The sequence below is a fragment of the Carcharodon carcharias genome, chromosome 9 (genome assembly GCF_017639515.1).
Source record: "Carcharodon carcharias isolate sCarCar2 chromosome 9, sCarCar2.pri, whole genome shotgun sequence".
Lineage (NCBI taxonomy): Eukaryota > Metazoa > Chordata > Chondrichthyes > Lamniformes > Lamnidae > Carcharodon > Carcharodon carcharias.
Window position 1 is genome coordinate 65,719,039 of NC_054475.1, and position 72,089 is coordinate 65,791,127.

Genomic DNA, 72,089 nt, shown 5'->3' on the forward strand with positions numbered 1-72,089 from the left:
AGCACAGGACTGGTTCCGGTCATCACCGGCCAGCTGGATGGCTCTGTTTTCAAAGTCTGTGAAGACCTTGATGTTGGGCCTTCCTCCACCAGTCTGTGACCTCTCCCTCTTGTTGTGTGCCAGCTTGTCCTTCATAAATAGAGATGGAGAGGGCGTAAGCAGGACGCCTGCTGGGCCAAATGATAGAGCTGTACCTTGAGTACCCTACCATCCATTCTTAATTAGCACGTTCGTTTAGATAATATCACCAACTTCAACACCTTTGTGTCCTTTTGTTCTTTTGTCTGCTCCTATCACTGCTTGCTTGTCCCTACAACCACACCCCCCCACCCCACTTCTCTCCCCCCCCGCCGCCCCAACCCCCACCCTTAAGCCAGCTTATATTTCACCCCTCTCCTTGGATTCACCTAGTTCTGTTGAAGGGTCATGAGGACTCGAAACATCAACTCTTTTCTTCTCCACTGATGCTGCCAGACCTGCTGAGATTTTCCAGGTAATTCTGTTTTTGTTTTGAATTTCCAGCATCTGCAGTTTTTTGTTTTTATCTCAGATGATAGATGTGCCTGGCTTGTGTGGGTGGTGAGTGGTCCCATGGACAGGATGAGGACATTGACAGTGAGTTTGAGAGAGTTTGAGACTTGCTCTGTGGATGTGTGCTGGTTTGTGAGTGTGTGTGAGTTGAGAGTGACGAGAGGAGTGACTTACCCTGGCAGAACGGAGGAGATCATTGATTTTTTTTCGGCACTGGGTGGCTGTCCTCTTTTGCAGGGTGTTGGCATTGATCACCACTGCCACCACCTCCTAAACCAGATTAGTGATGTTGTTGCCCATCCTGTGGCCAGATCGGGGTTAGAGGACATCACAGCAAGCCCCCACGGTATCCAAAAGGTGCTTGAGGGATGCCTCATTGACCCTGGGTGCTGCAGTCTTCTTTCCTCTTGGGGCCATGTCTTCCATGCAGCAGTCCTTGTCTGAAAGCACTGAGAGGTATGCGCATGGCTGTGTTTTAAATATGGTGGCCAGCATGCTGAAGCGGCGGGATGATGTCGTGGCAGGCGAATGAGAGCCCGCTGGCATGGAAATGCCATGTTACCTGGGAATTTGGGATGGTACGGCATGAAAAGCCGCCATTGCGGCCCACGGGTAAAACATTGTTTTACTCGCCCACTACCGCACTCAGTGCAAATCTCGGACGATTCCACTGAAGAAGCTTGACACCATCCAGGATGAAGCAGCTCATCCACAAACACTCACTCCCTCCACCACCGACGAACAGTAGTAGCAGTATGTACCATCTACAAGATGCACTGCAGGAATTCACCAAGGCCCCTTATGCAGCACCTTCCAAACCCATGACCACTACCATCTAGAAGGACAAGGGCAGCGGATAAATGGGAACATCACCACCTGGATGTTCCTCTCTAAGTCACACACCATCCTGACTTGGAAATATATCGCTGTCCTTCACTGTCACTGGGTTAAAATCCTGGAACTCCCTTCCTAACAGCACTGTGGGTGTACCTACTCCACATGGACTGCAGCAGTTCAAGAAGGCAGCTCATCACCACCTTCTCAAGGGCAACTAGGGATGGACAATAAATGCTGGCCCTGCCAGGGACGCCCACATCCCATGAATGAATAAAAGTAAATGGACGACTCCAGAGGCTGGTTATCTGCCTCAGACTCAGCGTGGTCCTGGTCTCCAGCAGTCCTCCGACTGCTGGCACCCTGGGTTCTCTCTACCTCCATCAGTTCCTCACACAAGCGTGATGTGCCCCCACTCCAAATGGAGCTGATGCTCTGTAGCCCACCGATGTGCCTGTATCTGCACTGTTGCCGGGTGGAGAGAGTGGATGAGACCCAGGTGCACTGCTCAGCAGGGAATCCTTGGGTGTCACGGCAGATCCTCGGAGTTAGGGGGGATCGTCAGGGTCAGGGGGTTCCTCGGGGTCAAGTGGGGCCCTTGGTGTCAGGGGAAGATCCTCGGGTGTCAGGGGGGATCCTCAGGATCAGGGCAGATCCTCAGTGTCAGGGGGATCCTCGGGGTCAGGGGGGATCCTCAGTTTCAGGGGGATCCTTGGGTGTTGGGGGGATCCTTGGGATCGGGGGGACCCTTGGGTGTCAGGGGGGATCCTCGGGGTAAGGGGGGATCCTCGGGGTCAGGGGGGATCCTTGGGTGTCAGGAGGAGCCTCGGGGTCAGGGGGGATCCTCGGGCTTCAAGGGGATCCTCAGGATCAGGGCGGATCCTCAGTGTCGGGGGGATCCTCGGTTTCAGTGGGGATCCTCAGGTGGCAGGGGGATCCTCGGGATCAGCGGGGATCCTCAGGTGTCAGGGGGGATCCTCAGGATCGGCGGGGATCCTCGGGTGTCAGGGGGGATCCTCGGGTGGCAGGGGGATCCTCGGGATCAGCGGGGATCCTCGGGTGTCAGGGGGGATCCTCGGGGTCAGGGGAGATCCTCAGGATCAGTGCAGATCCTCAGTGTCGGGGGGATCCTCGGTTTCAGTGGGGATCCTCCAAACAGCTGTGTGTCTCTCTGAGACACTGAGTGGCCAAGCGACATGTACTCTGGTTTGAGCTTCTCACTGGAGATGCCACAACCCTGTCCTTCTTACACACTCTCCCAGTCTCTCATCTGCACACAGCACTTTTACCAGGATCAGGATGTTGGGCACCCACCACCCGTTCGTGTGCGCTCCAGTGCGTTGTGGCTTCTCTTCTCCTGAATTATTCCATCCCCTCCCTGTAACACCATTCCAGGCTCATGACTCACCACCGCCACCCCCACCCCCCCCCCACCCCCCCGCCCCCGGAGAGCCAGCTTGAGGTGCCCATCAGATTGGTACTCACCCTTTTATACGCAAAGGTGAGCGTCAATATCTCCTGCTCTTGGCAGGCATAGGGATATGTGCCATTTGGCATTCTGCATCTCACACCCCTGTGCGCCGTGACTTACGGCTACCCTCTGAGGCATCTATACTTAGTTCCATGCCAACTTGTTATTCACCCATTGAGGAGCACTGAAGATCTTTGAACTATTTCTGGCACTGGATCCATGTGCAGTGAACCACATCATGCCTGCTTGTCTGAGCAGCCACTTTGGTTGCTAGAGGCATAGCACATTGAGGATTATTTAGCAAATGTCATCCAATCACGGAATCACATCTAATGTTGGACACTGTGTTTTGAGTTTTGCAAACGCAGGCTGGTTGGGCACAGTCTGTACCATGTGCTAAGAATTATGCTGACAACCAATTTAAGATTGTAATTTGGGCTCACAATGTGGTGCATTTGCGTGTACTGGAATCTACATATATTAAGACACAGGGCCCTGTTCTCTGCAGACAGAAAGAGCATGTACACACATTACGCCTGTTTCAGCTAAACAAAAAAAGTGTCAGTCATTCGCTGACTCATTCCTCAGGGCAATGCCTTGACCAACCAGGGTCAAGCTGCCTGGTTTAAATTTTAAACAATTATTGACAGTTAACTGTCAGTCACCATCAACTGGTGCAGTCTCCATGGCAACACCTCTACCAATCAGAGTCCACTTGCCAACCAATCAGCACTGTCTTCTCAAACAGTATAAATTGTTGTTCTCCCCTTATATTGGTATTCTTGAGAAATGTCCTGGTGACTGCAAGATGAAAAGCTTTAACGTCTCTTTTGTCAGCAATACTCAAGCGCTGTACTACAAAACAACTATTTAGCTTTAGGAGAAGCAAAAAGCTGCTTTCTAAACCAGAAGGCAGTGTATGGGGACTAGGCAGGCTGTGGAATTGAAGACTAGACGATCTGCCTTATTGCAATGCGCTCCAACCCTCACACCATCCTGACTTGGAAATATATCACCGTTCCTTCACTGTCACTGGGTTAAAATCCTGGAACTCCCTTCCTAAGAGCACTGTGGGTGTATCTACACCACATGGACTGCAGCGGTTCAAGAAGGCAGCTCACCACTACCTTCTCAAGGGCAACAAGGGATGGGCAATAAATGCGATGTCCACCTTCTGTGAATAAGTGAAGAAATGGAGTCATTATAAGCAAAGCCACCAAGTGGGGACAGGTTAAGGATGAGCACCTATCTAATTTTGCATTCCATTGACTTCAGTGTTTGACCCAAACCCCTTCCCCTAACAGCCCCCAAGTGAGGTGAAAATGACCCACATATGACTCAGTACCAGTCAGTAAGACAGCACACTGGGATAGTTGGCACAAAGTTCCACAGAGCCTCTACTGCCTAGTCAAAGGAAAAAGTCCTGCTTACTTGTTAGGCCAACTGACTGTGAAACCATTCATTGGCATCAATAACTTGCACTTATATAGTGCCTTTAATGTAGTAAAACATGCTAAAATGCTTCATAGGACTGTTATCAGGCAATATTGACTCTAACCCAAGGAAATATTAGGAGAGGTGACCAAACACTTGGTTAAGGAGGTGAATTTTAAGCAGCACCTTAAAGGAGGAGAGAGGGATTGGGAGGCAGAGAGATTCCGGAAGGGAATTCCAGAGCTTCAAGCCCACATACCTCAAGACATGTCTACCAATGTGAAAGAAGTGGATGATGCACAGTAGGCCAGAATTGGAGGAGGGTAGCTATCTCAGAGGATTATTGGATTGGAGGAAGTTAGAGATAGCAAGGGATGAGGGAAGAATTTGAAAACAAGGATGAGCATTTTAAAGGCAATGAGTTGCCAGCTCTGAACCCAGTGTAGGTCAACAAGCACAAGGGTGATGGGGGAACGAGCCTGATACTGGCAGCAGGGACATTTCAGGGAAACAGAAGACTATTTATGTTCCATGTGGCCAGAATAGCGGGACGGTGGTCACTGTAACAGCTGCACTGCAATAGCAACAGAATCCAGATGAAGAGAGGGTGAAGACACCACACCCTTGTAGTCACAGAGATCTGTGAAAATGCAGAATAGAGAGAAGGGCACACAGGACCTGAGCATGGCTCTAATGATTAAAAACCTTAGTGTGGGCAGCTTATAAACAACTCATGCAACAAGGCCCTGAAGGCTGAATGTTATGAACTCTAATTGAGTAAATGGGGTCACCTAGTGGGAAGATCAGGGATGATTAGCAATGTTGGCCAGCCTCCTAGTGACCAGTCGACAGGGATTTCTGAATGTTCCTGTTTAATCTTTCAAGTTCTATTGTTTATTCCTTTTAAAATAAAGTATTTCATTGTTTAACTGAGGCACCGTGCAGCTTGACCAGACAGCATAAGACAGATATCAGTGTCACAATTATATAATTATTATTAATAATTGTGCCAATTTTTTGTTTTGAATTGGTAGTATTTTTAAGTGCTTTCTGCTTTGACATTTCCTTCCCGTTACAGGGTGAACTGGACTGAGATGCCATGGGGAAAACATATCGTGATTGCTTGTCCTAAACCTGCTCCCACAAACTCCCTTTCCTTTGTCCCTGAATTCATGTCTGCCTTTAATTATATCCTGTCCTGCATTGGACTCTGTTTCTTGAAAGCCTCTATCTTATCTTCCCAACACGGTCAATGAGACTTAACTTCCCCATTCCTGGACGGAAGCTAAAATGGATCAATAGGGGCCAGCCTTCAGAATTCAGAATGAGGAGACACATGGGGATTCCCTTGAAATGGTCTGGGCGGTGGGGGCGGGGTGCAGAGGGGGAAATTCAGCCTCGCTATGCGTGTTATACAATCATATAACGGACACAAAGATGTTGAATGCAGCATTGTGAAAGTCCTAGCCTGATCTGCATGTACATTCTGGCCATTGCTAAATTCGTCATGGCCTTTATTAAAATGAGCAGTATTGAAGTGAAGTTTCTTTCAAATGTAAAACTCTCGCTGATGCTCTGACCAGTTTTTCCACAGCGACAGGGGATGAATCTGCTATCCTTAATGGGCCCACTGGAGGCCACCAATCAAACTATTGGATTCACTTTTCACCTGCACCCCAGTGTGGATTGGACAACTCGGCCCCTCAAATCTGCTCTGTGATTCAGTTAGATCATGACTGACTTGTGCCTCAACACGAGTTTCCTTCCAGAGCTCCTTTCTCATTCTATTCTTAACCAACAAAAATCTATCAACAAAAGCAAAATACTGTGTATGCTGCAAATCTAAAATTAAAAGAGAAAATGCCGGTAATACTCACCAAGTCTGGCAGTGTCTTTGGAGAGAGAAATGTTTCAGATGGGTCTCAGTCTTGAAAGCCCCCAAGTGACCCCCAACATCCATAACTTTTTGAGGGAGCAAGTTCTAGCTGATGATTACCAGCCGTGTTTCCTGGTTTCACCCCTGAACGGCTTGGCTTTAATTTGAAGATTCTGGCCTGAATTTTTATAAAGTCAGAGGGGCTCTGCACCTTAACCAAAACAGCGCCAGAGCCCAGAATCCACAAGTCCCATGCCCGAACACAACACCCACCATTCTCACCAGGGGTCATGGGGGAAGAAGAGGTGGGAGGTATTTCACATATCCACAGATCATGGAGACAGCAGCACATTCAAAAGTGCAGCTGCCTTCAAACAGAAGCTATTTTTATTATCAGAATTTCCAAAACACAGCTTGTGGGTTTTGACATTTGAGGAAAAGTTCTAAGCATAATGGAGCTCTTTGGAGAGGTCAGGTTCCCTTTTGGACAGAGCAGGTGCTCTTTTGGAGAGGTCAGGTGCCCTTTGTGAAAGGTAAGGTAACCTTTTGGAGAGGCCATGTACATTTTGGGAGAGGTCAGGAGCCTATTTGGAGAGATCCAGGTGCCCCTTTTGGGATTTTGGGAGTAGACATGAATTTGCACAAAAAGTGGATAGTGTCTGTGGAACTGTCAAGCTGTCATTTAAATCTCCTGATCTTTAAATTTTGGAAAAAAACAGGCCACAGTTGAAAAAAAAAGTGCTTGCAATTTCAATCGATGGTTGTTAGCATAAGTTTGATGACTATCATTATAGGATCAGTGGTACTTGACCACAACCTATCATTATCACAGTGGAGTGCCTGTAAGTTCACAGTTTGATTAATAATTCCAAGTGATCATAAATAGATCAGCTGCTTTTGATGTGGGGCTATGAATACAAATGTTTATTTTTATGGGGGTTAAGTACTTGAAGGATATGATTGTTTATACAAGGTATTAAATATTTGAAAGGATTTAAATGTAGTGAATGAGCTTTTATCAATGGAAGTATTTCTTTAATACAGTGAAGTCTGCAACAGATATTTAGAACTTTATTTTATTTGGTCTTTCTATGGTGGATACTGGGTGAGTTGGAAGGGAGAGTGTAAGGACAAAAGGTAGTGGATGGGGGCATGCATTGGCGTGAGTTGGCAGTAAGTTGGCATGGGGCTATAAAGGGCCATGGGGGATGAGGAGAGGGGCATAGATTGGCATGGAGAGTATAAGGGACCATGGCAGGTGGGTGGGGGGCATGAGTTGACATGATATGGCATAGATACGGCATGGGGAGTGTGTGGGGAGTGAGGGAGGCTGAGGGCTCGAGGGCTTTTTTAGTTTTACTCCTTTTATTGTAACTAGGACAACGTCTGAGAGCAATGAGGTGGGCCATTTAACCAGCCTGCCTTGGCATCTGGCAACCCTCGTGTCTGCCTCTGCACTGTTTCTGGGGGCTGCAAGCCCGAATCCTGTTAGCGGGGTACTTACTGCCGAGTCGAGTTTACAGAGTCAGGAAGTTTCGCAACTCTGCACACCCGACTCAGGGGTGAAAATTTGGCCCTCTGTCTTTTTGGGCTGAATTTTACGTCCTGTGGGTGGGAGCATGCCTGACCCGATCAGGTGTAAGATCACGTGGGCGTCCCGACGTCATCATGTACTTGCTTGATATTTCGCTCAGCGAGCCCACTGAAAGTTGGAAGCGTGCCCGCCGATAGTTAAGAGGGTCATTAAGCCCATTAATGGTGCAATTGTCTCTGATTTTTCATGGCCCGTCCAATTCTACGGTTGGCAGATGGCCGGATCGGTCATGTGGCCTTTGCATTTTTCATCGAACCTCATCCAAGGGCGGGACGAAATTTCCGTTATGTAATAAAATAAAAATAAATATTCGTGGACAGCATTTTTAAAGTTATATTTTTAGATGATTGATTATGATGCATGGATTTTTTTTGCAGCTTTTTGAACCTTAATGTTTAGCACTTCCAGGTCTGTAGTTCACTGAAGCAGCTGCTTGCCTTCAAGGAGCTCTCTTGCAGGGCTCACCTGCGCCCACGGTGACATCATCACCTGCCCTCGCCCACACTGGCAGCGCTGAGCTTTTCAGTGCGCGTTTCCCATTGGCTGGTTATTAATTGGCCAGCCGCCGTGAAATTGCGGCTGGGGACCAATCACGGTGGCGGGCCCATATCCCAACTGCCTCCTGGCTTGCTGATCGCGTGCATCCAACAAAGGTAAAATTCAGGCCTTTGTCCCTGACTTCCCCACAGGTGAAACGATTTCTCTGTATTTACCCTATCAAATTCCTTTATCATTTAAAACGTTTTGATTTGGTCATCCTTTAACCTTCTTAACTCGAGGGAATACAAACCAACTTTATACAACTTGTCTTCATAATTTAATCCTTCAAGCCCTGCTATAATCTGCACTATATCCAGTCCAAGGCCAATATAATCTTACTGAGCTGCCGTGCCCAGAATGATATTTCAGATATAGTTTGACCAAAGCTCTGTACAACTAAAGCATAAATTCCTCTCCTTCATATTCCAGCCTTCTTCATAGAAGCACAAAATTCCAATAACATTTGATTATTTTACATACCTCTGCATTAGAAATCTGTGTACCCGGACATCAAAATCCCTTTAGTCCTCCTCTCACCATTTAGAAAACGTTATGATTTTTCTTTCTTAGATCCAAAGTGGATGACCTCAGCCTTGTCTATATTGAACTCTTATTGCCTTAGATTTGCCTTCTTACTTAGTCTTCCTATGTCTCTTTGTAAGTTCCTGGTCCAATATTACAGGGTTACTTTTAATTCTGTGTACACCAAAGCCCTGGCTGGCCAACTCTGTGGGAAAACCCACGGATATGGGTATCACTGGCAAGTCTGCCATTCAATGCCCTGGGACAGTGGTGCTGAGGCTTCTTTTTGAACAGCTGTTGGCAGTTTTGATACAACCAATTGACTTGCTAGGCCACTTCAGAGGGCAGTTAAGAGTCAATTGTATTGTCGGACTGGGGTCACACTGACTAAAGATGGTAGATTTCTCTTCCTAAAGGACCAATTGGGTTTTCTTGACAATCCAACTACTTTAGGGCCACATCCATCATGGCTGAAATAACAGATGAGCCCAGAAATTCTAGGTTCTGCCCCTGAACTCAGCGCTTCCTATTTTCACAGGGGCAGGACCGGAGTCAGGCCAGGGTTCGCTCATGCGCAGTTTACAGAGGCAACTGGCCATTTAAGTCACCAGCTGCCTTCACTGAAGTAGATTTTCATAGGCCAGGCATGTGAAATCCGGAGTGTGCAGATTAGACCAGGTAAAGGGAGGTCTGAAATTGGTGGATTTGTTTGGATAACCAGGGTACCCATTTAGAAATGTGAGGTACCCCTTTGGATATGGTCCTGGGACACCTTTAAGAAAGGTAAGACACCATTTGGAATTGTTAAAAGTAAACATGATTGTGTGTAAAAAGTGCATAAACTCATTGGAACTGTCAAAGCTGTTAAGGGTTGTCAAAGGATACTAGGTGAGCTAGCACGGAGGCAGTAAAGGAAAAGTGTAGTGGATGGGGATCAGGAGTTGGCATTAAGTTGGCAAAGGGGCTATAAAAGACAATGGGGATGTGGGGTGGCATGGGAGCATGAGGGCTATGAGGGTTGGCTAGAGGGGTATGGGTTGGCATAGGGACTATGAGAGGCCATGGGGAGGGTGGAGGGCATGAGATGGTATAGGTTGGCATAGATGAGACATGGAAAGTGCATGGGGTTATTAGGGACATGAGCGGTGAGGGCTGTTTGTTTTAATAATTTTTAAAATGTAATTCAACAAAGTGCCAGGCCTTCCACCCAGCCTGCACCCGGCAGCCTCTACAATCCTTCCAGGGGCAATAGGCCTGGCTTCTAATCCAACAGCCCACCCCAACTCCCCACCACCGCTGTCTGTGCACCTGACCCAGGAGTGAAAATCTGGGCCCAGCTTTTGATTTCAGAATTTCCTGCTTGTGGAAATATGCAAAAAGAGGTATGGAGATGTGCTGAGCTGGTTAACACCGAAAGAACACATTAACTGAGCATGGAACATGGGTGTTTTGGGGACTTTGCTGCTGCAGTATAATCCAGAGAATGAGAATTTGGTTGCGAATTTGAATTTGGTTTTAAAGAATTGAGGCAGTTTTTCCTCTCAGTCAGAAGGCCATGGGTTTAACTCCAAATCCAGAGACTTGAGCAGGACATCCAGACTGGCACTCCAGTGCAGTACTGAGCGAGTGTTGCAATGTCAGAGACAAAATCATTCAGGTTAGAGGTCAATCAAGATCCTTTCTATCCCTTATAAGTGGATGTAAAAGATCCCTTGGTAATATTTAAAGAGGAGCTCTCTTTGGTGTTCTGCCCAATAGTCATCCCACTGCCAACATTTCCAGAACAGGTGATCTGGGCATTTATCTCATTGTTGTTTGTGAGAACTTGCTGTGTGCATGTTGGCTGCCATACTTCTCTACATTATAGCAGCTATTAAGCTTCAAAAGTACTTCATTGACCGTGAAACAGTTTTGAACATCATGAAGTCATAAAAGACGCGATCCAGATGGGTATCTGTTTTTTTTACTGCTCTAGATAGAGATGAGCATCATCCCACCAATATAGGTTTAATTGGAAAGTAAATCTCAGAGGCTTTTGTTTATTTAGTCTTTCATGGGAATCCCTAATTGCCCTTAAACTGAGTGGCTTGCTCGGCCATGTCAGAGGGCAATTAGGAGTCAACCACAATGCAATGCGTCTGGGTCACATGTAGGCCAGACCAGGTAAGGATGACAGTTTTCCTTCCCTAAAGGACGTTAGTGACCAGATGGGTTTTTAAAACAATCGATGATAGTTATCACCATTACTGAGACTAGCTTTATATTCCAGAGTTATTAATTGAATTTGGGCCTTTGGATTACTAGTGCAGTGGCAGTACCACTACACAGACCTCTCTCTCTCTCCCTAAGGTGAAAGTGAGTCACTATCTCATGGGGCTGTCCCGTATTAAATTCCACCCATTCACAAGACAAACCAATATTAAAATTACACAATGTATTCTTTTAAAGGTTGGAAATTGCCAGTGTATATAAAATCTGCTGAACGAGATATTACAAAAAAACCCCACAAAATGTGCAGTAATTTTCATTACCTCAGAATGCCAATTTGTCCAGTAGGTTATAAATCTCATTTTTTCCAATAAATGCAGTCTGAGCATTGCATTCCTGTAATCGAACACATTTAGTCCTTTGAGAATTAACAGCTAGTGTCTGGAATGCCTACGTATAACAAAATGAAATAATTGTTCCACACAAAACTGTCTTAAACACTGTCTTCCAAAGCCGGAAAGCCAGGCACTGTTTGTTAGATTCTAGGACAATGCATTTTTGAGTGGGTTTGGCAGTCACGCATGTTTCTGAGCATAGCCTTTGCTGCAGTAATATTCTTGCCTTCGATTTGACTGAAATACCATGGCTCTAAGGACATGTTAACGGAATAAGTTTTTTTATAAACCGCACAGCAATAATATCAATCTGGTATTGGCTGTCTAGAATAATTCCCACACAATAAGTTCCTATAGAAATGAATCCAGAAAGAATGTAACATATTATTAGCTTTAAATCAACCTCTCTGGATACAACCTCTTTTAAATAAACAGGCTTGATTCAGTGGTAGTACTCTTGCTTTTGAGTCAGAAGGTTGTGGGTTCAAATTCAACTCCAGGAACAGAGCAGGTAATCTAGGCTGATACTCCAGAGTAGCAACAGTGTAGCATGTTGGATAAGCCTTGGAACCAATGTTCCATCTGCCCTCTTGTTTCGATATGAAAGAGGCCATGGCACTATTTTGAAGAAGAGCAGGGGCGTTTTCCCCAAGTGTCCTGGCTGATATTTATCCCTCAACCAACATCAGTCAAACAGATTGTCAAGGCATTACCGCATTGCAGTTCGTGCTATCTTGCAATGCAGAAATTGCCTACCACATATCTTCCATTTTAAAAGTGACTTCAAAAATTCTTAATTGGCTGTGACTCAATCTGGCACACCGTGAACATAAGAGCATAAGAAATAGGAGCAGAAGTAGACCATTTGGTTCTTTGAGCCTGCTCCACCATTCAAAATGATTATGGCTGGTCTTCTGCCTCAGCCCAATTTTCCTGCCTGCTCCCCACGTTCCTTGATTACTTGTGGGACTAAAAAACTATTGATCTCCTGTCCGTTAACTAATCCTCTATCCGGCTATGAGCATCCACCATCAGCTTCACTGGGTTGGTCATATAGTTCGGATGTCAGCTATCAGACTCCCAAAGCAGGTCTCCTTCCAGCTCAGTCAGGGCAAACACACCAGAGGAGGCCGGAAGAATTGCTTTAAGGATGTGCAGAAAGCCAACATGAAGAAATGTAACATTGACAGCAACTCCTGGGAGACCATTACCCTGGGCTGAACCAGATGGCAGCAGAGTCTGTGGGAAGGATCCCAACATTTTGAGACCGTGAGACAAAATGAAGAGGAAAAGCGAACGCAGTGAAAAGAACATGCCATAACCTGAACTGATAATACATGACCACATGACAACAAATGCCCTACGTGTCATAAAGTCTGATGGAAGACAATCATCCTCGCTGGCAATAGATAGCCAACAATAATAACCCATGCTAACATATTATCCCCAAATCCATGAGCCCTTATCTTGTGTATTAACTTTTTTTTTCATTCTTTCATGAGATGTAGGCATCACTGCAAGACCAGCATTTGTTGCCCATGAACTGAGTGGCTTTCTAGACAATTTCAGAGTCAACCACATTGCTGTGGGTCTGGAGTCACACATAGGCCAGACCAGGTAAGGATGGCAGATTTCCTTCCCTAAAGGATGTTAGTAAAGCAGATGGGTTTTTACAGCATTAACAATAACTCCACTATTACTGAGACTAGCTTCATATTCCCAATTTATTAACTGAATTCCAATTCCACCAGCTACCATGCTGGGATTTGAATCCATGTCCCTAGAGCATTAGCCTGGGTTTACTGAATTACTAGTGCAGTGACATTACCACTATGCCACCATCTCCTCAGCACCTTATCAAATGCTTTTGGATATCTATAGGCTGCCCTTTATCCACCCCATGAATTACATCTTCAATATTCCTTACTAAGTTTGTCAAACATAATTTCCCTTTCATAAAACCATGCTGAATCTATCTGATCATACTATATTTTCTAAGTGCATTGTTAAGCGTTCCTTCCATAAAGGAGGTTATTGAAGTACAGGTTCTTCCTGTACTTGTTATTTTGTGTTCTCATAGGATTATTTTACATTTAAAATCAAATAAATTCGCATCTCAGTTTGGGTAGTGGGTAGAGAATTTTATTGCCATGAACTCGTGTTTGAGGAATCTAATTCTACACATTAGTACCGGGATTGTCAGGGTGGGGTTGGGCTGTTTGAAGCCTCCTCCGCACATCACTATGTTGGCCATGCCTCAGTGGTAGCTCTCACCTCTGAGTCAGTAGGTTGTTATTTCAAGCCCCTCTACAGAAAATAGAGCCCTAATGCAGGTTGATACTCCCAGTGCAATACTGAGGGAGTGCTGCACTGATGGCCATGTTAAATCATGGCATTGTTTGCCCTGATTGATATAAAAGCATGATTTGGAAAAGATCCATGGAGCCCCTCTGATTTCCTGGCAAATATTTATACCTCATCACTAAAAGAGATGATCTGGCCATTTATCCCATTGTTGTTTATGGGATCTTGCTATGCACAAATTGGCTGCCCTGTTATCTGCATTACAACAGTACTCTTTGTTTATAAAACATCTTTGGGGTTTCCTTGATTTTACTTGCAAACATTTTCTCATGCCCTCTCTTTGTTTTCCAAATTTCTTTGTTTTTAATTTATTTCTCTGTACTCCTTGCAGTGTTGAGCTCTTGGCACCTGGGACAAAAGCTTTTTCTTTTGCCCCATCCTAGCCCTTGACAATCAAGGGGGTCCGGATTTGAGAGTGCCACCATTTTTTATGGTTTGTACTTTTTCGGAACTCTCTCTATCTCTTCCTTGAATACTCCCACTGCGCTGACAATGATTTACCTTCAAGTAGCTGTTTACTGTCCAATACAAAATTACATCTCAGTTTATTAAATTTGACCTTTCTCCAGTTAAACCTTTTCCTCGTGATCTATCTTTAACCTTTTTCTATAACCATAAGTCTTAAGGTGATGATTACCACTAAAATGGTAATTTTAGGTAATTTTACCCTCTGATACCCTTCTTCCTGCCCAGATTAATTTCCTAATACTAAGTCTAGAACTGCCTTTCTCTTTTTGGGCTTATTAGGTACTTGCTAAAATATCTCATCCTGAATGTATTTTAAGAATCCTGTGACCTCTGTACCTTTATGCTGGTTTTATCCCAGTTAATATTAGGGTAGTTGAAATCCCTAACTATTATTGCTGTTTTGTCCTGCACTTCTCAGCAAACTGCCTACATATTTGCTCTCTATCTCCATCTGACTGTTTGGGGATCTATAGTAAAGTCCCAGCAGTGTGAATGCCCTTTTTTTGTTCTTCAGTTCAACCTATATGTCTCCATTTGATGCTCCTTCAGCACATCATCTCTCTTCACAACTGCAATTGTTTCTTTATCCAGCGTTGTGAACCTTCCCTCTATCTTTTTATCCCATTCTCTATCCCATCTGAAAACCTGGAACCCAGGAACGTTGAGCTGCTATTCCTGCCCTTCTTTAAGCCATATTTCTGTAATAGCTATGATATCATACTTTCAAGTGCAAATCTGTGCCCTCAGCTCATCTGCCTTGTTTTGTCTCCTTGACCCTAGAAGCTGTGAACTCCAATTCTCACTGATGTTGTTTCCAAAATTTCCAATTTGCAATGGAATTTATTAATGTGCTCTAAAAAACATGATGCCCCTTGCCCTGATAAAATTTATTCTTTATCACTTGGCCCATAAGACATGGCAGATCCATATATCTCAATTACTGTCAATCACTTGTTCTATTACCCAAAATCTATTGTCATTCCTTAGTTCACAGAGTAAGCCGTGGCAGCACTCTCTCTTCTGAATCTGAAGCTTGTAAGTTCATAGTTCCACTCCAGGGCTTGAGTACAGATTTCTGGGCTGACACTGCAGTGTACAATTGAGGGAGTGAAAGACACAATGTGTTTCTTTTTTTCTTTCTATAACCAACAATAGCACCAGATGTTTCACCTACTGCCTATCCGTTGATTTATAATCCACAGTAGATTCAAATATTTCATTAGACTCTAAGGAGCTCCATATATATTAACTTAATATCCACCTCTCACTATGTAATCCACATTAGTTCTAGATATTGAATCTACTGTCTGTCTATTGTTCTATAACCCATTGTAGGTCCAGATATATCATACATTGTTTGTCTCATTTTCTAATCTATATGACTTTTTGATATCATCCTCTATTGTATCTCCTAAATAACTCCCATTAGTTCCAGATCTCTCACTGATTGTCTAATCCTTGTTCTTAGCCCATAGCAGCCACAAGATGTCTTACATATTGTCAAGCTCTTGTCCAGACTCAGAACAATCATCCGTAATCCAGCCATTTCCAGTCTGTGAAAGCATCCTCTGCATTCAAGTCCTAACTGGGTTCCAGAGTGATCTTAAATTCCTGAAGATTTGGCCTATTAAGTTTACTCCCTTCATGGCCCATCTGCAGTTTGCACTATCTTGAACCCTCCTTAATTTATCTAATCTTCCCATGGCAAATTTCCAACAATGCTAACATTTCTCCCTAACCAAGTAACAGTAAGGTCGATGCTTGGGACTATTAATCTAAGGTCACAGTCTATAATACTCAACTGACCCATTACATTCCACCATTGAAAATTCCTTAGGTTCAAAGAGGACTGAAGTCATAACAATCTGTGTGTCACTTTGATCTATGCTTCATTCTAACATGTTTTCTAATCATCCTTTCATTCTGTGATCTTCATTACTCCAACATCTCAGTATTTTTGAAACCTGCATTATATCACACCCCAACCTTTTTCCCAGTGAATTTAGGGCCTCTGTTCACAGTTTTAGACTATTACGTTGTATAATCATTCTTGTGGGAATATAGGAACAGGAGTGGGTCATTCAGCCTCAAGAGTCGCCCATTTAGCTCCTGAAGCCTTTTCCATCATTGTATTAGATCATGGCTGATCTATAACTCAGTTCCTTTCACGAGCCTTCATTCCATACCCCTTGATCCCCTTAAGAGTCATAGAATCATTATGACACAGAAGGTGGCTATTTGGCCCATCGCGTCCATGCAACTCTCTGTGGAGCAATCCAGTAAGCCCCATTCCCTTGCTGTATTCCTGTAATTCTTCAAGTTGATTTCCCTCCAGCACCCAACCAATTTCCTTATGAAATTACACAGTAAAAATCTATCCCTCTTAATCTTGAAAGTTGCAGTTGGCCCTCTACAGCATCCCCAGATTTTTGGAGAGTGATTTACAAATTTCCACTACACTTTGGATTCAAAGGTGCTCCTGATTTCACTCCTAGAGGGCTAATCTCGAATTTTAAGATTGCATATGCCTGCCTGTGTTGTCTCTATCCAAATAGTGCAATATTGTATAAACTTAGTTGGTGAACTTTGTACTTATCGTGTTGACTGGGCTGTGGGGTTGGCCTGAAAAAAGTGGGGGGGGGGGGGTGGGGCGGGGCGGGGGTGGTGGTTAGGTGGTGACATGAAGGTGAGGGGAGGGACCACGTGGGGTGTTGAAAACTGTGTGGGAGAGACCAAGAAGAGGAAAACAGAGGAACCAAGGGTGGGAGAGGTGGAGAAGAAAATGTAACCATTTCCGTTTTTGGTAGTCAGTGTCAACATCCCAATTCAGCTATAAGAATCAGCTAGAACTATCCCCGTATCCGTCACTCTCTTAGTACCCAAAATTCTGTTAACCTCTGTCTCGAATATACTCAATTACTGAGCATCCATAGCTAAGGTAGAGAATTCCAAAGATTCCCAATCCTTTGAGTGAAGAAATTTCTCCTCATTTCAATCCTAAATAATCAACCTTTTATTTTGGTGTTCTAGATTCTCCAACCAGGGTAAACATTTTCTCAACATCAACCCTGTCAAGCCCCATTAAGGATCTTATCTGTGTCAGTTAGACCACATTTGAGCCTTCTAAACTCCAGGGAATAAAATCCTAGTCTACTCAATCCCTCTTCATAGGACAATCTTCTCGGCCAGAATTTCATGCTTGGTTTGCACGCCAAGTTGGTGGGCTCAGAAGCGGATACGCTTCCACCAGCAATCGGCCCCCTGGCTGGCCAGCATGAAACGCACTCTAAGAAATCCTCAGTGCTGCCAAGGGGGAGCGCGCAGGAAAAGGGCAGGTGCTGACAAAAGTGAGGGTGTGGGTGGGCGCTTCTAGCAAGCTCCCTGAAGGCAGACAGCTGCTGCGGAGCTGTGTCAGGGAGTTGCAGTCCTGGACAGATTAAATGACAAGGAAAAAATGCACCAAATTGTGTCTATGCAGCATATTCATGCACCTGTTAACAAAACCCAAAAAACATCAGGCCCCAGATATATGTTTATATTATATTTCACCCCGGATATTTCATCCCACTCTTGGATTAGGCTCCACTAAAAATGGGCTGCCTGCCTGTTTGTATTGCCCGTGTGACGAGCATGAAATCACACGGGTAACGTAAAATCATAGACAGTAGGGTTTTTAATGGCCTTAATTGGTTCTTTAATTACCGGAGGGCACGGGTCTGACTCTTGCTCGTGCCTGCCATCCTCAGTATTGCTCGCGTGCACAGTGAGGTCGGGATGCACGCCCAATGACATTTCGCACAATTTCACGTGTGTTCGGGTCAGGTGTGAGCCTGCCCGATCAGCGTAAAATTCTGGCCCTTATCTCAGGAACCGGCCTAGCGAACCTTCGATGTATTCCTCTGAAGCAGGTATGTCCTTCCTTAGATAAAGAGACCAAAACTGCACCCATTACTTCAGGTGTGGCCTCACCATTGTCCATTATAATTGTAGTAAGACTTCTTTACTCTTGTAACTTCAATCCCTTTGCAACAAAAACTAACATATCTTTTATCTTATTAATTATTTGCACTCTCTGCATGTTGATTTTTTGCGTACAAAGACTCCTAGGTTCCTCTGAGTGCAAAGAATTTCCAGCCTCTCACAATTCAAAAGATTCTCTGCAATTTTGATTCTCCTATCAACTTTTATAACCTCACAAAAGCAAAATACTGCAGATGCTGGAAATCTGGAATAAAAACAGAAAATATTGGAAATACTCAGCAGGTCAGGCAGCATCTGTGGAGAGAGAAACAGAGTTAAAGTTTCAGATCAATGACTTTTGATCAGAACTGGGAAATGTCAATGATGTACTAAGTGAAAGAGGGGAGTGTGGGGTAAAAGATCATAAAGGAAGGTTTGTAATAAAGTGGAAGCCAGGAGAGATTTAAAAAAAAAAAATCATGGGATATGAGCATCGCTGGCTAGGTCAGCAGTTATTGCCCATCCCTAGTTGCCCTTGAGAAGATGGTGGTGAGCTGGCTTCTTGACCCACTGCGGTCCATGTGGGGTGTAGGTACACCCACAGTACTGTTAGGAAGGGAATTCCAGGATTTTGACCCAGCGACAGTGAAGGAACGGCAATATATTTCCAAGTCAGGATTGTGAGTAACTTGGAGGGAACATCCAGGTGGTGATGTCCCCATCTATCTGCTGCCCTTGTCCTTCTAGATGTTAGCAGTCATGGATTTGGAAGGTGCTGTCTAAGGAGCCTTGGTGAGTTTCTGCAGTGAATCTTGTAGATGGTACACACTGCTGCTACTGTGCGTCGGTGGTGGAGAGAATGAATGTTTGTGGATGTGGTGCCAATCAAGCAGGCTGCTTATCCTGGATGATGTCAAGCTTCATGAGTGTAGTTGGAAGTAACTCATCCAGGCAAGTGGGGAATATTCCAACACACTCCTGACTTGTGCCTTGTATATGGTGAACAAGCTTTGGGGAGTCAAGAGGTGAGTTACTCGCCGCAGGATTCCTAGCCTCTGACCTGCTCTTGTAGCCACAGTATCTATAAGGCTAGTCCAGTTCAATTTATGATCAATGGTAACCCCCAGGATGTTGATAGTGTGAGATTCAGTGATGGTAATGCCATTGAATGTCAAGGGCAATGGTTGGAGTCTCTCTTGTTGGAGATGGTCATTGCCTGGCACACTTGTGTGGTGCGAATGTTACTTGCCTCTCATCAGCCCAAGCCTGGATATTGTCCAGGCCTTTCTGTATTTGGACATGGACTGCTTCAATATCTGAGGAGTCACGAATGGTGCTGAACATTGTGCAATCATCAGCGAACATCCCCACTCCTGACCATTTGATGGAAGGAAGGTCATTGATGAAATAATTGAAGATGACTGGGCTGAGAACTCTACCCTGAGAAATTCCTGTAGTGACATCCTGGAGTTGAGATGATTGACCTCCAACAACCACAACCATCTTCCTTTGTGCTAGGTATGACTCCAACCAGTGGAGAGATTTCTCCCTGATTCCCATTGACTCCAGTTTTGCTGGGGCTCCCTGGTGCCACACTCGGTCAAATGCTGCCTTGATGTCAAGGGCAGGCACTCTCACCTTACCTCGGGAGTTCAGCTCTTTTGTCCACATTTGAACCAAGGCTGTAATGTGGTCAAAAGCTGAGTGACCCTGGCGGAACCTAAACTGGGCACCAGTATGCAGGTTATTGCTAAGCAAGTGCCACTTGATAGCATTGTCGATGACCCCTTCCATCACTTTACTGATGATCGAGAGTAGGCTAATGGGGTGATAATTGACCGGGTTGGACTTCTCCAGCTTTTTGCGTACAGGACATACCTGGGCAATTTTCTACATTGCCGAGTAGGTGCCAGTGTTATACCTGTACTGGAACTGCTTGGCTAGGGGTGCAGCAAGTTCTGGAGCACAAGTCTTCAGTACTATTGCTGGAATATTGTCAGCATCCATAGCCTTTGCACTAACCAGTGCCTTCAGCAATTTCCTGACATCACGTGGAGTGAATCGAATTGGCTGAGGACTGGCATCTGTGATGCTGGGGACCTCCGGAGGAGGCCGAGATAGATTATCCACTCGCTACTTCAGGCTGCAGATTGTTGCAAATGCTTCAGCCTTGTCTTTTGCATTGATGTGCTGGGCTCCTCCATCATTGAGGATGGGGATATTTGTGGAGCTTCCTCCTCCAGTGAGTTGTTCAATTGTCCACCACCATTCATGACTGGATGTGCAGAGCTTAGGTCTGATCCATTGGCTATGGAATCGCTTATCACTGTCTATAGCTTGGTGATTATGCTGTTTAGAGAACAAGTAGTTCTGTGTTGCAGCTTCACCAGGTTGACACTTCATCTTTAGGTGTGCCTGGTGCTGCTCCTGGCATGCCCTCCTGCACTCTTCATTGAACCAGGGTTGATCCCCTGGCTTGATGGTAATGGTAGAGTGGGGACACGCCTGTTGCTCCATCATTGCCTAGGCATGCACATGAAGAACAGGCACTTGTGCAAGAAGAATATCCCAGCATGAAGCAGCCCATTCGGAAGAGGAGAAAGCGCTCAATGAAAGGAGATTCATTGATTTGTTATTGCTGATTGTAACAGTGAGGTTATGATGGAATAGGGGTAACTAGATGATTCTTAGACAGTGCAAACAGTGATCCAACATTGCAAGAGCAGATGTAAGTAATTTAAGCAAAGAAATTTGTCATGTACTCTAATACTTTGGAACCAGCACTGATTCGACGAAGAAGAGTTGACACAATGCCATTGGGATTTTCTTGGAACAGTGTCACCTCATGTGAATAGTCCAAGAAACTTGTGTCTAGTTTATTCACCATTGGAAACCTGCTGAAAGCTTTTTACTCAGGGCCCTGGTACTTTCCATCAAGACAGCCATGTGTCACAATCACTTTTCATCAGTGCTGTCCTGCTGTCACCCTCCATTCCTGAAGATTCTGGGTCACATTGAAGCTGGGTTCCATGGATACCGACAATATTCTGGGACTGATAGACATAGCTAAACAATCCCACAACCAATGGATCAGGTCTCAACTCTGCAGTCCTGCCACATCAGAACATTAGCAAAGTGATGGAAGGTGTCACCGACACCTAGCTATCAAGTGGCACTTATTCAGCAATAACCTGGTCACTGATTCCCAGTTTGGGTTCCGCCAGTGACACTCAGCTCCTGACCTCGTTACAGCTTTGGTTCAAAAATGGACAAAAGAGCTGAAGTGAGGTGAGGTGAGGTGAGAGTGACTGCCTTTGACATCAAGGCAGCATTTGACCGAGTGTGCCATCAAGGAGCCCCAGCAAAACTGGAGTCAATGGGAACCAGGAAAACACTTCACTGGTTGGAGTTATGCCTGGCCCAAAGGAAGGTTGTTGGAGTCTCCAGACATCACTGCAGGAGTTCCTCAGGGTAGTGTCCTCAGCCCAATCATCTTCAGTGGCTTCATCAATAACTTCCCTCCATCATAAAGTCAGAAGTGAGGATGTTCGCTGATGATTGCACAATATTCAGCAGCATTTGCGACTCCTCCGATACTGAAGCAGTCCATGTCCAAATGCAGCAAGACCTGGACAATACACAGGCTTGGGCTGACATGTGGCAAGTAACATTCACGCCACACAAGTGTCAGGCAATGACCATCTCCAACAAGAGAATCTAACCATCTTCTCTTGACATTCAATGACTTTACCATCACTGAATCTCTCACTCTCAACATTCTGTGGGTTACCATTGACCAGAAACTGAACTGGACGAGCCATATAAATACTGTGGCCACAAGAGCAGGTCAGAAGCTAGGAATCCTGCAATGAGAATCTTTTCATTCAGCTCAATGGTTCCCAGTATGTCTGAGATGTCCAGTGCTTTTTCTTGCTCTAATTCCTTGCACTTCAGCGTGGATTTACATTTTTTCCAATCTTATTTCTGTCTTTTGTTTCTCTGTCTGTAGCAGAGCTTTGTCCTTGTCTTTCATTTTGGTTTCACTGTTGGCCAGGTCTGTCTCCAGTGAAGTCTTAACTGTTTTCAGTTCTGTAATTTGCAGCTCATGGCTTCATTATCCACTCGCCGCTTGGAAAATGCTGCGGCTTTTCTTTCCAATACCTCCTCTTTTCCATCTAACTGCTTCTTCAGCTTTTCGGTCTGTTTCTTGTAGTTTTTGGCTTCTTCCTAGATTATAGAATATTGCTGAGTCTTCTCAGCTAACCTGTTCTTCAGTTTGTTCAGAGTGATGTTAAATTCATTTTGCTTCTCTTCATACTTTTCCAGAAAAATAAACTTTGTCCTAAGAGATTCTTGTAACATGTAAATATTCTTCAACAGGTTTTCCTTTTCTTTATGAAGCTCACTTGCTTCATCTTAAGCTTTCGTATAATTCAGTAGAATCTCCTTGAGTTCTTCCATTCTGCTGTTTAGGACAGTCTTCATTTCTTCATGTCGCTGAATGGTTACACATTCCTTTTGCATTTATGTTTCAAATCTTCCAGTGCAGCTCTGATGTGAATATTTTTCTGTAGAACAGCTTCATTTGCTTTTTGCACTTTTTGCTTCTTTAGTGTTACCTCAGCTAGCTTTCCTTCATTCACAGCCATCACAGCAGCACTACCATCTGCTGTTGCAATCTTGCTACTGTGTCAAAATTTTCAAAAAACTTTATTTCTAAGGCTGGGATTTTACAGCCCTGATGAGGGAGGAATGGGGCTGTAAAATGCGCCAAGCCATTCTAAACTCCAGTGACTCTGACGGGACTGTAAAATCCCACTGGCATAAAATTCTCCCCTAAGCCTTTCGGCTGCTTCTCAGCTATTTCTTTCTTCTGCACTAAAGTCATCAGCTTGTACATTTCATTGCACTGGCATTGTTGGTAACCATCTTGTACTTGAATATTGTCCCCCTCGTTCTGGGGTCTTCTGTCTTGCTCTGGGATCTTCTGTTGCCCTCAGCTGGAGTCCTTTGTTACCCTTGCTCTTGAGTCATTTATTGCCCTCTCTCTGGAGTCTCTCAATGCCCACGGTGCTTTACTGGGGATGTGCTCTACCTTCTTCTAGGGTCTCCACTCTCCACAACTTGGAGTTTAAATTATCTGTCAAAGCGTTTTAATATCTCACTAAATGTTGTCCAGTATTCATCTATATGTTGACTGTGGAGTACTTCACTAGCCAATGAACCAAAGGCAAATAAAAACTTATTAACTTGTACTTCTTCTGATTCCATATTGAATCATATAATTCTTCTATAAACTAAAAATTGTCTTCTCTAAGACTCCCATTCTTTGGTCTGGTTTAGACATCTCCTTATCCAAAATGTATCTGGCTCTTCTAATTTGCTGTCCATGGTCTTTTTTTTTCTTGTAGTTACTGCTTTAAATATTGTTTCCCCTTTAAGACTATCTGTCTAGTAACCATTTTTTTATCTCCTGGGATCCTATAGCTGTCGGTCTCTTTGTTTTTGATTTTCCCATGTTTTTTCAGGTTCGACAGGATCCTTGTTATTGTAGGCCTTTTTAAAAAACTTTCAAACTGGGGACCCAACTGAAAAGGAATTGCTTTCCCAATTTCTGCAGGTTTTTCTTTTTACCCTGCAGTTTTTCCTCTTTTCCTTGTTTATAATTTCAGTGGATCATGGCCACCACTGCTGCAATCTGCTGAGTCCATGGGACTGCCACCTTTTCTATAATCTAAGTGTAGCTTTTTAGTATTTTTGCTCACCTTTATCTGAACAGGTTCCTTAACTTTGCATCTCTCAGGGTCTTAGCTACTTTTTTAATGGTTTAATCATCCGCCTTTGTGATCTGACTAGGTTTTTTTATTCTGCATCACTCAGGGTCTTGCAATAGGCCCTCACTCAACTTCTAAATCTGTAGCGAAGCTTCTTCAATTAGTTCTTCAAAATTTTCTTCTTAGATACATGTCTCTCTAGTCAGGCTTCAGTTGCTTTTAGTTTGTCATACCTTGGAGTTCTGTTCTGACTTCATTGTTTAAAATGCCACCTTTCATATTACCGTCGATCATCATGTTGTGTTATGGGTTTGTTTGATGTCTCAGTGATGAGATCTCGAGACTTTTATGTTTAAACATTAACTACTTTTTGTTAACCTTTAACTATGTACATATCCCACTTGCTGTCATGCATGGTGCTGCTGTCTGCATGCAGGCAGGTTCTAGAATGTTCTTCAAGTCTATTACCATGTGATTCTATACATCATTCTGTGGACGGTGCTACTCTCCTGTCCCAAATTAACCCTAGCTCTACCCAGTACCTTTACATTACAATGGTATGCAGGCATACACAGCATCATGCAACAGGCAAGGCCAAATTATATGTGCAGTGTATAGAACAGTGACTTAGTCAAGGAAAGATCATCAGAAAGTGCATAAAATTGAACCCACAAAGTGTCCTGTGGAACCTGCCAAGAGCAGAACTGCCTAACATTATTAAAAATGCTGTGTTGATAACAAGATTTAAGAACTGAAGGCAAATCAAAATGCAGATTGCGTTAATCTAACTGAGGAATGCAAGCATAACCACTATGTTTTTCTTTGCCTAAATTAAACTTTGATAAGTATGTCGAGGCCTCGGGTGGGCGGGTGCAGCTGAGGGAAGGACCTTCCCCTTGTGCTATAAGAATGAGGGAGTCCGACTTCCACCACATCATTAGCAGAAACCGAGGGATCACTGTGGGAGGAGAGTCGGACTGCAGACTCCACCATGAACCCTACACACAGCTCCATCTGCTGCAGTTGTGCACTAAAGGTGACCCTCTTTGTGTAGACCTCTCTCTGCTTACTGCATGATGTTTAAACTCAACTCGTGGCAATGAGTGTAATTTTGATAAATCTTGTGGTTTTGGTTGAAAGCCATGATTTACTTTTGGGAGGTCTTATATTTTTCTGTCATTTTTTAAAAAGTGAGCTTTTTGGCTTGAAGCAATGGGATATCCGAGCAGAAACTTTAGTGCTTTCTTTTTACTAGGGTATCATTTCTTGAAGTTCAGCTTTTACTGGACGTAGAGAACTATTCATAGTATCAAAAAAATTGTAGAAAATAACTTAAAGTGGCTCATGGGAGGAGGGGAGGGACTGGGGACTGAAGGGAAGGATTGAGAGGAAGCCCGAGAGAGGGAGAGAGTAAAAGAGAATTAATGCAAGATGACAGAGAAGAAGAAAGACAAAGTCAGAGAAGTAGTACAAGATAGAGAGAAAAAGGTAATAGAAAAGAAATTGGAATGGCAAGAAGTCAAGCCAGAGAGAAAATCAGAAGAATATATATATATATATATATATATATATATATATAAAGACAGCTGGAAAGAGAGAGAAAGAGAGATTGAGAGGAAGAGGAGGGACATAGAGCTGGACAACGGGATGCAGAGAAAACTACGGATGGAAACAAAAAATGGAGAAATATTGAAGATGTTAAGAGTTGATTTTCAAACTCATATGCACAGGGTCTTCATTATATTGTATATTCATGGCATGGGAAGTGTTAAGCTTAGCTGTAGAAGTGTAATTAATGTTGGCAAAGACACAGTGATTGGGGGGAGAAGTGAAAACTCTAACCATTTCATAGTCTTGAATGAAACTGCTCTCTAATGCCAGTTGTGTTTAATCAGTTAAATGTCTGTGTGCTAACTCTCTTACCAGTGGCAAGAGAAATATTTACAGCTGGTTTGGCAGGCAGTCCATAAACCAGAGAGTGAGAGAGAGCTTTCTGAAACTGCGACGGATTACAAGATCTATCAAAAGCAAATGACTAAAGTAAATCCTAAAAATACTGAGAAAGTGAAGGAGCATTCAATCTGTTAGAACAAAGTGGGCTAAGTGAACTAAACAAGTTTAAAATTGTTATTTGGAGGTGCTCCTTAGTCCAAAGCAACAGTCCTGTAAATGTCTCTGTGTACAGTGTGTGTGAAATCTATACACACTATCTGCTTTGAAAACGTGTATTGTCTGTGTTTTGTCTGTGTACAGCCTCTGCATAACCTGTGAACAGCCTGGGCAGTCTGCAAAGGGTTTGAGTACAGTCTATATACAATCTGTGTGCAGTCTGTGTACATTTTCTGCACAGTCTGTGTATGTTCTGTGTGCCGTCTGTATGTATTCTGTGAACGGTTTATGTGCTGTCTGTACACAGTCTGTTTACATTCTATATATACTCTCTATACAGTATCTGCATACTCTGTGTACAGTCTGCATACCGTATATGGGCAGTCTGTGTACAGTCTGGTGTATAATTTGTGTATTGTGTGACTATAGCCTGTGTTTAGCCTGTGTAATGCCCGAGTACCCCACCCTGTGACTGTGTGTATTCACTAGCCCATCCTGTGACTTGCATGTACACTACCCTACCCTGTGACTATGTGTACACTACCCAGCTCTGTGACTGTGTGCGCACACTATCCCACCATGTGACTGTGTGCATATACTATCCTATCCTGTGACTGTGTGTACACTACCCCGCCTTGTGACTGTGTGCGTGTACTACCCTGCCCTGTTACTGTGTGTGTACACTACTCCACCCTGTGACTGTGTGTGTACTCTACCCCGCCCTGTGACTGTGTGTATACAATACCCCACCCTGTGACTGTGTGTACACTACCCTGCCCTGTAAGTGTGTGTACACTACCCCACCCTGTGACTGTGCGTGTGCATTGTATCACCCTGTGACTGTGTGTACACTACCTCGCCCTGTGACTGTGTACACTATCCTGCCATATGACTGTGTGTGTACATTACACCACCCTGTAACTGTGTGTATACTACCCCCACTCCGTGACTGTGTGCGTACACTACCCCACCCTGTGACTGTGTGTGTACACTACCCCACCCTGTGACTGTGTGTACACTGCCCCACCCTGTGACTGTGTGTGTACACTACCCCACCCTGTGACTGTGTGTACACTACCCCACCCTGTGACCGTGTGTACACTACCCCACCCTGTGATTGTGTGTTTACACTACTCCACCCTGTGATTGTGTGTTTACACTACCCCACCCTGTTAGGTGCTCAGAAAAAAGGCCATAATTAACTTTTATTCCTGCATGTATGCAGTGGATTTCCTTACAGAGGACATCAAAACTGAGCATAATGCTAGTCTCTACCCTTCTCAGAACTCCCTCCAGCCCCTCATTGGGAGATTATTAGGAATGGGAGCCCTGTTTTGGTTTTTCTGAGTCTTTGCCAAAGGGGCAGGTTGTGAGTGTTGGCAAGGAGGGCACTGAGCTTAAATCTAATACTCGGACAACTGCCCTGGCTCCAGGTCAGCTGATTCAGAATGGACTTGGATGGCAGGGCTGGTTTGGACTCCTGGGCCACTTTGCCAACCCTCGCTGTGTGAGTAGCCATATTAATGTTGCCTGTTAACTCAAGCCAATTGAGGAAGGTAAACCTAAATCTCTGAGTGTACTCTCTCTGAATCTGACACTGCTTTTTGTTTTCATTCCATACAGGTCCATGCACTGAATCACTTCTGGATGCTGTACCCTCTGCTCTGCCTGGTCGCTCTGCCCCACTGGGCAGTGGTTGCTGAGACTCTCTGTGGCTCTGAGCTGGTGGATACACTCCAGTTCGTATGTGGTGATCGGGGTTTTTATTTCAGTAAGTTCTGGTTAACACCTCTTAATTTAGACATGTGTCTTCCATTTTATCCCCACCTTACATTAATTTAAATTAAGGTGTACAGTTCTACAGAACACTGGGTAACTTTCTAGAAAATATTTTTTCACTTTGTGGTTTAGTCATTTGGCTGCTAAATTGTGAATTGTTCCTTAACATCTGTGACACTCAGGGCATCATATTTAAAAATGGCCACTGGAAAAGTCAAAATCAGTTCATAATATCATAAGAAATAGCAGTGAGTAGGCCATTCAGCCCATTGAGCCTGCTCTGCATTTCAATAAGATCATGGCTGATTGTGGCCTTAACTCCATTTTCCTATCTGTGCCCCATAACCCTCAACTCTCCTGTTGATCAAAAATCTGTCCAACTCAGCCTTGAATATATTCTGTGACCCAGCCTCCACTGCTCTCTAGGGTAAAGAATTTCAAAGACTAACAACCCTCTGAGAGAAGAAATTCCTCCTCATTTTGATTTTAAATGGGAGACCCTTATGTTTAAACTATGCCCCCTAATTCTAAACTCCCCCACGAGAGGAAACATCCTCTGAGCAAGCCCCCTCAGCAACTTATTCATTTCAATAAGATCATCTCACATTCCTCTAAACTCCAATGAGTATAAGCCCAACCTGCCAGGAATCAGCCGAAATAATGAATCTTCTCTGACCTGCTTCCAATGCAAATATATCCCTCTTTAAGTAAGGAGACCAAAACTGTACACAGTACTCCAAGTGTGGAATCACCAATGCCCTGTACAGTTGTGGCAAAACATTCTTGCTTTTATACTCAATCACTTTTGCAATAAAGGACAACATTCCATTTGCTTTCCTAATTACCAGCTGTACCTGCATTCTAACTTTTTATGATTCATGTACCAGGACACTCAGATCTCTCTGTAAGGCTGCATTCTTCCATCTCTCTCCATTTAAATAATATTCTGCTTTTCTATTCTTCCTGCCAAAGTGGACAACCTCATGTTTTTCTACCCTCCATCTGCCAAATTTTTGTCCATCCACTTAACCTCCCTTTACCCCTTTGCAGCCTCTTTGAATCCTCCTCACAACCTGCATTCGTACCATCTTTGTATCACCAGCAAATTTGACAACACAAGACATTAGCCTGGGTGCCTGGATTACTAGTCCAGCCACCGCTACCCACCATCTCCTCTAATAGTGACAGTGATTGTTTTAAGCTCCAGCCTCCCTTTTGCCTCTTGATTTTGAACAATTCTTGGGATATTTTTTGTGTCTTCTACTGTGGAAGCAGATACAAAATACTTGTTCAAAGTCTCTGCAATTTCCTTGTTCACCATTATTAATTCCCCAGTCTCACCCTCTGAGGGACCAATGATCACTTGAGATATCCCTTCATTTTTATATACTTGCAGAAGCTTTTATTGTTAGTTCTCAACCTAACATGGATTGACTAAATCCCAAATGAAGGCCTTGCTAAGCTTTTTTATTTCATGTCTTTCACAACCTGAGGACAAATCAAAGAGTGACTGAAGCACTTTTGAAGTGTATTCACTCTTGTAGGAAAACATGGCTCTAACTTGTGCAAAGCAAGATCCTGCAAATAGCACTATGATAATGAGCAGTTAATTTCTTTTAGAGATGCTGGTTGAGGATAAATCTCAACTGGGGAGAACTTCTCTAATGTGAATAGTGCCAAAAGATCCTTTAGACCCGAGGAGGCCTCAGCTTACTGTTTCTTCTGAATGGCAGCACCTCTGACAGTGTAGCGCTCCCTCAGTACTGCAATGGAGTATCAACCTTAATTTAATGCTCAAGTATGTCAAGTTGAAATTGTATCCAAAGCCTTTTAAGCCAGAAGTAAGAGTGCTACCCACTGTACCATGGATGGTAATTCATACCTCAGAATATTCACTCTCCCAGTCCTTAGACATAACAATTTTGGGCTGCTATACTGTCCCTAGGCCAAAATTATACTTCTTTCAGCTTCAGTTAATGTCAACTAGGATCACAATAATGAAAGTCAGAAATCTGAAATCTAAATAGAAAACTTTGGTCATTCATGGCAGGCAAAAATACAGTAATTTTGATTTTGACCAGGGCCCTGAGATCATGGGGGCAGAGTTGGGGGGCAGAGGGGTGTTATTTCAACTTTTGACATTGGTGAGAAACTGGCAACCACAGACTGGTCACTGATTATGCACACCAGTCAATCCTTGGTACATAATGGATGGCCGATCCTCTGTCAAAGTTCAGAATCACTCCCCTTCATGAGTTCAAATCCAGTTATGGCAAGTAGATCAGCCATAATCTAATTGAAAGGCAGAATATATTCCAGGGGCTGAAAAGCCTCTTGTTGCACTTATGTGGCATCTCAACAATGATCAACATCACTGTGATAAAAACCTAATTGGTTAATGAATGTCCTCCAAGGAAACAAAGCTGCCACCCCTAATCCATCCTAACCAGTTACATGATACGTGGTTGACTTCTCAATGCCCAGCAAACTGGTCTATTGTACAATCAATCAGTTGGCAGCACTGCCTGAGTAATAAATGCCCATCTGTTTAGAAGCCTGCCATTCTTCTAATGGACGGTCAGAACTTGTGGAATGTGTACTGATCTCCTGTGCACATTCAATAATTCCTGGTCCTATAGTTTGGCTGTATTGGTACCAGCTGCTCTGATAGCTGAGTTTGACCTACTCCTGAGGTACACTTAGAGATAAAATTTGTGTGTTGGGTCTCAATGAATATGATAAGGTTATGGGAAGAGCTGAGCCCTGTCCTCAATGAGTGATTGGAGTGTTCAAATGGCATTTGGAAATTTTACCAGCTCCTGTCAAGGAACCATATGTTAAGGTCCACAGCTTTTATTTTACAGGAATCACAAGCACACTGGAGTTAGTGTGGGTTCAGGTTCAAGTACTAGGGCCACTTGCTTACTTTCCACATGGATTTACAACCTGGAATTGTACTCAGCATGGGAGTGGATAGAATCTTTAAAGCAGATGTTGGGCTCAGGGCCAGAATTAAAGTATATTTCACCTCTTTTTGAGTCTAATTAATCCCAGTGTGTGCACAGATCACGTGAAACACTATTTGAATTCAATAGATATGTTACTCATCAATCTAAAGTTGATGAGTCAGCACTGGACAAGAAAGGGAATGGGAGGTGTGAAGACCCAATAACCCAGAGCCTGTCTCGTTATTGAAACTTCCTGTTTTTTCTTCCTATTAAACAGCTGAGGAATATCACTACTCTTTCATAGCTCAGCTCTTCCTGTATTGCTTCAACCTTTTCTATAATATTGATTAATTCTCTGTCTCCCCTTTCCAATCTGTTATTGCTGCCTTATTGAAAGAAAATATCAGTCAATTGACCTGCACGTGGCCACATCCATAAAACTTTGACAGTTAAGGAAATACCATTACTCTGCCACTCTTTGTTAACTCAATGTTATTATCATTATGCAGCTCTCTTTTGAGGCTTTTCCCCATCTGGGTTGATGCTCTGTAACCACAAAGCTGGAAAAATAAATCTTTTTATTAAGAGTTTCCATCTCACTGAGGAGGCTTCAGGCCATCCACAACCAACAAGCTGCTCTGAAAACTCTGCTCACAATTTGACAGCTGTGACAAATTCCATCAGAGCAGCTGAGACAATGCACAACATCCTAAAATAATCAACAACATTCTAAAATAAAATAGGATACTAAAAAAAAAATTCACCCTAGTTCATTATGTCTAGGGATCCTTTAAAAAAAATTCCAGGATCTGGATCTGTACCTTCACCAAAAATTAATTAATTCTTCCTTGGGCCAAACTCTATCTATGTACTAGATTTCATTGAAACCCATGCATTAGTTTTAGAAATATATTGCTTATAAACAGACTACCTTTGGTGGCGGAGGCAATCATTGGAAGAATATTCTGGTAATGGCAATCATTTCCCCGACATGCCAGACACATTAGCACTCACATAATCAGTCCCTACACCATGCCCAGTACTACCTGTCACTCCAATCTTTGAGTCACAGTTGAGCTAAGTTCGCTGGTTCCAATCCTCCTATCACATTAATGATCAATTTCCTCACTCTAAGCCTACATATGCTTGAGCTTCCTCACTCTGATCCACCTGTGATATTAATGCTGAGTTTCTTCACTTCCATCCATCAATTACGTTAGTGCTAAATTTCCTCACAATCCTTTATTCATATTATCATATTACTGCTATCTATCAGTGCACTAGTTCTGAATTTCCTCACTTCAACCAAGTTACATTCATTCTGAGTTTCCTCTCTTGCATTGTCACTCAAATCTTCCATTACATTAATGCTGCAGTTTTGTTTCCAGTCCAGCAGTTACATTAGTACAAAAATTTCATCTCGCAACTTATCAGTTACATTAGTGCTAAGTTTCCTCCCCTGCTATTCTCTGGCCATATTTGTGATCAATTTCCTCATTCCAATCCATTGAGGTAACACATTTGAAAATTCTCCTCCTGTTTTCAAATAGGTTGCCCTTGGAAGGAGTGAAACGCAGATTCCAAAATGTTATTAGGGCTCCAACGGTTAAGTCACAAGGTTACATTACACAAATTTAGCTTATATCCCCTGGAAAATAGAAGGTTAAGGGATGATTTGACTGAGGGTTTTAGGATTTTGAAAGGAATTGATCGGGTGTATTGGGAGAAAAGATTTCCACTGGTAGAGGAGTCTAGTACAAGGGGACATGATATTAAAATCAAAGCGTGGCCATTCAGGAGGGAAGTTGAGAAACACTTCTAATCAGGAAAAGGGCGGTAAAATTATGGAATTCTCTCCTACAAAAAGCAGTAGGTGTTAGGTCAATTAATTTTTTCATAAATCTGAGATTGAAACACCTTTGCTAGACAAAGGTATAAAAGGATATGGTGCCAATGTGAGGAGTTGAAGTTAGGACCGTCAGTCAAATCATTCCTTAATCTTCTACTTTCCAGGGGATACAGGCTGAATTTATGTAATGTAACCTCGTGACTATCTCTGACCGAGCTTTTTGTGAACTGCTCTAATATGTACATTTTTTATTCATTCATGGGAAATGGGCATCATTGGCTAGGCCAGCATTTATTGCCCATCCCTGATTGCCCTTGAGAAGATGGTGGTGAACCAACTTCTTGAACTGCTGCAGTCCATGTGGTATAGGTTCCAGGTATTTAAGAGTCACCTACATTGCTGTGGGTCTGGAGTCAGGCCAGACCAGGTAAGGACAGCAGATTTCCCTCCCTCCCTAAAGGATATTAGTGAACCAGATGGGATTTTACGACAATGGTTTCATGGTCGCCGTCATCAGACTTTTTAATTCCAGCATCTGCCGTGGTGGGATTTGAATCCAGGTCCCCAGAGAATTACCCTGGGTCTCTGGATTACTAAGCCAGTGACAATACTGGCAATATTATGCTAAACAGCTTAATATTTCATTGCACATTCATTTATTCTATTCAATATTTCACACACCTCCTTAACGACAATGTCTGTTTTTCTCCCCTCTTGTGAAAACAGGTGTGAAGTATTCATTAAGAATCTTGCCCATATCTTCTGCTTCCCCACACAAGCTACCATTTTGGTTTCTAATTGGCCCTTCTCTTTCCTTACTTATCCTTTAGCTCTTTATGTATTCATAGAGCATCTTTGAGTGTTTCTTGATCATACTTGCCAATATTTTTTCTTGCCCAGTCCTTGCTTTCCTAATTTCCTTTTTAACTTCATCCTGCACTTCCTTATATTCCTCTCCGCTTTGTGCAGTATTGAGCTCTTGGTAAGTGGCATAAGATTTCTTTCTTTTTTGGCTATATTCTGCTCTGTTTGCTATTTGACATCCAGGGGACTCTAGGTTTGGGAGTCCCACCCTTTTTCTTTGTGGGAACAAATTTAACTGAGCCTTCTCTATCTCCTCCTTGAATACCTCCCACTGCTCTGACACTGATTTATCTTCAAGTAGCTGTTTTCAGTTCACTTTTGCCAAGTCACATCTCAGCTTAGTAAAATTGGCATTTCCCCAATGAAAGCTTTTCATCTTAGTCTATCTTTATCCTTTTCCATAAATACTCTAAATCTAACTGAATTCTGATCATTCCATCAGTCAAATAACCCCGAGTTTCACTACAAACCTCCCACTTAATATTTGCTAAGTTTCCTCACTCCATCAGTAGTAAGATTACTGCTGTCTGTCCAAGTGTGGACTGACTCAGGTTGGCCTGATACTGTGAACAGTTAGGATTGGCTGATTGAGAATTATATGACACTGATAGGATTGGCTCAGGCAATAATGGCTCTGAATATGTTGGGGATTGGCTGCTTAGGAGTCTGTGTTGGCTCAACAGGACTCAAAAGGGTCAGGGAGCAGTTTAAAAGGAAAACCTGTGTTGTTATACAGTGTCAGCAATAACTGTGACCTACTGCTCTCCAGGTAAAAGTTCCTCATACATAAAATACAAGTACAGCATAAAGAAGCAGAGTAAAGGAATCGTGGAGGAATGCTGCTTTCGAAGCTGTGATCTGCAGCTGCTGGAATCGTATTGTGCCTCTCCCCGAACATCACGCTCTGTGCCACCGTTAACCACCATCAGGCCCCAGGTGAGGAGCCCAGTTTCCATGGGGAGTTACAGCTCCCTTAGCCAAACCGTGTGCTGGGATTTACACTTCAACACTCAAATGACTGAGACAGGCGTGAAGTAAAATATATGGGCCGGGGGTTTCCTCAGAACAGAGAGGCTCCTGGGAGTTTTGCCACATAGTTAAACACGGTTAACCATGGTGGGGTGGGATGACATTCCCATTCCCTTTGCTCAGCAGTCTATCATTTTTATCCATTCAATTTTGAAGGGAGAAGTGTGTGTTTTTTAGTGCTAATTGTCACTAATTGCTAACTTTTGTTACTGATCTATTGACATATTTGCTGACAAGTTTAGCACTCCTGGTTGCCCTGATAAGCTGAAAAAGCTGCCATGCTGGTGGCAGTTTGTGACAATTACGGGGCTTATTCAGCCACTTCAGAGGGTAATTAAGAGTTCACCATTAGGATGCCACTGGAGTCGCAAAAGGCCCAGAGTGATTGACACTGGCAGGCTTCCTTTTTCAAAGGACTTAGATGAACAAGTTGAGCTCTTACAAAAATCTGACAGCTTCGCTGTCACTTTTAGACTCACCATCATTTATTACCAGATTCTAAAAGCTGGATCCATATTCTCAAGCTGCTGTTTGGCATTGGGAGTGGGTGCTGGGCTGAGTGGATGGGGAGCAGTTGGGGTGAGGGGGGCATTGGGAATGGGTGCAAGAGAGTGGGTAGGGATTGGATGGGGATGAGTAGGCTGAGGAAGTGGATTAGGGGAGCAGAGATCTATTGGACTCTAAGAGTATTTCATAAACCCTTCCACACGCTCTATACATTTAAATTTCTAACTGTTGGGCCAATGCTCTGAGTTTATATGAACCCAGCCTAGTCAAGATGTAGGTGAATAGCATAGATATTTTTAAGGAGTAGCTAGATAAATAGATGAGGGAGAAAGCATTAGGAAGAAATGCTGGTAGAGTTAAATCAAGAGGGCTTTTGTGGAGCAGAAACACTGTCATAGACCCATTGGGCCGAAAGGCCTGTTTCTGTGCTGTAAATTTGATGTACTATTCAAGGAGGTTTTATCACATGACCTCCTGCTAGCTGCCCCACTCCCACTTTCCATCCTTTGGCCACCTGACACATCCATCCTCATGGGGCTTTGCCTGCACATGCCAGTTGGACAATGAGTACACTTTTTGAAATGAATATGTTCAAAGAAAATTTTTAAAAATTATTTACTTTCTGTGTGATTTTGCCCCCAATGACAGTAGAGATCTGTGTTTTATGTTTTATCGAAATGTTGATAAACCATGAGGACTGGCAGTATGAAACTAGAATTACTTTGTACTGACAATAAACGTGCAGCACAAGTGTAACATAAGCTAAACAATCACCCAGTGATACAGGAGAACTGCTCACTGACTGTATTACAGTAACCCAGTAAGCTCTATCTCAGATCTACAGCACAGAAACAGACTATTCACCCGACTACTGTATACCAGAATTTATACTCCATACAAACCTCCTCCCACACTCATCACCTCTTGCCAATTTAGCCCACATCCCTGCTTCCCTGCTTTTGCTCAGCTCCCTATGAAAGCATCAATGCTTCAGCCATTCCATGCAGCAACTCCTTGTAAAGAAATTCCTCCTGGAGTTTTTCATTTTGATTGCTTAGTCACTATCTATTCATGTCCACTTGTTCTAGGCTTCATACTAATGGGAACAATTTCTCCACATTCATCCTCTAGGATCCCTGTTAATGGCCTCCATTATGTCTCCTCTTTTTCTTGGTTTTCCCAGGGAAAGGAGTTCCAGCCTGCTCAATCTTTCCAGATAGTTGCATTCCCTCAATTCCAACCTCCTTGTAAATCTTTCCTGCACTTTCTCTAGTGAAGGAATGGGCAACGTCTTGCTAAGGAACTTTGTGTCAGGTCAGATGTTATTAAGAGAATTGGGGAAGGGCTGTTGGGAACTCACTCTGTGGAGAATTTTGTGTGGGCCCTTGACTACCCAGGCCCTAGAATGCAGCCATTTCCCTCAGCCCATATTTGGTAACTCTGTTCTTTGAACAATTTTTTGGCAAAATGATACTTATTTAATTTCATTTCAGGATGAAAATTTAAAGACCTCATATAAAGAGACCTCCAAGTCTGCCAAGTGGATTTCAGAATTACTGGGACTTAAAACAATGGCGGAAATCAGAGCCTCGCTAGGAAACCAACATGTGATACGGGATCTGAGTCCATCCCAGAGTCAAACATCCTTGATGGCACTGTTAAGCAAGTCACCAAAGAAGGTTCCAGAACTTCAGATAACAAACTTACGATAGTACCAAGGAAGGAGTGAAGGCAGGATGCACTAGTTTCCGCTGCCCCTTCCTGTTCAATGTTACTGTGAATTCAACACTAGTGTTGAAACTTGGAATGGAGAATGGAGTTGGAATGAACCAATGCCTCTTCTTTCAGTGAAACATTTTGCTCTTCGCTTTAGCTCAAGCTAGTCTGACCTGATTTTCCCATTTTCTTCCCCCACCCCTTACTCCACTGCCCCACAACTTCACATTCTCATTATCTAGCCCCATTTGGATACCAGGCTTTATAACTAGCATAAAGGAACTCTCAAACTTATAATGCAAGGGACAGAGAGCTTCCAAATATTCAGTCTCAAATTGCCCTCGGCCCAGTAACTGATGACTACTCTTTATGGACTTCTTATTTAAAGAAGTATGAAGAAATTTGGATGATTTAATATGAAAAGTCATATACAAACACACCAAGCTTCCTGCAGCAGAATACAAGAGGACTGTGTCTCCACAGACACCAACAAGAACAAAAGAACCAGAAATCATCAGTGATGGAGCAATAGGCTCAGTAGCTCTGAATCCACGTTTTGACAATTACTGAGAAGCTGGTGTGAATACATTTGCAATGGGCCTTCCTTCAGGCCCATCACTCTGTAAAGTTTGAAGCAAAATGAAATTGAAGGAAGTGCCCCATTGGACAATTCCACAAAGACTTTAAGTGCACCTTATTTAATGAAGAGAGTTCTGAAAATTTCACTGCCGCTAGTTGATCCCAGCGAGTGGTGTGGATGTCGACTGTGTCTGATGTCAAACTTCCTGCACATGTATTTAATGCCTGTTGAGTTATTTGTATGTATTCATTGTAATTTCTCTAGTATCCTGTACCAGCGATACACTTCAGTATAGCACCACAACACTACGTTTAAGCTGTTTTACGAGCAAGTGAATTAACGAGTAAATGTCTCTTTTAAAAAGCACTAGATCAAAGTACCACAACATACAGGAAACCTTCACTAACGTTTCAGTGTGTTAGGAATGTCAACACTTAAGCAACACTATAATGCATTAATGTTATGTTACGCAGCATTACATCACTCTCTCACTCATCTTCAGTATTCCTGATAATGGCATACTTTATAATCCACAGCATTTTCTCATCTTTCCATTTTCAGCGTGCAAAAATAAATTCCATTGGTCCATGATTGCTTGGGAATGACCATCAACTATGTTAGGGGATGGAGGCTCAGGAACACTCATATCCAAACTTACTCACTGCTGGTTCAATAGATTTTTAAAACCCTAATTTTCCTTGGCACCAATCTCATCCTCTCCCTGATCCTGACTCAGGCTGAACCTAAGTCACATTCACAGCTTCAGCATCCCATTTAACCCTGAGCTGAGCTTCTGACCCCAGATGCACTCCACTACCAAGAGAGCCTTCTTCCATCTCCGCAATACTGTCTTGTCTTCGCCCCATCAGCTGTGAAATTCATCCCTGCTTTTGTTGCTGTCAGCTGCCTGGGCCCTATGCTCTGGAATTCCTCCCTAAACCTTTACATCTCTCAATCAATTTCCTCCTTTTAGAGCCTCTTTGAAATCTACCTCTTTGACCAAGCTTTTGGTCACCAGTCACACAGAATCTCAGTGCAGAAGAGGCCCTTTGGCCCATCGAGTCTGCACTGACATGTGAGAAACATCTGACCTACCTACCTAATCCCATTTACCAGCACTTGGCCCATAGCCTTGAATGTTATGATGCGCCAAGTGCTCATCCAGGTACTTTTTACAGGATGTGAAGCAACCCGCCTCCACCACCCTCCCAGGCAGTGCATTCTAGACCATCCTCTTGCCTCCTTCTTTAGTGCAGTTTATGCTGGAATGTTTTGCTATGTTAAAGGCAGCATGTTAAAGCAAATTGTTGTGAAACGATTAAAAATGTCACAATGGTGGAGAGGGGAATTTGACACTGGGTTAGACATTTATCCACTAGCATCATAAACACTCATTTTGTGCTCCTACTGTTTCAGGAGGACAGACACTTGGCCTATAGTGTTGTAGTTCCTTGTGAGTACAGATCACATAGAGATTACAACTCAGAAACAAGCACTTTGGCCCAACCAGTGTGTGTCATTGTTTGCCCTTCATGTGAGCAAATAGCTTCAATCACATTTATCCAGCCTGACCCACATCCCTCCATCCCCTTTTCCATTATCTGCCTAGCTAATTGAATGGATCCATCTCCTTCATTACATTATAAGCAGAGTAGGAATGACTTCTCCTGGAGAAACCAGAAAGCTGATTATTCCTGGAGAAACACATTTGAGGGAATCTTCCTACCATTTTCACAATGTCACAAGCATAGAGCAACCAATGACAATCTTCTATTTCCTAGTGATGGTCTTAGATATATGATGAATAAATTTGTACTGTCATTTTCTATTTGTATTTATTTATAATTCTGTCTGCTTTGTGAAATCGATGCATTGTACATCAGCAGAAAGCCAGGAATTGGTTTTGAATTTTTATTGAAAATAAAATTCTACAGCATTTAACACCAAGTACAAAGTAACGTGTTGCCGGCCTAATTGCGTTTTTCAAATACTGTGTTTGCTCTATTTGTAGACAGGAATTTTGCATCATATCATCTGTTGGGGGATTATTTTGTTTTTCTTACTGTAATGTGTTAGTGGTTGAACTGAGACCAGCCTGAAGGTCTAGCCTGCAGCTGGATCTTTCAAGTTGCTTTGATGAGCTCAGTCATATAGCCCACAAGAGCCCTAGTTCATCCTCTGATCCATGAAGCAGGAGCGGGACATACTACAGATGGCCTCAATACTTCTGCACTATAGAGAAGGTTCCTGCTGAGGGAACACAGTTCTGATGCCTGTTGACAAGCTCAGGGAGAGGCCTATCAGGAAAGTTGGCATCCATACACTTGCACCAGCCAGTGCCATCAGTGGGGTAGAGATGCCTGGGAGGGGGAGGCTGAAAGGAAAAGGGATGGGACAGAGAACATGGCTGTGGGTATCAAACTCAAAGCAGACAGCTCCTCACTGCTACTGCTGAGCCTAGAACACTTCAGTGGGGGCTCTTCAGCAGAGTCCTGACTGCACTCAGTCAGTTTTGGACTTAGGGGGCTCAGCCTGAAGCTGCATTTCCCATATTGCAACATTGCATTAGGTCTGATTGATACATGCTGGAATGCCACAGCAGCTCACTAACACGGCTCATATTACACAAGTTACAAAATGGGGTTTACTTACATTCTCTGTGTCTCACTGATTTTTTAAATTCTTTCATGGGATGTGGGCATAGCTGGCTAAGCCAGCATTTATTGCCCATCCCTAATTGCCCTTGAGGAGGTGCTGATGAGCTGCCTTCTAGAACTGCAGCACTGCAGTACTTCTTTACTTCATATTTCGATTTGGATATTAACTTTGTACAGGGAGGGAGGCCACATGGAAGGAAATAGCTAAGACTGTTAGGAAGGCAGTCATAAGTGATCCATGAGGTGCGTAGCTGGAACAGGAGAGAGAAGCATGCCTGAGATTCCAAATTCCAGTATGGAACTAGCTAGACATGTTATCTGTATTTTTAGACAGCAGATTTTCTCCATCAACTTCAAGAACCTTACACAATTTATGTTCAGATGGCACTAGTGGTGAATTTCATGCAGCTTCAAATTAATGTTAATCATTGGAATGAGACAGCCACTTAGGAATGAGTTGCTCCCTTCTACTCTATCTACTTTGTACAGTACTGCTCTCCACCAAAACCACATAGCCCTCTTTCACTGTTTGTTGAGGTCACTTTTAAGATTATTTAAATCAAGGGTTTAGAATTCTGATTTGGATAGATTAATCGAGACTGTCCCTATAGTGCATGTGCTTATACATATGAAAGTCTCCTATAGGTGCTTCTAAACCCAGTAGAGTACATGACAATAAGCTCAGAAACTTGTTTAGTCCACACTTATGTCTTCTATAGACCTTCACTAAAGAGGATTGTTCTGACCATAGTCTAACCCAGCCACAGACTGACAGCTATGTCTGTGTTTAATGCAAATGCATTATCCACTCTGTACCGCTTTCTGTCTTTACACAGCAGCTAATAGAGCCCAGGGCCCAAATAGATCATCATGCTAACTTTTATTGCTACTTTATCTTCGCTTTAAATGTGTGCAAGGTACATGGGAAGTTAAAATTCAGCTTCACTCACAGATACAAATGGTAGGTACAAAATAAAATATGACGGCCAGAGTTGTCTGTGACTGGTTTTGATTGCCTGTGGTAGGGGGCGGGGGACAGGGGATCGGAGAGAAATTTCACAGGTTTTGTTTTCCAAATTTGCCTTTTTATTAATGTGATTTTTCACTTCTCTCAGGGGGTAACAATGAGCCAAACTCCCATGGTGGGTTTGGTGGTGGAGGGGATATTAAATCAGGTGGGAGGTTGGCGGGTGGGGATTCCATTGACTTCCTGTCTCCAACTGATTAAGGGGAGACGCACGGTGGGAAGGCCCATAGTGGGAAGGTCCTTGGACTGAAGGTCCATGGTGAAATGGCCCATGGATGGAAGGCCCATGGCTGGAAGATCCATGGTGGAATGGCCTCTGGACGACCTTCTCAATCCACTGTCAACTGAGGCATTGGGGAAAATTTTCTCCCAGTCGGGTGGGCCATTTAGGAGTGGGAAGCAGGCAGGCGCCAAGCCGATCACATTCAGTGTAAAGCGCAGCTCCTAAGGATAGTGGGAGTGAGCGGGTGGCGGTGGGAGTGCAATGACCACCGGGTCCAAAGGCGACCCTCCGGCCTGTTTAAATGAAGCGCTGGCAGCCTTGCAAAGGCTGATCATAATGGCCAATAGAAGGGCTCCCCAGAGTGCGGTTGGAGAGCAGACCAAGCCAGAGGGTAGGGCAGTGGGGCAGTGTCCCCCTCAGTTTTCTGATAAGTGCTTAGCTGCCCTCCTGGGGGAGGTGGCAGCACGGCGGATGTTCCGCGGGACAGGAAGCAGAGGACCCCCACCTGACCAAACGTGCGTGGGAGGAGGTGGCAGACATAATCAGCTCCCATGATGTGGTGTGACGCACGTGGGTCCAGTGCCGAAAGTTGATTCAGCGACCACTTGCGCTCAGGAAGGGTGAGTACCATGTTGGTAGAGGTCACTTAATACAGCCGATAGCCTTTCCCCCCAAGACACCCTCCCCACCCCTGTAACTCTGAGTGCAGTTACAGTATTGAATCCTTCACGGTATGTATCCCTCACTGGGTGGGCCGGCAGATATTGCCCATGCCTAGTTCACCCCGAGAGTGCTGTGCTGAGATGGGTTCTGCACCCGCAGCAGGTGTGACACTGACACCCAAAGTAGAGTTTTGGGGGCAACCTCAAGGATCTGCACCTAGGCAAAGTGCTGCAGCTGCGAAACATGTCAAAGTCAGGGTGCTGACATGCTGGATGGGGAACCTCCAGGCGGCGGGGCACCAATGCATTTGCTGCCCTTGGTGTTCCATGTGCTTGTGCCTCCTTGCTTTGCAAGGCTAGACCGTGTGGTGCCAAATGTGATGGAGGCAGAATGTGAGCAAGGGGGGATCAGCCCTCGCTTCTTGGTGTGGGTGTGCAGCAGCTGCAGGGTGAGGAAGCACTGGAGCACTGCAATGTCCCACTCTGGTTGGGGTGGCAGGGATGCAATGAGAATCCAGATACTAATGGGTGGACTAATCAATGCTCTTCTCTCCTTTACAGGTGAAGGCTGCACACAATGCTGATGAGCGGATGCAGACTGGTGGAGGCCAGGCGCAGTTGGCCATTGCGACTAGATATGAGCAGGAGGCAATGGACCTGGAGAGGCACCATGCCCAGGCCCACCGGTGGCGGTGAGGCTGGGGTGCCATGGGGAGGTATGTTTACCGAGCACTGAGGCCACCATGTGTGTCCCAGCAGCCAAGGCACTGCTGAATGCTCAATGATTGAAGCTTGCAACATGGATTGGCCATTGCTTTTGGAAGGATGAGCGCATCATGATCTGGGGAACAGGGATGCACAATGACATTGTCTCCTCGTTAATTAATCAAATGTCCTTGTTCTTCCTTTCAGCATCAACAGAGCAAGGCCAGGAGGAGAAGCAGCAGGGGCCCCCCTCTCACACCTGAATGCCCTGAAGTCTCGGACTCACCAGCATCACACCATCTCTGCCAGGCAGGCAACCAGCGCAGGTATGAACACCTCGATGGGAATTAGATCTTCGGCTAGTGTCCCAGGGCACAGCGGTGAGGGCACTTCACTGTTGCTGGAGGAGCTGGCGAGACAGAAGTGCCCATGGCTCCAGCAGTTGGAAGATTGCAGGGACCAGGCACATGCTCGGTTGGTGGCTGACAATGTGTCTCTGGAGTCGTCGCGATTAAGCAGATGCTGGAAGTGTAGCAGGGTGTGCGGGAGGATCTGGTGGAGATACATGAGGCAATGAGTGGCATGATCTCCGTGCTGGAGGAGTCCGTGTGGAGCATCACCAATGCAATGAGCCTCATGGCTGAGCGCCAAGCTTCCTCCAAGGAGAGAGTGGCGACTCATGGAGAAGCTCTTCCAGGAGACCAATCAGGGCTTCCTGGGGATGTGCTTGGACCTGCAAGCCCTCACAGTGGCAATGACTTCAGGTGGTCAGTGTCAGTGTGGGAGATGGCCATTGAGTGTGCAATCAACCACCACTTAACGCTCTCATTCCACCACTGCTGGGTTGAACCCAGTTGCAGGCAGGGGGCTCATTATGCAGGGAGAATGACAAGCAAACTGGTGCGGGTTTGTTTGTGGGAGGGGACCCTTGTTCAAAATCACTCAGTGCCTGATTGAGGAACCCAGCATCGGGAAAGGTGGCGACAGCTAATGGTCCTCCCCTTCTCTTGCTGCTGACACCCCTATCTCCCCTCCCCGACCCCACAACCACCCTTGCACCATCATTCCTACCAATGCTGTGTTCACCCTTAGGAAGACTTCCCTACTTTTATACTCCAACCCCTTTGCAATAAAGGCAAGCATTCCCTTTGTCTTCCTCAGGCTCTTTTCCTGTCTGTTATTATTCGGTATGCTCGTATATCACATCCCAGAATAAGATCAGGCAATTACTGCAGAAATACTCATGCCTGGTGCTCGAAGAAAGAGCCAAGCCATTCTATTCAATTCAAATACAAACATCTTGTGGGACTTGTTCAAGTTTGTGTTTGGCAACAGCTCCTGTTTGAATTTAACACTTGAATTTACTAGATACTTTAACTTCATTCTGATCACTTTTTCAAGGTGGTCTTGTTCAAACCAGGGAACCTATCAAAATGGGACAGGCCCAAGAGCTTCTATAGACAGAGAGAAAAGGAAGAGAACTTATATCAGCCTTTAGCACAACAATTATGAGCTATTTATTATTTCTACCACATGAAGGAGCTCATTATACATAACCACTGTTAAAGATTATGCTGTGCTACTGCTACTGTTTTGTATATTGTTTAATAAATGCACCAAGTAGTTAAAGCCTATGACAAAACCTATATTTTTTTAAAAATTCATTTATGGGATGTGGGCATCACTGTTCATCCCCAGTAGCCCTTGAGAAGATGGTGGTGAGCTGCCTTCTTGAACAGCTGCGGTCCCTGTGGTGTAGGTACACCCACAGTGCTGTTAGGGAGGGAGTTCCAGGATTTTGACCCAGTGACAGTGCAGGAACGGCAATATAAGTCTGGGTGGTGAGTGAATTCGAGGAGAACTTGTGGGTGGTGGCGTTTCCATGAGTTTGCTGCACTTGTCCTTCTAGGTGCTGGAGGTCACAGGTTTGGAAGGTGTTGCTTAAGTTGCCTTGATGAGTTGCTGCAGTGCATCTTGTAGATGGTACACACTGCTGGCAATGTGCCGATGTTTAATGTGGTGAATGCAGTGCTGGTCAAATGGGCTGTGTTGTTTTGGATGGCATCAAGCTTTTTGAATGTCGTTGGAGCTGCACTCATCCAGGCAAGTGGACAGTATTCCACCACAGTCCTGATTTGTGCCTTGTAGATGATGGACAGGCTTTGGGGAGGCAGGAGATGAGTTACTCAGCACAGGATTCCTAGCCTCTGACCTGCTCTTGTAGCCACAGTATTTGTATGTTTGTTCCAATTAAGTTTTGGCATCTTCCAAAAAAAAAAGGGATCCTATCAGAGAAAATCATGGAAGCAGTACCTGGAAAAACTGAAGAGGGTTTCTGTTCGATTCTTGAACTTGCTATATATTTACCTAGATATCTGGGCAAGGAAGTCTGAGCAGGAAACAGGCTCAAGGACTTATCTCCAATATGAATCTGAAACATGAAAATCAAAAACCAGAATAAAATAAAGATACTCAAACAAGTAACAGTCATTCCTAAATATGGACCTGAGGCAAAACTTGCTATGAAGTATCATTTATCTCCCTACAGGTAAGGGTTTCTCCTGTGCACCTGCCTAATGAGATTGCAAACATCCTTTATAAATGGAAAACTGGAGATTAATGCTGGGGATAGTCAATGATAGAGAGTGTACATGGGCTTTGGGAGAAGATTGAATGGCTGGATAGCCAATGATATAGTAAAGAAAGACATTGCATTTATATAGATCCTTTAACATTCCAAAGTATTTCACAATCAATGAAATATATTTAGAAGTGTATTTGCAGTAGTGATGTAGGCAAATATTACTTGCAATGAAAGACCCTTCTTACAGGTGGATTCTGGTGGTTGTCTAAGCTATTTGCGATGTAGTAATATTTTTAAAAATTTTTCTGGGAGTCTGCCAGTCATTTGCCAACATATTCTTGAATTTGGTTGTGGAATAGTATCTCAAGTAGGTGGAGATATATCCATATCTGATTGTGCCAACTCAGTGAGATATTACACAGAAGTGAGTCCATTGAAAGAACTGCCATCCTCAATGGTATGTGCAGATGTTTGTGAATGCTGTGTGAACATTACAGATCTTTGTTATTCATAAAATCTACTGGTATGATTCATACTGACCTTGTTTCTTCTCTTTCAAAAGACGCCCACTCTTTCAAGTAATGCAATGTGGTGGTATCTAGCCAATGGATAAGGTCTGGCAATGATATTGGTAGATAGACCACACAGCAGTCAGACTCACATTTAAACTTGTAAATAAATTATTCAGATTGAAAAGTATCCTGTCATTATGCTGGACTAACACTCAGTTCGTCCCAAAATGGCACAGTAGTGGAGTTGAATTTAATAAATCTGCTAATATGTAGGCTGGCACCAAAAAATGATCAGGAGAGACAATGAAATCCAAGAACTCAGAAATTTTGAAATGAGTTTGACAATGTAGGCAAATCAACAGCAGATGAAGTAAGATTAATGATTCTGCGATTGCCTTTGTCTGATTTGGCTTTTATAATCTTGAACACAAAGTAAAAAAATTACTGGGGCTCAAACCAATTAAACCAAGACCAGCACTGTCAGAAATTATAGGGCATGAGCTGAAAGGGAAAGGGTTATCTGATAGAGAGCTGGATAACAGCGGCTTCTGCAAGGGCTCAGTGTGCATTCAAAGAATTATTCTGGTCTGTATGAGCAAAGAGGCCCCAGAACTAGTGAACGGAAGAGCCAGCTAATGTTACTGCTCCCTGTAGTGTAATCTATTAACCCTGATGAATTGTGTGTGTATTGTGCCAATTTGTGTGCATGTGTGTGTGGAGGCATCTGTGTATGTCTATGCAATGAATACATTTGAGCATGTGCACTTGTACATGTGCACACAAACTCACAGGCGTGCCCATCCGCATGCATGTGGACAAGTGTGCAGCATTGGTGCACGCTCATATATGCGAGTATCTTTGCAAGTGCATTCTGTGTGCACGGTCATTTGTGTGTACATGCAAGTGTTTACATGCACACATCAAACAATGAATTCTCTCTTATGATGGCCTCTGGGTTAGATACTGTGCAGTCTCATACGTGTGCCTAGTCAGATTCCTATCAAATCATGCACCATCCCACTTTGGAAACATATCACTGTTCCTTCATTGGCACTGGGTCAAAATCCTGGAACTTGTTCTGTAACAGCACAACAGGAGCACCTTCAGCATAAGGACTGTAGTGGTTCAAGAAGGAGGTCCACCACCAGCTCTCAAGGGCAATTAGGGATGGTCGATAATCTTCCCAGCGACAGCCACATCACAAGGAAGGAAGAAGTAATGATTGGGTGAGATACCAGAGGGTTTCTGACATTCAGCAACGCTGAGCACCATTAGGAGACAGGAAAACTGGAAAACAAGAGTTTTTGGAATAGGAACAGCAAGCACAGGAAACACTCAGCAGGTCGGGCAGCATCTAGGTAGAAGGAACAGAATCAATGTTTCAGGTCAATAACCTTTCATCAGAGCTTTATCAGATCGTCGAATGATGAAAGGCCATTGATCTGAAAGGTTAATTCTATTTCTCTCTCCACAGGCGCTGCCAGACCTGCTGAGTATTTCCAGCATTTATTGTTTTTATTCCAGATTTCCTACTTCCGCAGTATTTGTTTTTCTTAGGGGAATTCTTGGATTGCATCCATCTGACTGAATGTAAATGAACCATAGACTATGAAGCATCAAATATGCTGATCAAAGCTTCTGATGATTAATAATGCAGAACTCGAAGATCCATTGCTACAAGGTTATGGCGGCAAGCTGAAGCTGAGTTTCAATGTGGTATCAGTCAGTGCCAGTGAGACTTTGCTATTTGCTGACTCTTAAAAAAGTTTGGAATGAAAGTAACACATCTGTGAAAAAGAAAGAAAGAAATTGGCATTCAATCAAATTTAATGGATTTCATTACAAGACTAAAAATGATGCAAACATCCAACAATGTAACAATGGGAAATACCACAGACAAAAACACAGAAATGAAATACCAGTTAGATTAATCATTCCTGTTTTCTTATTGAGAAACTGAGGTGAAGGGGTCAAGTCTCAGTGTTGTAGGATAATCCAGATTTGAGGAAATAAAATGAGGTAAAGTAAGGGTTGGGGGTGGGGTTTCAATGACTGGGGCCTAAGAGAAGGGAGAGGACCAATGTGGGTGAGGATTTTCAGGATGCAGAGCAGGCACTGGGACAGGATGACTTGGAGAAGGTAACGGCACATGACAAGTGTTTGAGCCAACAGCTCTGCAGCCTCACTGCTTAGCCCTTTGGGAGAATCCCTCCACATTTCACCCCTCCATATGCATTTCTTTAACTGTAAAGCGCTATAGTTGAGTGTCCTTCCCTTTCTGTGGCCTCATCCATGCACTGGCATTGCTTCTGTAAGGCCTTAGAAGTACCTGTCTCTGTATGAGCAGCTGTATCCTAATACAAACATACGAATTAGGAACAGGAGTAGGCCACTCGGTCCCTCAAGCCTGCTCTACCATTCATTAAGATCATGGCTGATCCAACTGTAACCTCCCGCCTACCCCCAATAATCATTCACCCTCTTTTTAATCAAGAATCTATCTAGCTCTGACTTAAAAATATTCAAAGACTCTGTTTCCACCACCTTTTGAGGAAGAGAGTTCCAAAGACTCACAACCCTCTGAGAGAAAAAAAATTTCCTCATCTCTGTCTTAAATGGACTACCCCTTATTTTTAAACAGCGAGCCATAGTTCTAGATTCTCCCAAAAAAGGAAACATCCTCTCCACATCCACTCAAGATCTTATATGTTTCAATCAAGTTGTCTCTTACTCTCCTAAGCTCCAGCAGATACAAGCCTAACCTGTCCAGCCTTTCCTCATAAGGAAAACTACCCATTCCAGATATTAGTCTAGTAAACTTTTTCTGAACTGCTTCCAATGCATTTACATCCTTCCTTAAATAAGGAGGCCAATATTGTTCACAGTACTCCAGATGAGGTCTCACCAATGCCCTGTATAACTGAAGAATAACCTCACTACTTTTGTATTCAATTACCCTCACAATAAACATTCTATTAGCTTTCCTAATTGCTTGCTGTTGGGGTGTGGACTAATCAACATCATATTTTCCACCAATTTAAAATTCTGATTTTCATGTTTAAGTCCCTCCATACCTTGCTCATTTCTATCTCTTTAACATCTCCTAGCCGTACAAGCCTCTATGATCTCTTCACTCTTCCCATTCTGCCTCTTGTCGCTCCTTAAAACTTACCTTTTTTGACCAAACTTTTTGTTACCTATCCTAATATTTCCTAATGTTTGACACTCATTCTTGTGGGATATTTTACTATCTTAAAGGCAGCAAATACAAGTGTTGTTGGGATAAAGAAAATAATGTTGATGATTTTTGATGCCCAGCCTTGAGAGGACTGGAGGGGAGGTTTTAAGAGACAGGTACCCTAATCCATTGAGTGCAATTCATTATTGGTGGGTGGTTGATATATGGCTCCCCACCAACAGATTTTGCCAGCACCGTGAAGGCTCCACAGGTAGAGCTGGTGCTATTCAGTTATGGCAGGTGCCAGGATCCTGCCTGGGAAGTAGATGGGAGTCCGTGTCAGGTCAACTGGACAGATGGGGAGCCCCAGGTTCCTGGGGAAAGGAATTGTGATACTGAGGCCAGGAAATTGGAGGCAGCTGAACTGGGATACGACCCTGGGTGCCCATGTTCAGGCTGGCCAATGGGGGCAGAACACCAGCAAAGTGATTGACCAGCCTCATCAACAACAACCTGCATTTATATAGTGCCATGAACATGGTAAAATATTGCAAGATGCTTCACAAAATCATTGCCAGACAAAATTCCATAAGATAGCACTGACAAGCAATGGACCTCAGCTGCAACTCCAGGGTGGATGATAGGAAGTGCAACATTGGCTGGTTAGAATGCCGGCCAAGGACCTAAGGTGACTCCTGGTAGGTAAGGGTGCAATCAATCCAGAGCAGAATCTTCAGGAATCATGGCCATTGGGGGCACTTAGTTTGGTGGGAGGCAAAAAATCTGTTTTCTGACAGTGGGGTAAATTGAATTTTGTTCTCCCGACTTTGAAGGTGGTCAAAGGCGGCTTGAGCTTCCCGGTGAATAGTGTTGGGGATCCTATTTGCATGCATTAGCATCTCATGCATGCTCATTAAAAAGCCACCTCACTGGAATTAAGTTCGCTCTGCAAATTAAGTTTCCCTTCCAGCTAGAAATTAAAATGTTCAGCTATAAGTGGCATGCACGTGTTGAGCTTCACCTCTTCCAAGACTTTGAGGTCAGTAGATGTAGTTATTATGGTTTTATTTAGTGTGAAATGTACCTTTAAGAATAATACTCGTTAGGCAAGATCACATGATCTGTAGTAACCATTAGGAGAGTAGTGCGGGCTACCTCAGCAATCAATGCAGAAATGGAGTTGGAGTTGAAAGCACACGTGTAGTTGTTGCTGAATACAGTGTAAATAGACTTAATGTTTCCACCCAAGAAGTGGTTGAAGATCAACTCTATCAGTAAAAGTACAACTCGGCCACACTGTAACAAACTGGCAATGAGGATGGTATCAGATCTGGTACTTTCTCTCATCTGGTGATTGTGAGTGTTTAAGATAATTAAAAAGAAAAGAAGATATACTCACTTCATACATAGGCCTGACAATCAAATCGCAAACACCAAAGCCCTTAGTTGTTTGCCTTTACAAGAAAATGATGAGCACGTCCCAGTTCCACAGGAACTTGTTTTACTGTTAAATTTCTTAGATTCTTCACCAGGATGTGCTTGACAGATCAGACACTGGACAAGTCAGGACCCAGTCCTATTTTGGGTACAAGAACAAGTGCTACATGGTTGGTGACAGGAGCCCATACCTGATGAAATGAAACTGTACTTCAACAGAAGACATGAAATAACCAGTCAGGGTGGCATATTATTGTGGGGAGCACGAGTGATAGTTCCTCCAAAGGCAAGGGAGCCACTTTTAATTGAACTACACAGTGCCCATCCAGGAATTTCTCGAATAAAGACCATGTCATGCAGCTATCTATGGTGGCCTGGGAGGATGGTGAAATAGAAAGTGTGGTAAAACACCGTGGGCAGTGTCAGCTGCAAAAGTTGCCAGTGATAGCTCTATTGCACCCATGGGAGTGGCCAGGTAGACCTTGGGTGCTGTTACACATTGACTACGTTGGATCCTTCTTGCGAACAATGTTTCTGCTCATTGTCAATGCCCATTCAAAATGGTTGGATGTAAATGAGGTGAAGTCACCAACGTTGGCCGCTACAATTGAGAAACTATGTCAGAGTTTTGCCATTCATGGAGTACCAGAAGTAGTCATTTCCAATGACGGCATGGCATTTAGAGTGCTGAGTTTCAACGGTTTATCAGCCTCAACGGTATCACTTATGTGAAAACTGCACTGCCAATCTTCCTCAAACGGACTGGCCGAAAGGGTGGTTCAAACTTTCAAGGCAGCCATGAGCAAGCTAACTGGAGATTCCTTGGCAACCAAGCGAGCACACTTTCTTTTCCATTACAAGATTACCCCTCACACAACAACAGCAGAGTTATTGTTGAAATGGCATCCCAGCATGAGATTGATCTTAATAATGCTGAATTTAGAGGGGAAGGTGAAAAGGAGTCAAGGGAGCCAGAAAACTAGACATGACAGGCATATTCGTGAGAGGAAATTTACCGTGGGAAAACTGGTATACATGAAAAGTTTCGGAGAAAGACCAAAGTGGTTACCCAGTGAAATAAGTGCTGGGACTTGACCTTTATCTTACCACGTGAAGGTGGAAGGCCGGATAATCCATAAACATGTGGGCCATTTAAGGAAGAGAGGGACAAATCACCAAGATTTGGTTCCATCAGTGATCATGACCGGGTCTACATTTCCTGTTGTGAATACTCAACCCAAGACTTACATGTCTGATGTTCCTGTAAGAGTTGAGGATACAGAACTGCAAGTGCCCACCGAAGCACCTGATATCCAGCCAACTCAGGAATAGGAGGTTCCTGACAAAGAATCTTAAGTTGTGGAGCTGCATTGTTCCATATGTACCAGGAAACCATCTGAAAGTCTGAACTTGTAAATTCCTTACCCAGTGTAAATATTATGTTGTCTTGAAAAATACGTATGTGTAAATATAATATGTATAGCTGAGCTAAAGGGGGAGGAATGTAGTAATTATGGTTTTATTTAGTGTGCAATGTACCTTTAAGAATAATACTTGTTAGGCAAGATCACTTGATCTGTAGTAACCAATAGGGGAGTAGCACGGGCTACCTCAGCAGTCAATGCAGAGATGTAGTTGGAGTTGAAAACACACATGTAGTTGCTGCTAAGTATATTGTAAATAAATTTTATATTTCCACCCCAAGAAGTGTCTGCAGATCAATTGTATCATTAATAGCACAACTCAGTCACCCCACAACAGTAGATGTTGCTTTCTCCTTCTTGGGGACCTTGTATAACTTCACTCAAGTACCTATAGTAAATGCTACGCCAAGTCTCGACCCAGGAGACAGGATTACAGGGGAAGGGCGGTGGGAGAGTGTCCGAAGGATGGGTGGGGGGGGGGTGTGTGGGTAGAGAGTATCCGGGGAAAGGGAGAGGGGCTAGAGAGTGTCTTAGAGGACGTGGTTGGTGGTGTCGACTGTGGGGTCATGTGTGGTGAACTCAGGGTCCTGGTGATGGGAGGGAATAGTCACAATAGGGGTGGTGGGGTGGGATGCATTTTGGTGGCAGGTTCAGGGTGAGAGTCTGGTAGATGGAGGTCTCATTGGGTGGTTCATGGACACTAGACAACGGGAGGGGCAGGGTCAGGGTGGACATGGGGACAGTGACAAATGTCGGCTCTAAGAGGCGGAGAGGCATATGGAGGCGGATCATGATAGGGTCCAGGGTAATGGGGGATGATCCAAGGGTGACAGAGAAGAGAGTAAAGGTCATATTGAGTGGGTCAACAGTGATGGGGGGGAAGATGGTGAGTGACAAGGGAAGGGTAGAAGATGGTGGACTGAGCCTGGAAGGTGCTGTGCACCAATTTTCAAATCTAACTTTGACCATGCAGTAAGCCAGTCAGTGAGATCTCTCGAGGGGGGAGGAGGGTCTTTTCAGTTGGGTTGTGTTCAAGGTTGGCACAAGTGGCAGACTAAAGGAGCACCCTGATAATTATGAGACAACTGGATGTCAAAGATTCACACTTGTGTTCTTCTCTCTATGGTGAAGGCCACATTGCAGCAGGTTTGCCCCTGACTCATGGGTCTCATAACACCGCGATCCCAGCAAGGTCTGGAGCAGCTATTCAATCTGTGCCATTTGCCTTCGGCAGCATTCAGAGGCAGGGGTGAAGGGAGGGAGGGAGGTGGAGCCTTCAAGGGGCACAGCTAGCGGAGGGCAGCTAACTCCCGACTCCAAACCTCCATCCTCCTGGGTGCATGGTCATGGCTGACAATGGGCTCACGTGGTTAGTCTTTCTATGCTGCCAAGGCAATGGTCTCTCTATTGAGTCTCGAGGGTAGTAGAGGCAAGCGGAATAGTGTCCATGAGACGCTCCTTGAACATGGCTTTCATCACCCTGGACAAAGAGCAATGTATGAATGGGAGGTGCACCCATCTCTGGCCCTCCAGGATGTCCTTCACCTGGAAGGGGAGGGGTGGGGATGCCATGTCTAGACGGAGGCCAGGTGAAGGGCTTAGCACAGGCCTGTTGGCCTTGGGATGGAGGGAAACATGTAAAGGACATACTGACTAAATGTGTCACTTCAACTTGTTCACACATCCACTGAGGAGTCGATGATATAGGCTGCAGGCAACTCTGCCTTGGTAATGGTTCTAATCCAGATGAGGACAAGGACGGCCCCTCGCAGGTTGGCACAGAACCAGGAGGAGCAAGGGCCTGAGCAACAAGAGGCAACAAGGCCTCAGAAGGTCAAAATGCTAGTGAACAGGGTCCACTGCAATGATGACCACTGGCTCAACCATGGCTGTATAATAGGGGTGTTCTTATCTAGAAATGAGTTAAAGGCAATGCCGGAGGCACCCTAGTAAGTCCTGACATGTGGCTGCTCACATCTGCCCACTTCTGCAGTACAAGGTGCGTTCTCAAGGAGTCTGGAGGAGTAGCATGGAGTTCCTGCCTACAGTGTGTGAATAACCATCCAGATGCTGTTTAAATATGGTGCCAGGACCTTCAATCCCATAAGGCAAAAGGGGAATGTGAGAGGAGGACCCTGAGCCAGGCTTTCAGCAGCACCTAGAGGAGAGTACGAAAGGAGGACCCAGGGACAGGCTTTCAGCAGCACCTAGAGGAGAGTGCGAAAGGAGGACCCAGGGACAGGCTTTCAGCAGCACCTAGAGGAGAGTGCGAAAGGAGGACCCAGGGACAGGCTTTCAGCAGCACCTAGAGGAGAGTGCGAGAGGAGGACCCAGGGACAGGCTTTCAGCAGCACCTAGAGGAGAGTGCGAGAGGAGGACCCTGAGCCAGGCTTTCAGCAGCACCTAGAGGAGAGTGCGAAAGGAGGACCCAGGGACAGGCTTTCAGCAGCACCTAGAGGAGAGTGCGAGAGGAGGACCCTGAGCCAGGCTTTCAGCAGCACCTAGAGGAGAGTGCGAAAGGAGGACCCAGGGACAGGCTTTCAGCAGCACCTAGAGGAGAGTGCGAGAGGAGGACCCTGAGCCAGGCTTTCAGCAGCACCTAGAGGAGAGTGCGAAAGGAGGACCCAGGGACAGGCTTTCAGCAGCACCTAGAGGAGAGTGCGAGAGGAGGACCCAGGGACAGGCTTTCAGCAGCACCTAGAGGAGAGTGCGAGAGGAGGACCCAGGGACAGGCTTTCAGCAGCACCTAGAGGAGAGTGCGAGAGGAGGACCCAGGGACAGGCTTTCAGCAGCACCTAGAGGAGAGTGCGAAAGGAGGACCCAGGGACAGGCTTTCAGCAGCACCTAGAGGAGAGTGCGAGAGGAGGACCCTGGGACAGGCTTTCAGCAGCACCTAGAGGAGAGTGCGAGAGGAGGACCCAGGGACAGGCTTTCAGCAGCACCTAGAGGAGAGTGCGAGAGGAGGACCCTGGGACAGGCTTTCAGCAGCACCTAGAGGAGAGTGCGAAAGGAGGACCCAGGGACAGGCTTTCAGCAGCACCTAGAGGAGAGTGCGAGAGGAGGACCCTGGGACAGGCTTTCAGCAGCACCTAGAGGAGAGTGCGAAAGGAGGACCCAGGGACAGGCTTTCAGCAGCACCTAGAGGAGAGTGCGAGAGGAGGACCCAGGGACAGGCTTTCAGCAGCACCTAGAGGAGAGTGCGAAAGGAGGACCCAGGGACAGGCTTTCAGCAGCACCTAGAGGAGAGTGCGAGAGGAGGACCCTGAGCCAGGCTTTCAGCAGCACCTATAGGAGAGTGCGAAAGGAGGACCCAGGGACAGGCTTTCAGCAGCACCTAGAGGAGAGTGCGAGAGGAGGACCCTGAGCCAGGCTTTCAGCAGCACCTAGAGGAGAGTGCGAAAGGAGGACCCAGGGACAGGCTTTCAGCAGCACCTAGAGGAGAGTGCGAAAGGAGGACCCAGGGACAGGCTTTCAGCAGCACCTAGAGGAGAGTGCGAGAGGAGGACCCTGGGACAGGCTTTCAGCAGCACCTAGAGGAGAGTGCGAGAGGAGGACTCTGGGACAGGCTTTCAGCAGCACCTAGAGGAGAGTGCGAGAGGAGGACCCAGGGACAGGCTTTCAGCAGCACCTAGAGGAGAGTGCGAGAGGAGGACCCTGGGACAGGCTTTCAGCAGCACCTAGAGGAGAGTGCGAGAGGAGGACCCTGGGACAGGCTTTCAGCAGCACCTAGAGGAGAGTGCGAAAGGAGGACCCAGGGACAGGCTTTCAGCAGCACCTAGAGGAGAGTGCGAGAGGAGGACCCAGGGACAGGCTTTCAGCAGCACCTAGAGGAGAGTGCGAGAGGAGGACCCTGGGACAGGCTTTCAGCAGCACCTAGAGGAGAGTGCGAGAGGAGGACCCTGGGACAGGCTTTCAGCAGCACCTAGAGGAGAGTGTGAGAGGAGGACCCAGGGACAGGCTTTCAGCAGCACCTAGAGGAGAGTGCGAGAGGAGGACCCTGGGACAGGCTTTCAGCAGCACCTAGAGGAGAGTGCGAGAGGAGGACCCTGGGACAGGCTTTCAGCAGCACCTAGAGGAGAGTGCGAAAGGAGGACCCAGGGACAGGCTTTCAGCAGCACCTAGAGGAGAGTGCGAGAGGAGGACCCTGGGACAGGCTTTCAGCAGCACCTAGAGGAGAGTGCGAAAGGAGGACCCAGGGACAGGCTTTCAGCAGCACCTAGAGGAGAGTGCGAGAGGAGGACCCAGGGACAGGCTTTCAGCAGCACCTAGAGGAGAGTGCGAGAGGAGGACCCAGGGACAGGCTTTCAGCAGCACCTAGAGGAGAGTGCGAAAGGAGGACCCAGGGACAGGCTTTCAGCAGCACCTAGAGGAGAGTGCGAGAGGAGGACCCAGGGACAGGCTTTCAGCAGCACCTAGAGGAGAGTGCGAGAGGAGGACCCTGGGACAGGCTTTCAGCAGCACCTAGCACCTAACATCACAGGATAAAAATGAGTTTATTGGTGAGAAACTGCTGTTAGGGAGTGTCATGAAGTAGCTGAGAATTATAAAAACACATTATTTTTAAAAGAATGGGCTACTTACATTTAAGTAAGAAACGCAAGCTTGAGGGAAATAAAGTCAAGTCAAGACCAGGTAAAATAAAGTTAACGCAAGGGAAGTAAATTGACGCCATAGCAGAACTCAGTCATGTGGAATGCGTGTCTTGTAATATGTGGCAAGTTCTGGATGCTACTAGTGTCCTAGATGACCACATGAGCAGGAAGTGTCACCAGCTGCTGAACCTTGAGCTCCAGGTTTTGGTGCTCGAGCAGCAGTTGGAGTCACTCAGGTGCATCCGCGAGACTGAGAGCTACACTCAGAGAGTCGGTCACACTGCAGCTTAGGAACCTGGAGGCAGAAATGGAATAGGTGACCGTCAGGCAATGCAAGAAAATTAGGCAGGTAGTGCAGGAGTCCCCTGGGGTCCTGATCACCAATTGGTTCTCCGTTATGGATAACGGTTAGGGTGTTGGTTCCTCAGAGGAGTGCAGTCAGAGCCAGGTTTGTGGTACCACAGGCAGATCTGCTTTATAGGAGGGGAGAAAGAAGTGAGGAAGAGCAGTAGTAATAGGGGATTCATTACTTAGGGGAACAGACAAGCATTTCTGTGGCCTTTGATGTGACTCCAGGGTGGTATGTTGCTTCCCTGGTGCTAGGGTCAAGGGTGTCATGGAATGGCTGCAGGACATTCTTCTGGGGGAGGGTGATCAGCCAGAGGTCGTGGTCCATGCTGGTACCAGTGACTTAAGTAGGAAAGGGGATGAGGTCCTGAAAGCAGACTTTAGGGAGCTAGGAAGGAGATTGAAAAGCAAGACATCTAAAGCAGCAATATCAGGATTACTCCCAGTCCCACGTGGAAGTGAGTATAGAAATAGGAGAACTAAGCAAATAAACACATGGCTGAAAAGCTGGTGTCGGAGGGAAGGCATCAGATTTCTGAGGCGTTGGGACTAGTTCTGCGGAAGGTGGGACCTGTAGAAGCCAGACAGTCTATACCTGAACAGGACTGGGACGAATATCCTCACAGGGAGATTTCCTAGTGGTATTGGGGGGTGGGAGGGTTTAAGCTAGATTGGCAGGGGGATGGGAATCTGAGGGAAAATTCAGAGCAGGAAATGGGAGATAGAGAATTAGTGAGTGACTCTGAAAGACAGAAGCAGCTTGGGTTAAACAGTGTACAGGACAGGAATTTGGCAGTGTTAAAAGGTATATGTGTAAATGCAAGGAGCATTGTAAATAAAGCTGATGAGCTGAGGACACAGATTGACACATGGCAGCATGATATCATCACTATAACGGAAACTTGGCTTAAGGAGCAGCTAAAATGGCAGCTCAACATCCCTGGATATAGAGTTTTCAGACAGGATAGGGAGGGGAATAACAAAGGTGAGGGTGTAGCATTATTGGTTAAAGAATCAATTACGGCTGTGAAGAGGGATGATATACTAAATGAAGCATCAAATGAGGCCATATGAGTTGAGCTCAGAAATAAAAAAGGGGCAGCCACACTGCTAGGAGTGTACTATAGACCCCCCAAATAGTGGAAGGGAGTTAGAAGAGCAAATATGTAGATGATTTCTGAGTGCAGAAACAATAGGGCAGTAATCGTCCTTCAACCAACCTAATATCAATTGGGATACATCAGTGTGAAGGGCACAGAAGGCACAAAATTCTTTAACTACATTCAAGGGTACTTTCTTATCACCACGTAACAAGTCCAACGAGAGGAGGTGCAATTCTAGATCTAGTCTTAGGAAATGAAGCTGGGCAAGTGGATGAAGTAGTAGTGGAGGGCCATTTTGGAGATAGTGACCATAACACAGTTGGATTTAGCATCATCATGGAAAAGGACAAAGGTAGAACAGGAGTAAAAGTTCTAAATTGAAAAAAGACAAATTTTACAAAGCCAAATGGACTGGATATTGGGAGCAAAAACTGTGTCAAATCAGTGAGAGGAATTCAAAAGCAAGATTCTAGGGCACAGTGTAGACAGTGTAGACACAAAGAAAAAAGGTGGTACTGCCAAATCTAGAGACCCCTAGTTATCCAGAAGTGGACAGGGTAAGAGAAAGCAGAAAAAGAAAGTTTATGACAGTCACAAAAGACTTAATACTGGAGAAAGCCAAGAGGAATATAGAATGTACAGAGGTGAAGTTAAAAAGGTAATTAGGAAAGCAAAGAGAGGATATGAAAAAATATTAAAAACAAAAAATAAAAACAAAAAAACTGCGGATGCTGGAAATCCAAAACAAAAACAGAATTACCTGAAAAAACTCAACAGGTCTGGCAGCATCGGCGGAGAAGAAAAGAGTTGACATTTCGAGTCCTCATGACCCTTTGACAGAACTTGAGTGAGCCCAGGAAAGGGGTGAAATATAAGCTGGTTTAAGGTGTGTGTGGGGGGGGAGCGGGTTTGGGTGGGGGGAGAGAGAGAGAAGTGGAGGGGGTTGGTGTGGTTGTAGGGACAAACAAGCAGTAATAGAAGCAGATCATCAAAAGATGTCACAAACAACAGAACAAAAGAACACATAGGTGTTAAAGTTGGTGATATTATCTAAACAAATGTGCTAATTAAGAATGGATGGTAGGGCACTCAAGGTGTAGGTCTAGTGGGGGTGGGGGGAGCATAAAAGATTTAAAAATATTTAAATAGGCGGGTTTGGAAAAAACAAAAGGAAGGGGGAAACAGAAAGGGGGTGGGGATGGAGGAGGGAGCTCAAGACCTAAAGTTGTTGAATTCAATATTCAGTCTGGAAAGCTGTAAAGTGCCTAGTCGGAAGATGAGGAGTTGTTCCTCCAGTTTGCGTTGGGCTTCACTGGAACAATGCAGCAAGCCAAGGACAGACATGTGGGCAAGAGCAGGGTGGAGTGTTAAAATGGCAAGCCACAGGGATGTTTGGGTCATTCTTGCAGACAGACCGCAGGTGTTCTGCAAAGCAGTCGCCCAGTTTACGTTTGGTCTCTCCAGTGTAGAGGAGACCACATTGGGAGCAACGAATACAGTAGACTAAGTTGGGGGAAATGCAAGTGAAATGCTGCTTCACTTGAAAGGAGTGTTTGGGCCCTTGTCCACTCCTCCATCACCCCCTACTCCTCAACCCCCTCCTATAGCACCACCCCATGCCCACGCAAAAGATGCAACACCTGCCCCTTCACTTCCTCTCTCCTCACCGTCCAAAGGCCCAAACACTCCTTTCAAGTGAAGCAGCATTTCACTTGCATTTTCCCCAACTTAGTCTACTGCATTCGTTGCTCCCAATGTGGTCTCCTCTACATTGAAGAGACCAAACGTAAACTGGGCGACCGCTTTGCAGAACACCTGCGGTCTGTCCGCAAGAATGACCCAAACCTCCCTGTCGCTTACCATTTTAACACTCCACCCTGCTCTCTTGCCCACATGTCTGTCCTTGGCTTGCTGCATTGTTCCAGTGAAGCCCAATGCAAACTGGAGGAATAACACCTCATCTTCCGACTAGGCACTTTACAGCTTTCCAGACTGAATATTGAATTGAACAACTTTAGGTCTTGAGCTCCCTCCACCATCCCCACCCCCTTTCTGTTTCCCCCTTCCTTTTGTTTTTTCCAATCCCACCTATTTAAATATTTTTAAATCTTTTATGCTCCCTCCACCCCCACTAGACCTATACCTTGAGTGCCCTACCATCCATTCTTAATTAGCACATTCGTTTAGATAATATCACCAACTTTAACATCTATGTGTTCTTTTGTTCTGTTGTTTGTGACATCTTTTGATGATCTGCTTCTATTACTGCTTGTTTGTCCCTACAACCACACCAACCCCCTCCACTTCTCTCTCTCTCCCCCCACCCAAACCCGCCCCCCCCCCCACACACACCTTAAACCAGCTTATATTTCACCCCTTTCCTGGGCTCACTCAAGTTCTGTCGAAGGGTCATGAGGACTCGAAATGTCAACTCTTTTCTTCTCCGCCGATGCTGCCAGACCTGCTGAGTTTTTCCAGGTAATTCTGTTTTTGTTATGAAAAAATATTGACAGGTAAAATCAAAGAAAATCCTAAGGTGTTTTACCAGTACATTAAGAGCAAAAGAATAACTAAGGAAAGGGTAGGGCCTATCAGAGATGCACATGGTAACTTTGGTCTGTCCGCAAGCATGACCCAAACCTCCCTGTCGCTTGCCATTTCAACACACTACCCTGCTCTCATGCCCACATGTCCATCCTGGCCTGCTGCATTGTTCCAGTGAAGCTCAATGCAAACTGGAGGAACAGCACCTCATCTTCTGACTAGGCACTTTACAACCTTCCGGACTTAATATTGAGTTCAACTCTCTCCTCCATCCCCACCCCCTTTCTGACCCCCCTTTTCCAATAATTTATAATATTTTTACAAATATATTTTTCTTTTCCCACCTATTTTTAAATTTATCTCGATCTATTGTTTTATCTCCACCTTTTAGCTCATTTCGATCCCTTCCCCCCCACCCCACCCCCACTAGGGCCATCTGCCACTAGCTTGTCCTGCTTGCTACCCTTAAAGTTACCATTAGCACATTCTTTAGATAATACCATAACGGTCAATGCCCCTTTGTCCTTTGTCTATGACATCTTTGGAAATCTCTTCTTTGCCTCCACCTATCACTGGCCCTCTATCCAGCTCTACCTGTCCCAACCCCCTCTACCAGCTTATATTTCACCTCATTTCTCTATTTCCTTAGTTCTGATGAAAAATCATACAGACTTGCAATGTTAAATGTGTTCCTCTCTGCAGATGCTGTCAGACCTGCTGAGTTTTTCCAGCTATTTTTGTTTTTGTTCTAGATTTCCAGCATCTGCAGTATTTTTATTTTATGTACATGGTAACTTGTGTGTTGCTGCAGCAGATGTGGGCAGGTTTCTCCATGTGTGCTTTGTCTCTGTTTTCACTAAGGAGAAGGATGATGTAGACATTCTAGTTAAAGAGGAGGAGTGTGAAATATTAGATATAATAAGCATAGTGAGAGAGGAAGTACTGGAGTTACTGACATTCTTGAAGGTGGATAAATCACCAGGGCTGGATAGATTGCAAGTTCGATCAGTGGTCAGGGTCACCAGAGCATGACTGCAAGTGAGGCAGGTAGAGGGATCCTGTGTTCAGGAATGGAGGAGCCTCAGCTCTTGACCTTGTCCAACAGGTACGAGGTACTTGATCACTCTGTGGATGAGCAACAGGGCTGTAGGGAGGTTGAGCCAGCTGACCACGGCACCGTGGCACAGGAGGCCATTCAAGAGGGTGGAGCAAAAAGACAAGTGGTAGTTGTAGGGGATTCTATAATTAGGGGAATTGATAGCATCCTTTGTAAGCAGGGTCGAGAGTCCCGCATTGTATGTTGCCTGCCTGGTGCCAAGGTGAGGGACATCTCTAACCGGCTTGAAAGGATATTGGAGAGGGAGGGGGAGGATCCAGTTGTTGTTGTCCATGTTGGGACAAATAACATAGGTAAGACTAGGAAAGAGGACCTATTTGGGGATTATCAGGAACTAGGAACTAAATTAAAGAACAGGTCCTCAAGGGTTATAATCTCCGGATTACTACCCGAGCCACATGCAAATTGGCATAGGGACGCGAGGATAAGGGAAGTAAACACGTGGCTAAAGGAGCGGTGAGGGAAAGAGGGGTTCCATTTCGTGGGGCACTGGCATCAGTATTGGAACAGAAGGGATCTGTACGGTTGGGAGAGTCTCCACCTGAACCAATCTGGGATCAATGTTCTAGCGAAAAGGGTAAATAGGGTGGTCAATAGGACTTTAAACTAGAAAGTGGTGGGGAGGGAAGGGTAAAACTCCAAGAAGTATGACTAATGGGAAACAAAGCAGCAGGTTAGTGTGTTGGGGGGGGGGGGGGAGGTGGTGGAATAAACTTCATGGAAAATTAAGAAAAAACTGAAAAGAAAGGAGAGCCCAGGAGAGGCTATTAAAGTCTCCAGAACACAAAATAGGACCGAGTGTTTGGAAAGGGCTAGGGATCTAATTTCAAGCCCATCAGATAAAGGGACAGCAATGAGAAAGGGGAAGGGAAATACAGGACTGAAGGTGTTGTATCTGAATGCACGCTGTATACGAAATAAGGTAAATGAGCTTGTGGCGCAGATTGAAATTGGCAGGTATGATGTGGTGGGCATCACGGAGACATGGCTGCAAGGGGATCAGGACTGGGAGCTAAATATCCAAGGATATACATCCTATCGAAAAGATAGGCAGGTTGGCAGAGGGGGTGGGGTTGCTTTGTTAGTAAGAAATGAAATTAAATCTATAGCAAGAAATATGTAGGGTCAGATGATGTAGAATCTGTGTGGGTAGAGTTGAGGAACCGCAAAGGTAAAAAAACCATAATGGGAGTTATGTACAGGCCTCTGAACAATAGTCAGGATGTGGGGCACTAGATACACCAGGAGATAGAAAAGGTATGTAAGAAAGGCAAGGTTACAGTGATCACGGGGGATTTCAATATGCAGGTAGACTGGGAAAATCAGGTTGGTAGTGAATCCCAAGAAAAGGAATTTGTGGAATGTCTACGAGGTGGCTTTTTGGAGCAGCTTGTGGTGGAGCCCCCTAGGGAACAGGCAATTCTAGATTTAGTGATGTGTAATGAGGCAGATTTGATGAAGGATCTTAAGGTGAAGGAACCCTTAGGAGGAAGTGACCATAATATGATAGAATTTACCCTGCAATTTGAGAGGAAAAAGCTGGAATCAGATGAATAAAGGCAACTACAGAGGCATGAGGGAGGAGCTGGCCAGAATTAACTGGCAAATGAGCGTAGCAGGAAAGACAGTGGAACAGCAATGGCAGGAATTTCTGGGAGTAATTTGGGAGACACAGCAAAAATTCATCCCTAGGAAGAAGAAGCATACTAAAGGGAGGACGAGGCAACCATAGCTGACAAGGGAAGTCAGGGACAGCATAAAAGCTAAAGAGAAAGCATACAATGCGGCGAAGAGCAGTGGGAAACCAAGGGATTGGGAAGCCTACAAAGACCAGCAGAGGACAACTAAAAAAGAAATAAGGAGGGAGAAGATTAAATATGAGGGCAAACTAGCCAGCAATATAACAGAAGATTGCAAGAGCTTTTTAAGATATATAAAGGGTATGAGAGAGGCAAAAGTGGACGTTGGCCCACTGGAAAATGACGCTGGCGAAGTAGTAGTGGAGAACAAAGAAATGGTGGAGGAACTGAATAGGTACTTTGCGTCAGTTTTCACGGTGGAAGACACGAGTAACATCCCCAAAGTTCAAGAGATTCGGGGGGGCAGAGGTGAATATGGTGGCCATTACCAAGGAGAAGGTGCTAGGAAAACTGAAAGGTCTGAAGGTGGATAAATCACCTGGACCAGATGGATTACACCCCAGAATTCTGAAGGAGATAGCTGAAGAGATAGTGGAGGCATTAGTGGTGATCTTTCAGGAATCACTGGAGTCAGGAAGGGTCCCAGAGGACTGGAAAATGGCTAATGTAACCCCCTTGTTTAAGAAGGGAGTGAGGCAAAAGACAGGAAATTACAGGCCGATTAGCCTGGCGTCGGTCATTGGTAAGATTTTAGAGTCCATTATTAAGCATGAGATTTCAGAATACTTGGAAGTGCATGGTAAAACAGGGCAAAGTCAGCATGGTTTCATCAAGGGGAGGTCATGGCTGACAAATCTGTTAGAATTCTTTGAGGAGGTAACGAGTAGGTTAGACAAAGGAGAGCCAATAGATGTTTTCTACTTGTACTTCCAGAAGGCCTTTGACAAGGTGCCGCACAGGAGGCTGCTCAGTAAGATAAGAGCCCATGGTGTTAGGGGCAAGGTACTAGCATGGATAGAAGATTGACTGTCTGGCAGGAGGCAGAGAGTGGGGATAAGGGGGTCCTTCTCAGGATGGCGGCCAGTGACTATTGGAGTTCCGCAGGGGTCAGTGTTGGGACCAAAACTTTTCACTTTATACATTAATGATCTAGATGAAGGAACTGAGGGCATTCTGGCTAAGTTTGCAGATGATACAAAGATAGGTGGAGGGACAGGTAGTATTGAGGAGATGGGGAGGCTGCAGAAGGATTTGGATAGGTTAGGAGAATGGGCAAAGAAATGGCAGATGGAATACAACGTGGAGAAGTGTGAGGTCATGCACTTTGGTAGGAAGAATAGAGGCATAGACTATTTTCTAAATGGGGAGAGAATTCAGAAATCTGGAGTGCAAAGGGACTTGGGATTCCTAGTCCAGGATTCTCTTAAGGTTAACTTGCACGTTGAGTCGGTAGTTAGGAAAGCAAATGTAATGTTGGCATTTATTTCGAAAGGACTAGAATATAAAAGCAGGCTTTATAAGGCTCTGGACAGACCACATTTAGAATATTGTGAGCAATTTTGGGCCCTGTATCTCAGGAAGGATGTGCTGGCCCTGGAGAGGGTCCAGAGGAGGTTCACAAAAACAATCTCAGGAATGAAAGGCTTAACATATGAGGAACGTTTGAGGACTCTGGATCTATACTCAATGGAGTTTGGAAGGATGAGGGGGGATCTAATTGAAACTTACAGAATACTGAAAGTCCTGGATAGAGTGGACATGGGGAAGATATTTCCATTAGTAGGGGAGACTAGGACCCGCGGGGACAGCTTCAGAGTGAAGGGGAGACCTTTTAGAACAGAGATGAGGAGAAACTTCTTTAGCCAGAGAGTGGTGAATCTATGGAATTCATTGCCACAGAAGGCTGTGGAGGCCAGGTCTATTTAAGACTGAGATAGATAGGTTCTTGATTAGTAAGGGGATCAAAGGTTACGGGGAGAAGGCGGGAGAATGGGGTTGAGAAACTTATCAGCCAAGATTGAATGGCGGAGCAGACTCGATGGGCCAAATGGCCTAATTTCTGCTCCTATGTCTTATGGTCTTATGGTCTTATGGATTGTATCCCAGGCTATTGAAGGAAGTCAGGGAACAAATAGCAAATGCTCTGAGGATCATTTTCCCATCCTCACTAGGTACTGGCGAGGTCCCGAAGGATTGGAGGCCTGCATTCGTTGTACCATTATTTAAAAAGGGTGCGAGGGATAGGCCAGAAAGTTATAGGCCGAACAGTCTGACTTCAATGGTGGGAAAATTACTGGAATCAATTCTGAGAGACAGGATAAACTGTCACTTAGAAAGGCATGGATTGATCAGGGAGAGTCAGCGTGGTTTTATTAGGGGAAGATCGCGTCTTATTAACTAACAACAGAATTTTTTGAGGAAGTAACAAGGAGGATTGATGAGGGTAATGCAGTGGATGTTGTCTACATGGATTTTAGTAAGGCATTTGACTAGGTCCCACACGGCAGTTTAGTCAGAAAAGTGAGATCCCATATGACATAAGGGAAGGTGGAGAGTTAAATCCAAAATTGGTTCAGTGACAGGAAACAAAGGGTAATGGTCGATGGATGTTTATGTGAATGGTTTCCAGTGGTGTTCCACAGGGCTCAGTGTTGGGCCCTGACTGTTTCTTGTATATATTAATGATTTAGACTTAAATGTGGGAGGCATGATTGGGAAATTTGCAGATGACACAAAAATTGGCCGTGTAGTTGATAGTGAAGAGGCTAGCTGTCGACTCCAGAAATATATCAATGGTTTGGTTGAGTGGGTGGAGAAGTGGCAAATAGAATTAAATGTGAGGTAATGCATTTGGGGAAGGCAAACAAAGCAAGGCAATGCTGAATAAATAGGAAGTTATTGAGAGGAGTTGAGGAAGTGAGAGGCCTTGGAGTGCATGTCCACAGGTCCCTAAAGAACAGGTAGATAAGGTGGTGGAGAAAGCATATGGAATGCTTTCTTTTATTGGGTGAGGTATTGAATACAAAGGCAGGGATGTAATGATGGAACTGTATAAAACGCTGGTTAGGCCACAGCTGGAATTTTGTGTACAGTTCTGGTCACCACATTACAGGAAGGACATAATTGCTCTGGAGAGAGTGCGGAGGAGATTTACAAAAATGTTGCCAGAGCTTGAAAATTGCAGCTATGAGGGGAGATTGGATAAGCTAGTGTTGTTTTCCTTAGAACAGAGGAGGCTAAGGGGTGACCTAATTGAGGTGTACAAAATTATGAGGGGCCTAGATGGGGTAGACAGGAAAGACTTGTTTCCCCTAGCTGAGGGGTCAATTACCAGGGGGCATAGATTTAAGGTGATTGTTAGAAGGATTAGAGGGGACATGAGGAAAAGCTTTTTCATCCAGAGGGTGGTGGGTGTCTGGGATTCACTGTCTAAATCGGTGGTTGAGTCTGAAACACTTAACTCATTTAAAAGGTACCTGGATCTGCATCTGAAGTGCTGTAACCTGCAAGGCTATGGACCAGATGCTAGAAAGTGAGATTAAAAATGAGAGGCTAGTTACTTTATTCTCTTTTTGGCTGGCGCAGACACGATGGGCTGAAAGGCTTCTTCCTGCACCGTAACTTTTCTATGGCTCTATGGTAACGGCAGGGTAGACAACTTCCTGCCCAACCTGTCACCAGATTCCCAAGAGTTAATGAGCTGAACAGCAGAAGATCCCATGTGTTCAGCCATCCCGCTGATCAGCAGGAATTCCTCCAGTTTTCCTGCCTGCCACTGGAGGATATGTACATTGTGGGACCTACAGCACAACATGGCTTTAATGTAGTGCTGAGAGTGGCTCTATTCATTAAATCATAGAATGGTCACAGGACAGAAGGAAGCCAATTGTCCATTCTAGTTCTCTGCAAGAGGAACTCAGTTAGTCTCACTGTCATGCCTCTTCCCTGTGGCCCTACAATTTTTTTCTCTTCAAGTGTTTATCCAATTCCCTTTTGAAAGCCATGATTGAATCTGCCCCCTCCACACTCTCAGGCAATGGATTCCAGATCCTAACCACTATCCACCTCATGTCACCATTGCTTCTTTTGCTAATCAACTTCAATTGATGTCTTTTTTTTCTCAACACTGCTGCCAATGGGAACAGTTTCTCCCAATCTGGGCTGAACAGAGCCATCGTGATTTTTAACACCGGTCTCAAACCTCCTCTAAATCCCTTCTTCTCTAAGGAGAGCAGACCCAGCTTCTCCAATCCCTCATCATAACTCAAGTTTCTCCTCCCTGGAACTATTTTGGTAAATCTTTTCTGCATCATCTTTAAAGTGTGGTGCCCAGAATTGGACACAATCCTTCAGCTGAGGCCAAACCAAAATTGTTTAAAGATTTATCATAACTTCCTTGTTTCTACTCTATGACTCTATTTATAAAGCCCAGGATTCTGTATGTCTTTTTCAGCCTGTCTTGCCATCTTCCATGATTTATGCACATATACTTCCAGGTCTGTCTGTTACTTCACCTCCTTCAGAATTGTACTCTTTAGTTTATGTTTCCTCTCTTTGTGCTTCCTACCAACATGTACTGCTTCACACTTCTCTGCATTAAATTCATCTGTCATGTGTCTGCCCACTCCACCAACCTGTCTATGTCCTTTTGAAGTCTAACATTATCCTCCTCACTATTCACATTATTTCCAAGCTTTGTGTCATCAAGTCTAGGTCATTAATATGGACAAAGAATAGTAGTGGTCCTAGTACCAACCTCTGGGGAACCCCATTATATATCTCCCTCCAGTCCGATAAACAAACATTCAACGATACCCTCTGTTTCCTGTCACTCAGCCAACTTCGTATCCATGCTGCCACTGTCCCTATTATTCCATGGACTTCAACTTTGCTGACAAGTCTACTGTGAGACACTTTATCAAATGCTTTTTGGAAGTCCATGTACACCACATCAACCACATTATCCTCATCAACCTTCTCTGTTACTTCATCAAAAAAGGCAATCAAATCCAATCATCGTGGAGCTCATACCACGAAGCCTGCTTGAAGCAAATAGTATAGATACATTTAAGGGAAAGCTGGGCAAGTATATGAGGGAGAAGGGAATAGAGGGTTATGATAGTATATTTAAATGAGGAAAGATGGGGGAAGCTCAAGTGGAACATAACTCTGGTATGGACTGGTTGGGCTGAATAGCCTGTTCCTGTGCCCCATATCCTTTGTAAGTTAGTTAAACATGATTTGCCTCTAACAAATCCACACTTGCTTTCTTTGGCTAATCCACATTTGTCTAAGTACTGATAATTATGTTACTCCAATGATTATCATTTCTGAAGCAGTGCTGGTAAACTAGATCAAAAACAGAATTACCTGGAAAAACTCAGCAGGTCTGGTAAACTAGATGATCAACAGCATAGGTTTGATCCCTGTGCTGACTGAGGTAGAGTTGAGGCCTGCCTCCTCATTCTACTTCTGAGATTGGAAGGCAATGGCAAACCACTACTGACCAAAAACTGCCAAGAAAATGGCTCAGGATGAAGCATCAGCAGACAATGGGCCAAGGACCTGGCTCTGGGCAGAGCACACATGAACAAATGGATCATTTCTAATAGTTTCTCCACCACCGAGTTTAAACTCACTGGCCTGTAGTTGCTGGCTTCATGCTTAGCCTTTTTTTTGAACAAAGGTATAAGACTTGCAGTCCAACAAACACTGCCCCTGTATCTAAGGAGGATTGGATGATTATGGCCTGTACCTCTGCAATTTCCACTCTTTCATCACTCATTTGGTCCTGGTGACTTATCAATTTTAATTACAGCTAGCCTTTCTAATGCTTCTTCTTTATCAGCTTTTAGCCCATTCAGTATCAGAACTACTCCTCTTACATTATCACTTGGGCAATATCTGCTTCCTTGGTAAAGATAGATGCAAAGTACTCATTTAGTACCTCAATCATGCCCCCTTCCTCTATGCACAGATCCCCTTCTTGGTCCCTAAGCAGTCCCATTCCTCCCCTTACTATACCTTTTAACTATTTACGTGCCTCATAGAAGACTTTTGGATTCATTTTTTTGTTAGCTGACAGTCTCTTCTCATATTCTCTATTGGCCTTTCTTTTACCCTTTTCACTTCCCCTCTGATCTTTCTTTACTTAGCCTGGTTCTGACTTATATTATTGTCTTAACCTCTACCTCTCCCAGCACCCAAGGACTCCCAGTTAGGTGGCGTGTCGACCTGGCAATCAGGAAAGTAACAAGCCCAACATCAGGGCAAAAGAATTGATGGTTTGTGTGCTGACAGGAGCATTTTGGACCCTTATTTACTGGCTTACTGCCTGTTTTTAGATAGAAGGTTGGCCCTCTGAATTGGAAGTTAACCCAAGATCCTTATTGCTAAATTGAAAGACTTAGAAAGGCAGCTTCAGTGTAATATTTCCTGCACTATTCACCACACCATGTGCCAATGATCAGGCAGAGGGTAGGCAGTCCAATACGTGTCTAGGGCCTGAATTTTACGCGCATGTGCTATCGGCGGACCCAGAAGCGGATGCAGTATCTGCTCCTGTCCGTGATCGCAACCTGAATGCGATTTCCCACTGGCTGGACAATTAAGGGTTGGCCAGCATGGAATATGCCCAGACATTGGCTCAGCTCTGCCAGCAGGGGCAGGAGCGTCATAGGTGCTAGGTCTAATGGTGAGCTGGAAGGGGTTTTAAAAGAGCACAGGCAGCTCCCTGAAGGCTGCCAGGAGAGGGGAGGACCATCAGGGAACTGTCCAAGAGAGGGTATAAGGTTTTCTACGTGGCAGGAGTTACGGCCTCAGCACCAAGGCAGGAGGGTAATGCCACTGGGCACCTGCTCTCCCCTGCTGTTCTCTGACGAGTGCCTGTGCAGTCTCGTGGCGATCACTCCAATGTAAGAGATGGGTGAGGCACCTAATCTGTCTTCCAGGTCCCGTCCAATAATGGTGAGCAGGGAGGTCCAGATGTACCTCACGCTGGCAGATGAGCTGCCTGTCACATCTGCAGACTCCTCTCAGGATGTTCCAGATGAAAGCACCAGCTCCTCTGCCCCTCTGCCAGTGCCCGTGGCATCTGATGAGGCCGTGACGATGGAGGAGTGCCCAGCCTTGGCACTGGATGCTCCCTCCCAGACAGGGCCTGCACAGGCTCCGCCAACCAGAGGATGTCAGCCAAGGTCATCAGGGCTGACAGGACATCAGAGGCAGCAGGGCTGCCTGTAATGCTGGGGGTGGGGAGGGGTGCTGGGGTCACCAAGGCACAGCATTAGCAAGGGGAAGGCTAAAGCACTACAAACACCAGGGGCTATCACGGGGGTGGCATAACTTCAGTTGATAGGTGTTCTCTGTTCAAATTGTGTAAACATGGCCTGCCATTGAAAAATGTCATTTTGTTTCATGGCCTGAATGTACTTCATGTTTCTCAGAGGCATTGGGCTTGGGAGTGGCTTGTGAAAGACGGAAAGGCTGCAAGCTTTATTTCAGTTAGCTGACATAAGGCTCACAGGATGACCTCATCAGGAATGATCGGTAAGGAAGTGTCTCCCTTGCCCTCACTGTCAAGCCATTCCTTGGGTGCCTGGCTAAATGAATGGAGAATTATGGCCTCCCTGCCTCCCACAAGATTCCGCAGCCATATCCTCACCCTGGGCTTCCTCTGGCTCCTCATTAGACCCATCACAGAATCACAGAATTGTTACGGTGTAGAAGGAGGCCATTCAGCCCATCATGTCTGCACCGGCTCTCTGAGCATTTCAACTTAGTGCTAATCTCCTCCTGCCTTTTCCCTGTAACCCTGCACATTGTTTCTATTTAAATAATCATCCAATGCCCTCTTGAATACCTCAATTGAACCTACCTCCACCACACTTCCAGGCAGTACATTCCAAACCCTAACTACTCGTGCGTAAAAAGTTTGCTCTCATCTCACATTTGCTTCTTTTACAAAACACTTTAAAAATTGCCCTCTGATTCTCGGTCCATTTACGAGTGGGAACAGTTTCTCCCTATCTACTCTGTCCAGGCCCCTCATTATTTTGAAAACATCTTTCAAGTCTCCTCTCAGCCTTCTCCTCCCCAAGGAACTAGTCCCAACTTCTCCAATCTTTCCTCATAACTGAAGTGTCTCATCCCTGTAACCATTCTTTTAAATCTCTTCTGCACTCTCTCCAATGCTTTCACATCCTTCCTATAGTGTGGTGCCCAGAATTGTACACAATACTCCAGCTGAGACCTAACCAATGTCTTATATAAGTTCATCATAACCTCCCTGCTCTTGCACTCTATGCCCCTATTAATGAAGCCTAGAATACCATATGCTTTAGAAATAGCTCTCTCTACCTGTCCTCTGTGGCCTGGGGAGCTCCCTCACTGTTTTCATCCTCCAATGGGTCCCCCCTTGACTAAGCCAGATTGTGCAGAGCACAGCACACAATGACAATAAGTGAGACATGCACTGAGGGAATTGCAGTGCTCCCTCAGATCAGACCAGGCAGCAGAACCTCATCTTGAGCAGCCCAAAAATCCTCTTAACCACCACCCTTGTGGAGTCATGACTTCTATTGTACCTCTTCTCTGCTTCTGTCCTTGGGTGTCTAAGTGGCATCATGAGCCACCTTTTCAGGGCGTAGTCTTTTCATCCAGGAGCCAAGCATCCAACTGAGTTGGAGTAACAAAGAGCCTTGGCACCTGGGAGTGCTGCCGGATGTATGCATCATAGGAGCTGCCCAGGTACCTGACACAGACCTGCAAAATCTGTGCCTTGTGGTCACAAACAACCTGAATGTTGATGGAGTGGAAGCCCTTTCTGTTGTCAAAGGCACCCAACTCAACCATTGGCACCTTTATGGCCACATACATATAACTGATGGCTCCCTGGGTGTGGGGGAAGCCAGCAATTGCTGCGAAGACTCTGGTTTGCTCAGCCTGGCTGGCATTGTCAGTCCAGAAATGCAAGAAGTTCATCA

General features: G+C 44.9%; 1 protein-coding gene across 2 annotated transcripts; it reads left to right on the forward strand.

The window, feature by feature from the left end:
• The first annotated feature begins 24,908 nt into the window (after positions 1–24,908).
• LOC121282361 (insulin-like growth factor I) lies at positions 24,909–39,299 on the forward strand. 2 transcript variants are annotated; one of them, XM_041196077.1, is made up of 4 exons: positions 24,909–25,007; positions 27,704–27,851; positions 34,290–34,456; positions 36,550–39,299. In XM_041196077.1, exons 1-4 carry the CDS (start codon positions 24,963–24,965, stop codon positions 36,766–36,768), a joined length of 579 nt encoding a protein of 192 aa, XP_041052011.1. In that variant the 5' UTR covers positions 24,909–24,962; the 3' UTR covers positions 36,769–39,299. The 2 variants fall into 2 exon arrangements, with proteins under 2 accessions (XP_041052011.1, XP_041052010.1); XM_041196076.1 differs by lacking the exon at positions 24,909–25,007 and adding an exon at positions 25,388–25,459.
• The last annotated feature ends 32,790 nt before the right edge of the window (positions 39,300–72,089 follow it).

Excerpts from the sequence above, each read along its gene's own strand:
- LOC121282361 (XM_041196076.1), top strand. The coding sequence starts at position 25,403 with ATGACAGAGAAGAAGAAAGACAAAGTCAGAGAAGTAGTACAAGATAGA. Across the intron at positions 25,460-27,703 it reads TACAAGATAGAGAGAAAAAG|GTCCATGCACTGAATCACTT; the intron begins GTAATAGAAAAG and ends CATTCCATACAG. Across the intron at positions 27,852-34,289 it reads TGATCGGGGTTTTTATTTCA|GTAAAAGTTCCTCATACATA; the intron begins GTAAGTTCTGGT and ends ACTGCTCTCCAG.